Genomic DNA, 72,089 nt, shown 5'->3' on the forward strand with positions numbered 1-72,089 from the left:
AATGAACCAAACTATCATACAAGGTAAACACCAAGTGATGATACCTGATAAAATGAATACCCGCTCTTTTGGGTTAAATAAAATTAATGGTACCAATTTTCTTGCACCAGATGCGCATTTCGACAATACATGTCTCTTCAGTGATGCTCGTTGCCAAAATATGATACATGCTTCTGAAAGACATAAATATTTAGAGTATTGTCACAAATTTTTATTCATGAGGTATAAGTCTTCTAAAAAACAACAAACATGGATGTTCAGTTTTTATTCTTTCTTCATTTGAGAAAGCACCCAATATTGTGAAAACATGAGTTTTTTTTCTCATTTCAACAAAACAACATTTTATATAAACATGTGATATTTTGTGAACAATAATTTTCAAAAGAAATGAAACAAATAACAATATGTTTATTCAAAATGAGTAGTCCGATTCATTTCAAAACGATACTGAATATCTTCACATATAAATACTCTTGGCACATACAATTAAATACCTTTAAAAAAAAATCATTCACACTCCTAAATCACATAAACTTGTAAACAGTAATGGTTTCTTGGCAACAAAATGAAATAATAAAAATACAGCCAGCTGAAGTGGCTTAATTTTTAAAACTAAAAATATAATGTTTCTGTATTCTTATATTTAAACATGTTAAAATGATTGATTGATTGGTTCAATGTTTAAAGAATGAAAAAACAAGAAATTTACAAGCTAAAATAACTGCAATCCAGAATTGTAAAGTAAATTTTCAAATTAATTCATGCACATATTCATTTCTCTTTCATCATTTTTCTATTCAAATGAAACATATATCTATCTAGTGATAGTTATATAATAGTTACATTTTAAAAAAGACAACAAAATAAATATACCTTATCACAATTCAAGATTTTGACCAATATTTAAATCATTGAAAATTAATATAATAGAATAATACAGAGTTAAAGACATATAGGTTTCACAATCTCACACTGTCTTCTTTCAAACATAAAATCACAGAAACTTGGGCTTACAGTACACACTAATTTTATGCATACAAATGACCTATTTCATTATATAAAGCGGCTTTTTCAAAATCATATTACATTTGCGATTGAAAATAAGTGAATTCTATTAAATGCATACAAAACACTTTGTATATACTTTGAAATACTGATATTTATTTAAGACTATCAAACTAAGCATCCATGATAAAAACATCTCAACTGCATTGGTTTGAATTTGGTTTCATATGCCATTTTTCAACATTAAAACAAAGCTAGGCATATACTACTATTAACATAGTTAAAATGTTTAATACTGATTTATTTTGATATAGTGTTGTGCATATTTTAACAAATACATTTATAGATAATACAGAAAGCCTTGTTTACAGATATAATACATTTCTCTGATCATAAAATGACAATTTGATGTACAATTAAAAAAAAAATTAACAAAAGTAAATCTTTAGCATGAATAAACAAATGGTGAGAAAAAAAAAAGAATATTATTTTTCATAATTAAGAAGAAATACACATCCAAACCCTTAATTTTTTAACTTTTCCGAAACAATTGGAGAAATTTGAAAAGAATGGATGATCAATTAGCCAATAAATATTTCATTCTGTTTTAGTTAGCTGTTATTATATCTCCCTTGTATATACAATGTGAACGGCAACCATTTTGGGTTGTACAGACAGACGAGGGTAAAATTTAATGCCCCCTTTGCCACGGCAGGGGCATAAAAATTAAATGTTTATCATTTATTCCTGGTGTTTGGTACAGTTTGGTTACATTGAAAAAAAAATTCAACAAAAAATTGATGGAAGACCAAAGACCATGTTCAAGTAAAGCGTATACAAATATTTGAAGAAAGCATTACAATAACAGGGGACTTGACTTAAGTTTTGTTGCATTTCTGCTGGCACTCAGCAGAATGGTTTTTTTATTTTGCCAAATTTACCTTTCAACCATTTGTATGTAATTTATATAAATTATTTTTATTAACAGCTTTTTTAGATAAAGAATATTATATAATTATTGCAATATATAATATTATTACAAAATTTGTTAGAATTGCACATTTACATTCAGTTAGTAACAGAACTATATTTACAATTTTAAAATAAATAAGTAGGCAATGTACAATGCACTATCAAGGATTTATATTACTATATAAATCCTTGGCACTATCAAATAAAAAAAAAACATTGGAAAAACCATTGCATTACAAATACAAAGTTTACCTCCTTTTCAAATAGATTACTGTGGACTCAATTCAAATATGTGGATTGAGGAAAGTGTATATTTCAACTGGCAGCGGGGCATGAACTTTTTTTTGTAGGTAATTTTTGTAGGTAATTACAAATTTTGTAATAAATATGATTTTTTGCATACATGGACTAAACACATATCATTTACTGTGATGATTGAGACCAATGGATATGATGGATACATATAAAAAAAAACAGATATAATAACAGGCTCTTAAGGATATTGGCTGCTCTGTTTCAAACTCATAAGTTTTTAAAAGACTGCTCTTCCAATAACATACAAAGAAAGGAACTACAAAACTGGCAAAAATAAAATGTCAGTGTTGATGATTTTGAGATATGTGCCATTGACACTTTTTGGGGGGAAATGACGTCTGTTAGATTTTTTATACTTTAATATTGACACCTTTTTTTGAGAACTTTTCAAAACTGCTTTCTAAACAAAATGCAATAAAAGTATGGAAGGAGAAATAAATAGGAGTAAGCGGGCATAATTGATAATAGCACTAAACAGATAAAACAAGAGGATTCTAAAAAGTAAAATAAAAACCAGCTAACATCCTTATAATAACTTATTGAGCTGATATGGACATTTAAGATTGATATGGGATATGATATTGGAACTGATATGAACAACACTCAATATTCTGTACATGGAATATCAAAATAAAGTGCATATATTAATATTTGGACAATTTACAAATAATACTGAAAATGCTCTCCATATTTCATTATGAAATTGAAAATGCAGAATACCTTTTATGCTTTTTAAATTTCAAAATGCATATAACTTTACATATAATAAAAATAAATGCAAACTTAAAAGAAGACTGAGTATAATTGGCACATATACAATTATCACATGAATTAGTACTTATCATATATATATATATATATTAAAGATATCTGACATATAAACCACTTGATATTATTTACAGCAATAATCCTGTAACAATTCAATAATTTAGCCAATATAAGTTTGTTTTTATTTACTTTTAATACAGGAACATAGTGAAAAAGTAAATAAAGATAATGATTTCAGTATCAACAATCAACCATAAAACTGTCAGAATGAGATTGTCATAAAATCAAATTATCTCCCTTGTTAAATAAGATCTTCAAAAGGTTTAATTATCTCCCTTGTCAAAATGAGTTCTTCTCCCTTTATTAAATTGTAGAGTTGCCCTATTTTGAAATGCTTTTCACACCTCTACTTACATACTTCAGGGGAAAAAAATATAAACCAGTTAAAAATTTACTTAACTTTTTTGGAAATATTGGTTGATATCTATTTGATATGTGTCTTTGATATTTTTCTGTCATTAGAATGTCAAAATGTTTTGCTGACAAAACTGACGACCTGTCTCATCAGGCTCACTTTTTGTATTTTGAATTTCTGACAGTATAATATGTGATATACTGTTAACAAAAAGATACTGCTGACCAATCACTGATATAATGAAGGTTATCCCTGAGGTCAGATTTTGGTTTTTGATTGCTGTTCATCATCATACAGTAGGAAGATTGTCATCTTTGTCATTACCATTACCGTTGGTGTCCGCCTGAAACAAAAAGAAAAAAAGCGTAAAATAAAACCATTTAGTTAATTCTTTCTATTTCAATTAATCTTTAATAAATGAATCTTTTCTAAACAAATAATAATTTAAATAAAGGTTCTAATTTTTCAAGTAAAAAACAAACTGAAAAAATGTTTAATTAAAAAAACCTCTTTACTCGGTATTGCTGTAGCTTGATTTTTTTTACATTTTCAACGTTTGAAATATTTGCTGATTTCCTAATGAAAATCATCTATTTAAAAATTTAATTATTATGTATTTTTCTGTTGTTATTCAAAAACATTTAGTCTAAGTTATCAACATGCAAGGATATTTTGGATATTGTTAAACCTGTGGTAACTGGATTTCAAAATGAAGGAGAGGTCAATATTTTCCAGGTTGATATGGGGTGGTAGTAGGGTGTTTATCCTGAATTCCCATGAAAATAAACCACAAAACCCTAACTATCTAAAAATCATCACAATAAAGTTAAATCCAAAATTCCAAGGAATTAGACAGCTAAATTAAGTCGTCCCGAAAAGATCTGCCTGCCCACCTAGGTTTGTACAGATTTTTTTTTATCATACACCATGCAACAAAATGAATAAGAAACTACAATTTGTCTTTTCCAGAAGTTCTTCTTGATAAAATTTGGGCAAAGAAGTTTTAAAAAGTCCATGCAGAAGTAATTATTAAAACTATTAGTTCTCAAATGACACTGTAAAATATGGCAATGTTACCCAATATACATTGTAGAAAAAAAGGGCAAAACATATGTTTTCAAATAACAGTAACTGTTTTGTGCAATTTGACTGAATTTATGTAAAACACTCTTTTATACAACCTCTGTGAACATTTCACAATTATTTGTATGACTGTAATTTCCTCATTCTGTTACAGAAATCTAAAGTAAAATTAACTTCAAATAGACCATTTTTGTGAATTAAGAGTAAATGGGCAACATCACAGATTTTCATGTATCCTTCATCATAACTGTGACATTGTATATTTACTTTGTTTTTATTAATGTCATGCAGATACTCAGTTTACAGAAAATGAACACTTATTTTTTTTTGAAATACTGGTTGTGGAATAAGGTTTTAGAATCTTTTTTTTCCAGCTAAAAGAGCATGTACATGAATGCATGGTCTTTTGATACTTGTTTTTTATGGTAAAAATTTTAACTATCATATACAAAAAGAGAACAATAAAAGGGCTCTTAGTAAGGGTTGAGGGGCACATTAGTATACCAGTACAAGCTCTTGGTAAGGGTGGAGGGGCACATTAGTATACCAGTACGAGCTCTTGGTAAGGGTTGAGGGGCACATTAGTATACCAGTACGAGTTCTTGGTAAGGGTGGAGGGGTACATTAGTATACAAGTACCTTTGTATGTCCCTTCATAGCATCTGAAGTAAAACAGTAAACTTTACATCTATTTTTGAAAAAAATAAAGATATCTTTATATAAACTTTTTTATCCTTTATTTTTTTTTATGTCTTTAAAAATATTAGAATTGTTTTTTGGCAGCAACCAAGCATACTGAAAAAGATTGACTGCAAAGCTTTAACTTAAATTAGATTGTTAGAAGTATAAATGACTTTCTACATTGTTAAAAAAATAAGTAATATATTTTTGGGAGTAACTATATTACTTTCATGAGAAAACAGCCTTCACTGCCATAATGACATGCCATTACTTAAACATTTAAATTAAATTATATTTCATTCAATGCCAGAGATGAGATGTAATGAATTCAAAAGACAAGCTATCAAATTATACATGTGGGCTATATTTTCCTTTTATTTTATAGTTGGCACCATTTAGTAATAAAATTATATTTCATCAAAAGGCCCTGAATCAATCAAACTTTCAGAAAAAATAAGCAAATTACTAATGAACCATAAAATATGTCTTCTTTTTTTATTACTGAATTCTTAAATACTGAACAGCATTACAATTCATTAAAAGTAATTTCCTTTCTTGAAAAGACATACTGGCTTGCCGTAAAAAATATAGAGCAATGGGTACCAGATTGTATTCATATCACTATTACTTTGTATTTAACATTTGGTTTGTATGACCAGTGTTTTTCTTCTGACACAACTGTAATTCAGCCTAAAGCTCAGGGAATAATATATATATAAGTGATATATTACTTATACTTACATTTGCAAAAGGAAAGGGATCTATATTTGTTATGTGAGGTATTTGAGCAATGGTTGTTCTTTGTTTAGGCTGCAGTGGTTTTGTTTTTGTAGGATGAGCTGAAAAAATAAAATTGTCAAAATTCACAATGTATCAGTAATATTAAACTGCAACAAGATCTCAAATATTTTTAAAATCTCAAATATTTTTTAAATCTCAAAAGAAAAATTTAACAAAATAACAGAAAATAAATATTTGTTTAGTTATAAGGCGATGTGAAACATTTATTTTATAATGTGAGCATTGATGCTTAAATGAATGTACTTTTCAGCAAAACAAAACTATACTGTAACTTGGTTCCAAACTGAAACTCACAGTTTTCCAGTACTTATACTAATTCAAAATAGTGCAGCCAATTGTGCCACCTATGACAATCCTCAAAAACCTATATATATCAAAGTGTGTTCCATAAGCCATATCCACAACAAGTTTCCAATTCCAGGACTTTATAACCTCAAATTTGTTATAGAATAACTTCTGACATTTGTAAAACAATACATTCTAGTCTGTGAAATATATTTTATGTTGTGACACTAAACAATATATGGAAGAAGGTTTCATTAATTTGGTGCATATTTTCTCATGATATTTCTATACAGACAACTTTGTAGTGACAGCCGTATCAAAGCCTGCAAGTGATAAAACGTTGCATCCTTTAATCTTCCATCTCCATGATTGAAGCATTTAAGCAATAATCTTATTTTTGTGAAAATATTAACTTCTTGTTCATACCCGTCAACCGTTGAAAATGACCTGCATTGAGGAAGACAAAAATCAGGTCATTAAAAGTACCACATTTTCAGTCAAATTCTAGTAATTAGAACATTTGTTTTAACATTCTATAAGTTGTAACATGTACCAGTTTCCATTAAGTATTCCCAATGGACACTTTTGATTGCTGCATATATAATTTTAAGACAGGTTCAGTTGAAAAACTACATAATCAGAAGCCATAAGTCAGCAAATTGTTTACTTTTTTTTTTTTAATATTCCACTGTTTGATACAAAAATTAAATAAGGAATGTGTCCTTTGGACACAGATGATGCCCCCCCCCCCCCCCCCTTATTTGCATATAAAGGGATATAACTTGAGAACAGTAAAAGTGACAATACCCAAATATGCACTTGATTTAAGTTTTGTTGTAATAAGCATTGTGTATAAGTATTTTTGAAACATTGATTGAGGCAAACTAAAGTTAAAGAACGGAAACGAAAATTTCAGCAATTTTTCCATTTGAAAAGGGGCATTACACTAAAATGGTAATAAAAATTGAAACTTGGTCTGTGTTTCTTTGTGTATAAGATTCATAACATTTGGATGAGTCCAACTTAAGATATAGGAACGAGAAATTCAGCATTTTTTCTATTTGTAAAGAGGCACATGACTCTAGAACAGTAAAAGTGATGCCATCAAAATTCATACTTGATCTGTGTTTTTTTTTTATAAAAACCATGGTGTATAAGCTTTATAAAATTCAGTTTAGGCAAACTAAAGTTAAACTAGATGTGTCAAAGCGACATGAATGGCCCTGACCCAAAAAGTTAAAAAATCTGCAATTTCAATATAAACACATGTGGACACAAACATGATGGCAGCCTCACATATAAAAAATCAGCTTAAAATTTGGAGGGGAATAGAGAAAAAATCTGTATAACTGTGATTTTCAATAATTTATCAAAGTCCAAAGCCCGATATTTCAGCGAAAAATTAGTGGAGCTGAATGAAACTTAACTTGATCTGTAACTCATCATAGTTAACTCACATACTAAATATCAGCCTCATATCTGAAGGCGTTTAGAAAAAAACCTTTATATGATGGTTTGTTGCGGAAAGACGGAATTAGGGAAAGATGGAATTACGGACAAGGGTTAAACTATAGATGCCACCGACAACTTTGCTGAGGGGCCATAAAAAGGGATACCAATTTTGAGATGTAAGTATGGACACACTTACAGATGGTCTAAATAAAAGATAATATCCCATCAAAATGTAGGTAACAGCTTGGTAAAGAACAAATCATTATCCCACCATCAATCTTCTTTCATTTCTTAAACCCATGCACCTGATCTATTAAAAAAATACCAAAAAATTATGCCTCAAAGCATCCTTGGGCCAACGTCATGCGATGCGTTGAAGTACCCTCGGGCAAACATCAGGTATGCCTCAAAGCACGGTCGGGGATGAAAGGGTTATACAAATCAACACTATACCTTCAGCACCTTTTACTTCAGGAAAACTAAGACCTTCTTTTTCTCTTTTGTCTGGACTTTTTGACTTGAGTTTTTCATGAAGAAAACTTTTTTCTGATTGGAATGGTTGTGGACTTAAAGTACTACTATGGTGATTTGTTAGGTTTTTCTTCTGCATATGGGAAGGTGTCTTCTTCACCATTTTATCACTGACCCTGAAAATATATTGAAATTCAATTCAAAAATTTGCTGTAGTGAGTCTGAAATAAATTTAGCACAAAATGAAAACATTCAAGTTTGGGTTTAAAAGTAAAAACCACAACTAAAATGTCAAATAGATTGAAATTTCATTACTCATAACTTCAAGACATTGTTAAAGAACAAAATTATTACAGCTGAAAAATAAAAATAAAATATCATGCAAAATTAAAAAAAAAAAGTAAAAAAAGATCATGCAATAAAATTAAGAAACTCAAACTTTTCCAGGTTTCAAATTATGATTAATAAGTTCAAAACAAAACAATTCAAGTACTTTCAAATTAAAACTCATGTGTAGCAAAACTGATAATATATGCAAGTTTCACACTGCAAAAGAAGTTACTTGTAGAAAATGAAAAATATTTTAGTAATACTTTAAAAATATCAAAGATAAAATAATAAGCAATTAATCAAATATAGGTTTTGAGTATTCATCAAATGATTTTGACACATAAATGATGTCAATAAAGTAAAATGAAAGTAAAGAGTATGTCAAATGTATTTTAATTGATCACAAAGTAATTGAATAAATAATCAACATTTTTAAAGATCTCTATATATAAATGCCTCCTCAGCCCCTTGAGTTAACCACAGTGAGAGGTCTAAATTACAATCATCTATTTTATAAGCAGAGAAAGCAATTAGTTTTTAAGAGAAGCAGACATTTTACTCAAACAAAAGAGCATAATAAAACTAAGTCTGGTCCATAAAAGATATAATGAGGTTTTTGTAAGCGTCAATGAAGAATTTCTATGACTAATTTAAAAAGCAAATTATGATGTAATACCTATGTTAACGAATACTTTCGGCTGTAAAATATACAATTCATCAATCTCTTATGTCTCTTCAAGTCTTGAGTATTCAATATTTATTTGAATAACCCCTATTCACTTTACATAAATTATATTCAATGAATATGTGATTGAGAAATCAGCAGTCTATAAAAATTTCTTCACAAATCTAAAATACTTTTATTCTAAATGAGAAAATAAAAGGTAACGGTAAAATATAATCATATTACGTGCATGTCGCCAGCCTTAAACAAACAATTACATAATTCGTAAACGATGTTAGTAATTCATAAGATAAAGTGTCTGATATAGAATAGTTAAGTAAAAACCTGATTACAGCTGTCAAGAAGTGTTAGATTGAAAAAATAAATCTGAACGAGATCAATTATCTAAAAACGATAAAAAACCTAGTTGATAATTAATCAAAATAAATTATTTATTAACTAACAATTTCAATGTAAAGCGTTAAGAAATTGACCCAGTTCCTTAATAAATATATATAACCAAGTACATCTCAATTTTCTTGTAACAGCCATTCCCGTTATACCTTGCATTTCTTCGTAACTCAGTTATCCAACTAGAATACAAAAAGGAAGCAATTCATTTCATCTACAGAGAAGACTTCACAACGTTGCCAAACTTGTGTCTGATCCATTTGTCATTTTGAACAATAAAATATGTTTTATCTACAGATCTTGTAAAATCAAAGGAAAAGAGAAAGTATTTGAAATCTCTTCAAATAAATATATATCTTATTTCTTATAAATGATTTTTTTTACAACTTTAGTTTTCAGGATGAACTAAGGTACAGCCATAAATCTGACACTAACTTTTCAGGGTAAATAGATATTTTAAAGAAGATGTGGTATGAGTGTCAATGAGACAACTCTCTCATCCAAGTCACAATTTGTAAAGGTAAACCATTATAGGTCAAAGTGTGGTCTCTTACATGGAGCCTAAAGTTTGTATAAATTCTATTGGCCTGAAGTATAAATTCAGTGCATGTGGCCAGGCATAAAGAATTAGATTGCAACTTTTATAGAAACAAGTTATTCTGAGTGCTTGCAAATCATCAAAGTGCATGAAAGATTGAGACAGTTATTCCTTGTTCTTTATTTTGGTGAAGTTAAGCAAGCCAAAGATCTGGCTGTGCAAAACACACAATAATGTCACTTCACCACTTACCATGCCTGAGGTGTCCCTCGATCTCTATTAATTATCAAAATTAACATTCATAAAATCTATGCACATCTCTTTTCAAAAGTTACTAATGTTAAATATAGTAATTCAAGTAATTGTAAAAATATCCTTATAATTGGCTAAATATGCATGGTTATTGATTTAAATTTTAAGATGTACTATAATGTAACAGAAAATGTGTCATTTTTTCAGCTTATTTTCTTTTTTGAGTTTCTAAGTTTTTCATGAAGTTCTTATAATTTTTTTTATTATGCTCAATAATCATTATTTATATTAAACATAAATTCTCACATTTTGTTTGTTATAGCACCAATTCAGCTACCAAAGTTTAAACCCCAAAATTGTATATTTTTTCAAAATCACTGTGACAATCACAAGCATATACCGGTACATGTAACCCCCAAGTAACATTTAAACTCCAAACAATCACACTTGCATATAAAATTAGTATTCATAACACTTTTTTCTTGATTACAATCTGCATGATGAAATGATTGATTTGTTGGTGTTGAATGCCACTTTTCAGCATTACTTGGCTATATCATGGCTGCCAGTTTTTATGGGTGGAGGTAGCTTGAGTACCATAGATCTTTGGGAAGAAGACTAACACTCCTAGTCAATTAAGATATGCATAGAAGTATAGATCTGCAATCAGCAGGATTCCAATCCACAACATCAGCTTTGACAGGCTTGTAATAGCTGTTGAATGAACTATCTTAGCCACTTGGCCCATGCATGATGAAATGTGATGGCACCTTTGACTTTAGCAATCTAACAAACCAAAACCCAGGGTACAAAAAATTTCTAATTTCTCTGAAAATTTAACACATTGTAAAACATTTTATTGCTCAAGAAATATAAATGCTCAATTCAAATGGTGAATTTGGTGTATCATAAAACCTCAAGTTTTCAACTTGTAATTTTCAGCTCCATCAGGCATATTTAGTTCTACTACTTTACCATTAAGTTATGGAGTTTAATTCACAAAACCATCTGTAACGCTGTATACTATCATTTAAATTTTTTAGTTCAACTTGACATTTCATTCAAATACAAAGTTTTCACTTCATGGTAGAAATACATGTACTAATTTTCATTGATAAAAACAATTCTCTATTATTGAATTGAATTATTTTATGGATGTCATCATTGTTAGCGTAATGAACTATTGCACATTATCTTTCAATAGTAATCTGCTAGATTTAAACACAACATTTGGTATTTTTTTATGATTGATTTCTTTGTCCATACAAACTCTTGGAACAAGCACATGTAAATGTGTAGTAAAAGGGGTATGAACCGGATACCAGTTTAAAAAAAGGGTATAGTGTATATCTGTTGGGGGATGAACCGGCTACCAGTTTTGAAAAAGGATATAGAATATATCTGAAGGGGTATAAACCTGATACCAGTTTTGAAAAGGGGTATAGTATATATCTAAAGGGTGTGTGAACCAGCGCTACCAGTTTTAAAGAGAAAAACAGTATGAATAAAATGGTATGATAGCAATGAAATGAAGAAGAGATAATTCCCAATAAGTTTATTTTTGCAGCACTTTAATGCTACATCCTATGATCCAATTTTAAACTGAATGACATCTTTCAATTGATTTATAATCAACTGACTTACTTTCCCATGATGTTTCTCAATTTTGGATAAATGATATATATAGGCCAATAAAGGTGATGGAAATGTTCTAACATTTGATATATAAATTTCAATTTTATTTTGATGTAAAGAAAATCTCACAGCATAGCCAGTTAATTTGAAATGTCTTTATTACAGAACTCTGCTTCATAAGACAAAAAACTGCAATTTCAGATATTATAAATGGTATATCATGATTCTTATTTTCATCAATTAAAAGCCAGAATAGAAAAAAACATGTATATGCACTAACGTTACATATATGCTGATAAAATTTACCATTTAAAATTAAACAAATCTAATCTAAATTATGGCGATAAAATAATTATTTCTACAGAAACAAAATGACTGATGATAATGATTTCTGAAATCTGTCCATCAGCCTGAAGATTGTTAGAAGCAGAAACTATCTTGTTAGAATATTCCGCCACCAAATACAATCTGATCGGTGTTCTTCTTACCTTAATGGGGGAGGACCAAAAAATATTGGCGAGTTCGCTATAGGACTTGCCATTTGTACAGAGGCAACACTAGGCGACAAACTAGGCGTGAACGAACCTGGCGACATTGTAGGCGTAAAAGGTGACATACTAGGAAAAGGACTGGAAAAATAATTCATTGTATTTTTAATTCCTTTATAACCATGACTCAAAAACGGATTATATTGGTCATTCTCCAGTAAAACATTATTTCATTTTAAAGGAATAAACATTATAAATATTTGATACATGTACACTGCATGATACTGTTGTGATTACCTGAACAACTTCAGTACAAGAAACTTTTGTGTGTTTTAAAAAGTTGGCCTATTTTTTACCTGCTCAGTTTTTTTTTTTTATTTATTAATTATTATCATTATCTATAAAAATCAATATCTTCACAAATATACATGCTGTATTTCAATCTATTTACAATACTGTGGATTAATTTATATTCGTGGTTACAGTACCAATTTTCATAGAACAAAGCAAATTGTATTCTGCATATATTTGATTTTGTGATTTTTCCAAACCCTACATTTTTTCAGTAGAAAATTGGTATTTCATCCAAAATTTAAATTCAAGATTCACCTTTGCCATAGATGAATGTTGGTAACCTTAGAGAAATAATGAATCCACAGTACATTCATATTCAGTAATTAGTTGAACAATATCATGCTAATAAATGCATGCAATATTTAATAACAAAAATAATAAATTTAACATAATTCTGAAATGATTTACAAGTATGATGATTTCTGAAGGCTGAAAAAATGACTTACACACTGAATGACATAATATGAAAGAGATATAAATGTTTTAGAAGCTATGAATGTAAAATAAATGATCTGATATATATATCATAATGAAAACGATTTTTTTTCTTCAAAATGAACAAATATGAGTAAATTATCATTTTTATCTAAATATACCTTTACATCCAGAATTGTATGTGTGAAAAATAAATATTGATTTCAAAATTTTATTAAGGATAATTTATAAACAAAGTAATAAATTAAAACAAAGGGGGGAAAAGCCAAAACTGAAGCGATATATTTTTGTGTATATATAAGAAGAAATTGGCTGCTTTTATGTTAAATTGACTATACTATGTTATAAAGAGAAAATGTTGTGATACGATACCTTAAAAAGTTAAAGCACTGGGATTTAATGACAAGAACTGGTCTGCTGAGGGAAAAAATACATAATGGAATCAATGGTTGTTTTTATTTGATACAGTGAAATCTGTCTAAACCAAATCTTTTATAAACTGAAAACATGTCAAACTAATATATATAGGAAGAAGTTTTCACACATGTTTTTTTTCAATTCCAGTCATATAAAACTTGATGTATTGTGATTAAACCAAATGCCTGCAAAAACCAAACAAAATCTAAAGTTTTGAAATGTTTTCGGTTTAAACAGGTTTCAAGTATACAATTAATCTGGACATTGATTCAACAATCATAACTTAATTGCACATGAAGAAATTTCAATTTTAAAAGACAAAAAGATATATAATAGAAGGGTATATTTTTGGCTTTATCATGAACGCAGATCTTAAAAAGGTTTTATGAAAAAGATCTGCAGCTTGAAGCAGCACATCCCTGAGACTCTACCCATTTCAAATAAAAATATTATTTGAAAATTAAATAATAATCTGGTATAATACAGTATATATATGATATGTATGTCCTTAAGTACACTAGTACTGTGAATGTTAACACAGGGTAGCTACAAATGTAAATGTATTGTTCTGTTTAGGGAACTAATGTCACATGAATGTCTACAGGGAATTATTGGTGATTTTTTATTTCAACATGTTGATGGACGATAATATATACAGTATAGACTGTAATAACTCTAGAGTATACAATGAACTAATAGACAGGCAAATATAATTATTTAATTCATTTACTATACACGAACCTATGTACAGTTAAACTCATTAAAAACATGAATAAAGTATCCACAGCCTAGTATAATATGATCCAGCAAAACTTAAAAGAAAATACAAAAGTGTCCTGTCCCTTAGTGTACTTAGAACTGCTAATTACTTACAAAATGGATATCAAATTTTTCAAAAATTAAACTAAGTTTTAAGTTCATTTTCTCAGTCGTGGCTTTCATTGACCACATAGAAAATAGTTCAGCATTGAAGTTAGTCTTTGTATTTTGAATATAAAGGCGATTTAAAAGTTGTATTTTGAATATAAAGGCGATCTAAAAGACTCTATCAACATTATTGTACAAAACTATAACAGTATATTATAAATTCTCTTAATTGTAAATGTTGACACTACCCAATTCATAGATAGGCTGGTACTTAATCACATAGAAATTAATAAGTTTTCCAATAATCTTCTAATATACACAAGGTGGGAGGGAGGTTAAGGGTAACTATAAAAACAATAAAATTGAAAAAGATAGGTTTCCTATATGAACAAGGGCAATATGCTGCATAGTTTACGATCGAGGGAACATAATGTATCCAATAGTTACTATGTTGACGTTTTATTTCTGCAGCCTATTTTCTTACTCTAAGATATGCTTTTTTCTACAGAAATAGTAACTTTCTAGATTTACCATGACAATTCTAACTACTAGCAGTGTATGCACTACATTGATAAGCTACATCATCAAATACCAAATCAAATGTCCGTAATTATCCACAAAACTGCAAAAATGTTGACCTACAGAAAAGTGTGTTAGAGTAAGCAATGCTTTGACACAAAGTGTGATGCATGTGATAAAAACTACCAAAAATTCTTTCAATTTTTTTATTTAGTGCTGAATAGCATTTTAAAAGTTTGCCTGGTATTCAATTTAAATTTGTATGCTAATTGAAAAAAAGTAAATCAAACTACTACATGAAACTCGATAAATTAAGGAATGTCAAATTTTTATAATTTTTATATAAATATCTATCTAGGCTAGAAGAGCTTTCAAGATAGCTTTTTTTTAACAAATGAAAGAATAAAAGTTGTTGTCAATTTCTGTAGAGATCGTCTCTAATCTTTTAACAAAAGAACATCAAAGAATAAGTAAAACCCATAAATATTTCTTTACATGCAATTGAATGGACCATCTCAACTCAGACAACAATTTTACAACAAAATCAACAATACAACACCAAACTGTTTACTACTGTTACCATGGTAACCACTACTAACCTGGTTATTGAAGGCATTGACTGTGGATTGTTTGTAGTAGAGATATGATTAGTCTGACCAGCATTATTAGCAATAGGAGGTATCGAAGGTGTTGTCTCTTTTATTCCTTCACCATTTTCTTTTACATCCTTCTCATTTTCTTTGTCACTTTTTCTATCAATTTTATCATTTTTTTCTCGGTCTTTTGTTTGGTCTTTGATAATTTTATTGTCTCTTTCTTTGACATTATTAGACACTTTTGAGTCTTTGATCATTGTCTTTTCCTTTTCACGCTGGTTATTTTTCTCTTTTTCCTTCTGACTATCCCCAGATGGTGATTTAGCATTTACAGGGGTCAAACTCGTGTTTTGTTGTGAAGTCTTTTTAGCTAGTTTTTCTGTTTCCTTTTTGTTGTCTTTTTTATTAGCATCCTTCAAATATAAAATTTTTGACTATGTTACGAATTTAAACTGAAGCTTGTTAACATATATGGTTTTATCAATACTAAAGTAATCTTTTATATGCATGAGTTTGCATATACTGAATGGCTAACAAAAAGGATAGATTTATGTTATCAACTGAAATAAGATTGATTGCAGATTCAAGCAAAAGTTATTCATTTCTTACTTTGATACTTTAAATAATAGATTCTATTTGACTTTGTCTGTATTTCTAGCAAAAATTTAAAAAAAAAATTTAAAAAAATAAAAATATATGCACCCTTACTAGATAGAAAATCAACCATTTCACTAGAAATTTGCAATTAAGGGGGCTCCTGGGTATAAATGATTTTTTTTTTCTAATATAGGATTTCCCTATATTTTTTCATAAATGAACTTTATCCTATACTTAAAAGAAAAATGAAATAAAAAAATGGGGTCACCGTTTTTTTAAGCTAATATCTGCCTCTGGAAGAAGCATACATTTTTGTTAATGTCCTTTTTTTCTGTTGAACTAATAGGAGAAAAAGATGAAATATGGAAATAAAAAAAGAAATCGCTTAAATTTTACAATTATTTAGTTTATGTACAGCTTATTTGAAAACAATAATAAAAAAATGTAGGTCACCGATGAGTTAAAAAAAGAAATTTCAAATTTAAGGCCAAAAAATGGCAGTTTTGCACCAAAGGGAGATAATTTGGAGCTTTTTCAATTTTTAAAGTCATCTGGGGCGAAACCAAATCATTTTTTTGGGTTGTTTTTTGTACCATATCATAAAGTAACAACTAATAGTGTAATAAATAAAATTTGTAATGAAAAAATAAAGGTTTAATTTTTTGCTAAAACTTTTGTACCCACAAGCCACCTTAAACATTCTTTCCTTGATGTCACACATATACTAAGATATATACCAATTTTCATGGATTTGGTGGTTTAAGGTGAACCACAAATTTAAATGTTATAAATGTTCTATAGGTTTGTGTGGTGACATTGGATGGGCCACCAATATCCACATGAATACAATGTTTTCTGAATCCAGGAAAAATGATTACTTATATTTTTATATTTTTTAGTAAAAACCTTATTATCTTTAAGATCATTAATTTTCTTCTTTTTCTTGATATTTGATCCCTTAGCATCATCACCATCCTCCTTTTCACTAGACGATGTTTTTATTAATGGATTATTGTGTGTCTCTCTGTGTACTTTCTGTTTCAGATCATGTTGAATTCGTGTAATAAAACCATCTTTCTGGAAGAATTCATGTTTCAGTAACTGTGTACATGTAGGTCTATCGTCAGGATCTAGTCGTAAACTTTGCTGAAATCAAATAGAATTATATTTAATTTATAGAACTTCCACTCGACAACAAAAGAAAGAAAAAACATTTCTTTGCGACATTCTCGTTATCCAGGATGTGTCATTTAACATCCCAATTAAACTAAAAAGTAATGAAATTAAAAAATGTCTTTTTAAAAAAATGTTTTAATTATTATTCATTGTCTCAAAGAATATAGTTTTTTTTTTAACAACTGATCAGTAAAATTTGAATTTTATCATGAACTATTTAAACTATTGTTAGACACAACCATAAACTTGACAACTTTATATTTGTCGTGATTTTACATAAGCAATTTCTATTTAACACCTGTTTTATATTTATAAATATCTCTTCAAATGTAAAACCTATACAATAGTTATCAGCCAGGGTATATATAATGTTTATATTGATCAAATCACCAACCTATAATCCAGATAAGTTTGCTTATGTTAGCACTTTTTATAGAAAGTTGACATTTTACTCCATCAATAAATACAGTAAAAGCTAACTAGTGTATTCAAACTAAGCTTTTTATATCAATTTTCAAGTCTTGCATTTAAATCGTAGCCAAGGATTTCATAATTGTGCTCCATCTAAATCGTCAATTCCTTCACAATGTAAAACTAAACCATATAAAATTCAACAATTAATTAAGATTTCACTGTAACATTGAATTAATGGCTGTAGGATGACATCTGGTATTTAATTAAATCTACCTTTTAATACTATCAATATTGGCTATTTTCTCCAATAATGGCAATATACTTTTATCATTTCTTAATGTCTATGTATGTACAGAGGAATTTTAAAAGACTATTAACAAGCACTTTACAGATAATAAATTCTATAAATAAACACTTCACTCCAAAAACTACCTTCATTAAATCTAAAGCATTAGAGGATATTCTATTAAATTTCTTTTCTAATGGCACCGTTTCCTTTACTTCAGGGATTCTCATACCAACAAACAATGGGTTTCTGAGGAACACTTCTTTGTGGCGAGCCGTAAGATTACCTAAGAAAGAAAGACATAAAATTCTATGTATTTGATTACGTTTTCAACAAGAGACAAAAGAGTCTAATGAATATACATAAGTTTACTAAGATTTGAGTTTATGTAACCTTATGTAACTCATTTTTATGCTAAGCTTCCTTACAAACAAAACTTTCAAATATATGTAACAGAAAAACAGACAAAACAGCATAGAACAATTTTGAGTACTTTTTATGAATGAGTTACACCAGTTGACCTAAGGTCAATCGGTGTAAATAATGCCATCAAACAATCAAGTCTTACTGTGGAATAATAACATGACATAAAAAATTCACAAGAAAATGCAAGAATTGGAGAATGGTCTATTGTTTCACCACTCCATAAAATGATATGGTTCTTTTTTCCTTTGCAAAATCACTTTTCTTAAGTATGTTAGTTTTCCCATTCAAAATATGCAAGAATTGTAGGTTTTCCTGACATCGTATAAATACAATGCAGAACTTATTTATCTATAAATATTCATACTGTTATAAAACCATCAGGATCAAAGGAGTATATCAATCTAATTCATTTCTAACACAAGCATGTGTGGGTTTAAGTAAAGCAATTTATTTGCATGCCTTTATTTTCCTGAATTTTTAACACACCGCAACTTGGGAATTACAAGAAAGCAATTTCTTTGCATGCATTTATTTTCTTGGGGGTTCTAACTGAGAATGTGATAAATAATGTATGTAGCTGTATGTAAATAATTTACCAAAGCATTTAACTATATGATATAGTTGATCAATATCTGAATCTCCAGGAAACAATGGTTCACCAGTTAGCATTTCTGATAATAAACAACCTATTGCCCATATATCCACAGCTCTGAAAAATAATAAAAAAAATTGTTACAATACTGTCGATTGATTATTGTTCATAGGGTACTAAATTTCATGCATTTTATGGGTATTGATAGATTTACAACATACTGTTTATTCAGAAATTATTGCAAGGTTTTTAATATTGCGAAAAATGCGACAGAGTTGTAAACGCAATAATTTAAACTCGCATTTTGGATTATTTTATATGAACTAAACAGGATTTTTTATTAAAATTGTAAAAATTAAAGTCGCATTTAAGTCTAAAATGACAAAATCGCAATAATAAATGCATGCAATAATTTCTGAATTTACAGTAATTTATATCTATAAATTTCCTATAGAATTTCCTATGAGCAATTTGTCTATCTCAAAAATGAAAATTGAATTTCAAGAATTTCAAGAATGTAAAGCATCTTTAAACAAAAACATTTCTGTACCATATTTTGATGTAATGCAGGGATTTTTGCATAACTGATAAATCATTCATTGGATCTTGAATATAAAAACCTATGGTCAGATATTCACACCAATATGAGTTTTATTCATCATTACTCCATATAAGATCCAGAGAACTATAATAAATATTTTTACTTATAAGCAAATAAAACAATTCTTAGAAAGTTTCTGGCATGAATATGTATTTTTTTCCTATAAAGGGTAGCATTTTGTATTGGCAATTCCCAAGATGATGTTGTAAGCGTAGAGCATGATTCTTATTAGAAATTCACATGGTCTCCTTTAGGATTCAAACCATGGACCCCTGTGTTTGAAGTCAGCCCTCTAAATGGCTGAGCTTAATAAGAACTTCCCAAGCTAATCCAATTACACTTCCAAAATTTGCTACATCAAAATAAACATGTCATGTCAACTTACTTTCCATATTTTGTATCTCCGACTAGTAATTCTGGTGCTCTATACCACCTTGTAGCAACATAATCTGTATATGATTCTCCAGGTTGTGCAAGCGTTCGTGCAAAACCAAAATCACATAATTTTACTACACCTGATTTACTAACTAAAATGTTTTCTGGTTTTACATCTCGATGAATGATCTGTAATAAAAATCAATTATTAAATTTATACAAGTGCAACAATTTAAGTGAAAAATATGGCAGACACATGTATTTGATTTTCAAAAAATCTTTTTACCAATTCTATAATTTTAACATTTTATGCATTATTATATTCTGGTCTTATTTGTTAATCAGGAACTGTTTTCCTTATTTTGGCTTTTAGAATATTTGGTGTTTTAATAAAAGATTTATAGAAATTTTTTACTAACTTTGTGACATGCCACTTTACGGTCTTAGAAATGTGCGAGGCCAAAAATCTAGTCTTACTTGGCAATTTTTTTAATCAACGGATAACCTTACCACATCCCTGCAAAATGGCTCCAAATAAATTGTAGAAATGATCATTTATAGTCTAGTAAATGAAAGGTTGGTTGCTATATGTTAGTGACAGTTACAAAGAACTTCAAGCTGTTGTAGAACATTGCTTACTAGGAAACATTTTATCCATATAAAGATATGACATCATAAAATGAAGTTTGACCATGTTACCTAAAAATTCTTAACATAAAAAGTAAATGAAAAATATTGTGTTTTTTGTCACGTTCATTCTAAAAATGTCGCGGTCAAAGGGTTAAAGAACTCTCAGTGAGCACCAGTCTTTTAATCTATTTCCTTGCCAAAATCATGGGGATGTGACAAAATCACCTTACCAAGGATTTAAAATCTTTATATAACAACTATTTGTGAAGATATTAATTAAGATTAGCATGTTTATTATTTGTCTACCTGTAAGTCTCAAAATAATAAATGTTTAATAAATATTATTATAAGTATTATTAAAACTGTGTTGCAGTTCATTTGTTGATTCAAACAAACAACTTTAATTTACAAAGAATCACACTTCAAAATAATTAAAAGCTTAAGTTCTCAAATGAAAGTGTGATAGCAAAATTTTTATTTTGGTAATGAGAGCTTTTTTCAGTAGAGTTCCAAAGGCAAGCAAACAAAAACAGAAATGAAACACATCAAGATATAGGGTTTTTTCACATGTACATTTAACAGAATGTCTGTGATATTTTGATGTTTTAATATTAAAGCCCAATATTTTAACAATACAACAACTATTTTTTAAGGAAAACTTAAATCATTGCAGTTGAATCAAGCTTAAATGGCATAAAACTCATATATAGTTATTGTATTTCAGTCAATTCTTCTTCAGTTATCTGTCATTGAATAACAATCCATACTTTAGATTGATGGTTTTCCTGTTTAAAATGTAGTTCTGGGGCCATTTGTGGCTTGTTTTTGGGTCTGAGCTCTGTGTTGAGGACCATACTTCAAATTATAATTGTTAACTTTGTATATATGTTGACTTGAAAGGAGAGTTGTCTCATTTACACTCATACCACACCTTTTAATTTATAGATCTAACATTAATATAGTTAAACTTACATTATGTACATGACAAAATTCTACTCCTTTTAAGACTTGCCACAATATTCTACGAACAGTGTTTTCATCTAATCCATTTGGACATTTTTCTAGTTCATCTAACACAGTATGATCAACAAATTCAAAAACTAAATAAAGTCTTTTCTTTCTACGGAACACTTCTATTAAATTGACTAGGTGGTCATGTCGTAGTTGCTGGAAAGAAAAAATGCAAAACATGTAATTTATTTTTTATCAAACTCTGGAAGAAATGGTTTTGCAATTAATAGAGACCGCCATAGCATGGATGCAAACAAATATTATGAAAAGTTCTAATTTATGTCTTTCAGATTACAACTCTTACAACATTGCTACATTAGTCAATTGTTTATGCAACCAGTCACAACTAATTTCAGATTAAGAAGGGTGAAAAACTATTCTGATTAGAGCAATTTTCTAATGCATGTAGATTAAGACTTTGGTTGACTTGCTTGCTTTGTTTTTATAATCATTAGCTTAAGCATTGTAATTAAGATTGACAATGCAAGCAATATAACTAAGCATAATTAAACCAGTATCTTATTTAGATTTTAATGGACATTAATACAAAACTAAATAACCGAATTCACCGTTTGTAAAAACAAAACAAGGAGCCCAACCAAAGTCCTAATCTACATGCATTAGGAAATTAGCTCTAAGTAAAGACTTGTTTACCTTCTACTTAAGTAAAACTTTTACAATTCATTCTGACTAAGTTTTCGTATACCATACCGACTGTGCGAGGGCTGAAAGGCCAGTCAAGGTCGTTAAACACTTCCATATATATTATACCATGCTTCACTGGCTCTGTGCTTTAAGTTTTGCAGTGCCATTTTAACAAAAATTGATATTGTTGGGTTTTTCCGATACCACTTTGGCCTAAATGACATCCAAACTTCCAATCTAGAAGATAGACAGCCTCTCATGCATAGCTGTATTTGTACATTTTTTCAAAATAGATAAATTATATGGAATACTGATACAGGGGTATTAAAATCAGGTGGTACCAGCCTACCAGGTACCTTAACCTTTTATAATCTACTTTTTAAGTATAGGTAATGCATCAAATTGAAAGATTAAAGATAGTTCTTAAGTTACCTATTACTAATTAAAATGAAAATGAATTTAATTTGCATAAAACTTTTCTCTCTTAAAAATCTTCAAACATCAGGTTTGTGAATAGTATAAATAAACCTGTACTTCAAATTCTTCATGGGGGATACAAGTTAAACTATCTTCTTTGAAAAGTAGGATAAAAACAAAAACATTTGTTCTTAAATTTCAGTCCATAGTTTCATGTCTTAACTTTTATAATCTAAAGCATGCATACATATATCAATATATACATATCAAATTAACTCATTAGAATTCTACAGTTATACATATCTACGTATTCTGGTTACAGTCCTAATGATTTTTATTTGTTAACACAGCTTAAATGGTCACATAATAAGTGTATATTATGTAATGACTACAAATTCCAGATTCTATTACAGTTGACAGGGGAACAGTTTGTTATCTTTACAGATGAGAAGTTATAATAGCATTGGAATGCAATTTGATTATGCTGGTCTACATGTACCTAATAGTTGAAATTTTCAAGCAAGATCACTGTTGACTAACTTCATCTCCGTTTTGAAATAAAAAGTTCAACGATGACTTTCAATCTAAATGTATCTAGCAAGGATTTTTGATACGAAAAACACTCACTCAGACACAACAACATGATTAAATTTTAATGTTGGGGTAATTAAGAATGTAGCATGCATTACTAGGGCATGTATAGGTGCATGCCTAACGCCATAAATAAAGTATCATTTGAACCAGCATCTGGAATAAGTTTCTAATAACTCAATATCAATATATAATATGTCTTTAAAAATTGTCAAGACATATATTTTCAATGAAGCAATAAGAGGAAACATCTGAAAGGGCCTAAAACATAGTTCTCCATATCTGTTCTATTAAAGTTACAAAAAAAGAAAGAAATGTGTCATGTAAAGACAGACAGACAAGACAGATGAAACCAATATGCTCCTCTTTTGAAACAGAAATTTTTATGTTTAAATATTCTAGTATGTGTTTGACTATTCTAAGCTATTCATAATCCAACTAACTATAAGTTGTTTATAATAAAACAATATAAATACACGTATTAAATCAACCATTGATATCATAACACCGTGATCTTCAGTACACGCAACACACGATAAAACAGTTGTTAAGCGCAATTCCTCAAGTGTGCCTATTAATACATTTATAACAAATGACAATTGATTTAGACGAGCAATCTTAAATGCCGAAATAAATAAGAAGTTAAATACAATTCAAAAATTATTTACGTATATCAATAGATGGATTTTAATAAATTTCAATACATAACCAAAGGCATACTAAAGCATTGATTTAAATTCCAAGTGTAAATGTGCTACGATTATAGGATCAAGTTAAGTATGAATACGAACAAAGTATTAACTAACCCGCTTTTAATACTGTCTTGATTATATTGTAGATATTAGATTATTAATAAAAAATGGTCTATGAATATTAAATGATCTTTACAGAATATCCTTTGATTTGAGAATAAAGCATTTAAAAGCACGTTTAAAAATGCAGGTACAATTCAAACTGATTATATACCTTTTAATGAATTTTTACATGGCATAATTTCACACAATAACATTGAACGATTATTTTAATCGGTGTCACTTCAGCTTTCACTATTTCAAAAACTTTCTGTTTGTTTGTGGTAGTAACTGCAATCAAGAAGTAATTAAACACAGTCTATTAAGGAAGACAGTTGTTAGGTGTGTGTGCTATTGGTAAATACAGAAAAGCGCTTTAGAGACACAAAATTAAAAAAGATCATGAACTTTCAATTCCTATGCAAGGAAATGGAACTGTAATGATCAACAACCGTCATACGTCTGATTCCTGACATTTTATGTACATGTATTATGTCTAAGACTAAGTACAGAAAAGCACTTTAGACACAAGCATTTATAGGGTTTTATTTTCATTTCATATGCAAGGAAAGGAACTATAAACATCAACAAACAATATATTTAACACTCAGTCTAATTGTGATTATATTTCTGGTATTTTGAGGGACTGCTGTATTACAAAGTCTGACTATAAGGCCTAAAACACCTACTTTCCTCACAAAACCAGGTGAAATTTTTTGATAATTATAAAATTAAATACCGCTACATTGACAACAACACTTAGGTAAACTGCATCTTTTATTGTCAAACAAAGATGCAGTTTACTTTGATTTTACTTATTTGATTTTTTATCTGACAACCCTGCATACCATATGGTATCCACTTGAGGGAACTCTACCAGCACAAAACATAAGAGGCCTTGGTTCAGCGGCTCTTTATTTATCTTTAATTATAAAATTAGTATAAAGATTGATTCCCCTAAATTAATAATAGACTATTTTAGTTCTGTAAAGGTGTTTGGTTGCTGTCTTACATTTATTGGTCTTAGTCTATTCATATTTCAACAGCTCAGACAGAATGTGAAAACTGTCTGCGTTACATTTCCCTTGAACAGTGTAAAGTTATAGACTTGTAAACAATAATTGAATATATCGATACAAATTATAACCCTAAGAAGTCACACCTTTCAAACACCTTTGAAACAATACAAAAAGAATATTCTCCATTATCGTATAATCTACCTTTGTGATCATATTGCGTTCTCATTGTTTAACTTTTAGTTTATTGTTTCACACCATATAATCACCATAAACATGAACTAGTCGTGTACTTTAATACGCAATTCAGTGGTTATCTGCTGTTATTAACATACAAACGGGTTGAATAAAAAACAAGTTTTTCCAAAACATGCAGATGATCCTTACTTAAATTTTTGTTATCAAGTTCTGTATCTTAAACTTAGTTAATTGTTTTTAACACTCTTATTGTAATTCATTTAAGTCCCAAAGTACCTAATTCAAAAACCTATTTACATGTATAACCATTGTGTCTATACCAAGAATGTCAGCCAACTATCTTTTACAGAAAGGGCCTTGGTGGTTGAGTGGTCTTGGTAGTTTAACTACTGATTGATTGATTGATTGTTGGTTGTGTAACGTCCAGTGGCAAATATTTTAAGCATGTCCAGGACAAGAACAAGTCAACAATAAATCCAATAGGTATTTTAGGTCTTGTAATAATAAAGCCCATCCAGGATGATGGTATAAATATATATATACGGCATAAAAATGGGAAAAAGCGAATGAATTTTACCCCAATATTGGCAATAAGGTTTTGCAGTCACAGCACTGATGGCAATGCCGATTTTCCTAAAATTTTGTATAGTTTCTTTTGAGCTGAAGTTGAACACTTCCTATACAGACTTGATTAATATTTTACAAGCCTTGGATGATGGACCTGTGCATGTGACAAACTGACAAAGAGTGATGACTTGACCTCTAAACTATGCTAGGCTGGTTGATGGTCATCATGACATCAACATTCAGTCAGAATCTAATTCAGTTGTTAATTAGGGCTATTCCAGAAAAAAATGTATGGGTGGGTTGGAAGGCACATTGTATTAATAATACATGGGTGATGGGTATCAGAGCAACTTTTCACACTATAATGCACTATAATTCTCAATTACAATTGTCTGGGTGGTGGGTGCTGACAAAAACTGCCTTCCAACCCCCCAACCCCCTCATGCATTTTTTTCTGGAATAGCCCTTACAACCTGTGCATTTAAGAATTTTATGAATTTTATATCATATACCTTATAAAACACCAAGGATCTACATTTAAGACTAAATTAGAATAATGAAATGTAAATTGTACTGGGTTTTGTTTTCTTCGGCGTTTTGCATTTGCGCCGATCTGCATTTCATTTGCGCCGATTTTTTCTTTCATTTGCGCCGATTTTTTTTTCATTTGCGCCGATATTTTTACTAATAAGTTACAGGTGAAATGATATAAGAAGATGTGGTATGAGTGCTAATGAGACAACTCTCCATCCCAGTAATGTTATTTTCATTTATCATTAAAGACCTCTTCCGTTAGCCAGTTGTACATATGTTATAAATTGTCAATCATAATTTGTATATAACTGTTGTCTCCTGCTTAAAATCAAGAAGTGAAAACCTAAGATAAAAGCACTTTGTTTATACTAAAATGACAAATTAAAAATATATGTACAGCATTCAAATCCATAAAAACGGAATACATTTAAATCAAAAATCTGTGCTTGCCGAGTATGTATAGGCAACACATCTAATTTATTCCTTTCTTATGATTTCGTCTCTCCTATATTTGGCGTAATTGGCGATAACGCAGGCCATCTTTTCTTTGTCTGGCATACATGCTTTTGGGGGCATTTCTAGAGTTCGCATTTTCTCACAAGGAAGCTATTAAACCATGAGTTCCAAATGGTGAAGTTGAAATCATCCATTTGTAAATTATATGGACGCCATCACGAATTGATTGAACGTTATGGAATGTGAACTTGTATGTTGTCTAAGAATGTATGACATTTGACACGTGAAGCAGTCATCGATTTTATTTAGGGAAAGGAATGGTAACCCGAAACATTAGGATAGCCATTTACCAATTGCAATGACACTTGATTTGTCTTTATACTCTGTGCTCAGCCAATGTAAAAGTGCACTTACCTGTAACTTACCTGTTAATCCAATTAGGAAAAAATATAAAATCGGCGCAAATGAAAAAATGAAATCGGCGCAAATGTCATACATGTACGCCTGTTTACTTGAATGTATGTATAATAGTCTAGACAGATTAAGTCAACAAGTGTTTTATTTTAAATGTATATTCTTTACTTGCTAGCCTTATATAAATTGTTAGTACATTTAGTGTTTATTAGCATTCTTTATTTTCTTTTATATTTTTGTTGTATCCATTTGTATTAAAATTTGTATGATGATTATAACAAAATCAATCGTAATTTAGACAATATTGATAGATTATGTAAAGCTTAAAGTGGGGTATAACATTTTTACGTGAGAAACAATAGTTAAATGGTCTAATGCAAATGTATACTTATTGCCATGTGATATTCAAACAATAAAAATCGGACATCTGGTGTCATGAACTTCAAGAATCATTTAAAAATTTGAATTAATGCAAAATCTATATATATATGACAAAAGAAACAAAATAAACTTGTTTATTCAACAAATTTTAATCCTAAAAATGATGACAGTTTGTTTGCTTACACTAATTGGGTTGAAGGCTTATTTTATTGTGTATACTGATGAAAATTAGCAGATCAAGTATCACAGGTGGTCGAAATTCATTTAAGTAATTTTTAGCTGTAAATAAAACATATTTGACCATTATCGCTTAAAGCATCCTACTTCAAAACTTACAATGACAGCAATACAATATCAATTAAAAGCTTTCAAAATGATCATCTTACAATCTATAAATAATTTTCAATGAGTACATTTTGAACTAAAAACGTCAGTATATGGACCAGATATGTTTTAATCTACGGTAGCTAAAAAGAAGGGGGAAAAAATTGATCAAAACAACTTTGATGGGCTTGAAGAAGGGAAGAAAATCTCATCCGATTTTCCTTGAAAAATTGAATGGGAATTATTCAATTACAGTGCAGTTTTATCTTCAGCAAAGTTGTTCATAAAAATATTTAATAATGACTACAGATGACTTAAATCAAAGTTAACCTGGTCAAGAAAAACTTTTACCAGTAACCAGGTTAACTTTGATAGCTACAACTGGGCATTACATTCTAAAATGTTTTGGCCTTGCGCATCACTAAAGTGATATTGATTGTCAAAATGTACAATTGGTGCAGTAACATACATGTAGGTACTTTTAATGTTATTAACTCTATTAATACCTTTAACATTCTGACTTCTCTAAGAGCAATCTTCTTCACCATTTTATCATCTTCACTTTCTAAAAACTTTTTAATAGCTACTAGCTGTCCAGTTTCTTTATGTCGACATTTTAATACCATTCCATAACTTCCTTCACCAACTAATCCCAAGTTTTCATATTTCTCCATTGTGGACTATAATTATGTCCCTGGCTTTTAATGCCTGAAAAAGAAATGGAAGAATTATGAAATGCACTGCTATTTTTTTTCCAACTGTTATGACACCTATATACATGTACAAATACAGATCAAATGTGAATTTGTAGGGTAGACAGATTCGCTATTTTGGAGTTATGTCCCTTTATAAATAACAACATTCATTAATTGCTGAAATTGCCATATTTTATTAAGAAGTTCTGTTTGATGAGATTGTGTAAGGTCACTGTCCAATCAACTAACCTACATATACACTGTAGCCACATTAGAAAACATGTCAATCCACAAAAAAATCATTTATTCAAGTACATGTACCACCCAAAAGATCTCATCTTTGATTTTGAAAATTTGCTGATTTATAGACTTGTCAAAGTGTGGTTAAACCATATGCAATAATGACTTTTATGTCATTTTAAACTGCTAACCAAGAAAGGTCATTCATTCTCTTATTACTCAAAAGTGAATGAATACCTAAACATTTTAGATTCAAGTTTTAACCCTGTTTATAACTACATGTATGTGAAAGGTATAACTGAAATGATGCAACATAAACACATCAATAGATAAGAATTTAAATACTGAGGATTCATTATTTTTTTTGTGGATTGAAGATTAGCATTGCCTTTTCAAAGGTACTCACATGTATTTGATTCCGTAGATTTGCCAAAGTTTGCATTCCAGCTTTGAACAAACTTGTGCGTAGTTGAACATTTAAAATTGTGTTTTTTCTACTCTAACAAATCCACAAACAAGTATGTGTCCTAAGTACACAGGTGCCCCATCCCCACTATCATTTTCTATGTTCAGTGTACCAGGAAAAAGCGGGGGGGGTGCTTTAAAATCAAAAAGATCACATCAAAGGAACAGGTGTACTAAGATTCAAGTTGAATGGACTTCAACTTCATCAAAAACTACCTCTACCAAAAGCTTTAAGATGCAGACAGACAGACTAATGAACAAACGGACAGACCAGAAAACATAATGCCCATAAATGGGGCATTAAAAGGGTGAAAAAACCCTAATAAGTATGAATCCACAGTATGAGCCAAGAGTTGTCTACCAGTTTATATAAACTTTTAAACTCTAAAAGAAAGAGAGGTATATATATATAAATCTGACAGCAACAAAACATAAGCCTTGCATGTCTACCTGATTCTAGTCAACTCCTCTCACAACATCTCAACATGCTCAAAACAAAACAGTACATAAACCTTGCATGTCTACCTGATTCTAGTCAACTCCTCTCACAACATCTCAACATGCTCAAAACAAACCAGTACATAAGCCTTGCATGTCTACCTGATTCTAGTCAACTCCTCTCACAACATCTCAACATGCTCAAAACAAAACAGTACATAAACCTTGCATGTCTACCTGATTCTAGTCAACTCCTCTCACAACATCTCAACATGCTCAAAACAAAACAGTACATAAACCTTGCATGTCTACCTGATTCTAGTCAACTCCTCTCACAACATCTCAACATGCTCAAAACAAACCAGTACATAAGCCTTGCATGTCTACCTGATTCTAGTCAACTCCTCTCACAACATCTCAACATGCTCAAAACAAAACAGTACATAAACCTTGCATGTCTACCTGATTCTAGTCAACTCCTCTCACAACATCTCAACATGCTCAAAACAAACCAGTACATAAGCCTTGCATGTCTACCTGATTCTAGTCAACTCCTCTCACAACATCTCAACATGCTCAAAACAAACCAGTACATAAGCCTTGCATGTCTACCTCATTCTAGTGAACTCCTCTCACAACACCTCAACATGCTCAAGGTATGTTGTTTTTAGCAAACATAAGCAAATGCATTACTGATTAGCCTACTACATGATGTAGTTTTTATACAATTTGATTGTTTATATAAGTATATATATATATATATATCTTTCAAAAGTGTCATGCAACTTTTCACCATGGCATGGACTATTCATTAATACATGATCTTCATATAGTGACATACATGTACATGTATTTATTGGTTCCATAACTCACACCACCATATTTTTTTATGATTTGATATGATAAATTATATAAAATCTTGACGTCTGAACATGGTAAACAACAAAATTTGTCCAATATTTAACACCAAATCTAAAATTAAGGTTTTAAAAAACCACAGGTCTATTTGGTCAAGAATAGATTAAATTTGGTAAGATTGATAAAACTTTATCTTATGGTGTCTGATTATATAAAATGATGAAATAAAAAAGACTGATGAACAGTAATTTGACCAGAAAAGAATGACTAAATAAAACCCATTATGTATATAGTCTTAAGTATTTAAAAATTGCTGGCATGGGGTTTAAAACGGCTTAAACTAAAGTTTCTTTTAAATACCTATTGATTGCATATAGATTTTATGGATTATCTTTGTGTTTATGCATTTCAATGTTTAAACTGACATACATGACATAGGATAAAATCTAAACCCCACATATAAGTTAATAAATCTCACATTTGTTTTAACATTAATGGAGTACCTCAGTGTAAATCAAAAACACTATGTAGTCATTTGTACCATCTTTACAGTAAAATGGGGTCAATATTTCGCAGTGGCTTTGCATGTATTATATACATCATACATGTACAAACGTACATGTAAAATGTTGGAAATTTATAAGTTCATCCAAAATACTTTCTTAAATGCATCTATCATGATATCCCTTAATTATTTTCATCTGCATGTACATGTACAGTGTACAGTTGTAAGCAGTCAGAGCTCAGACATAAATAAGTCTGAATCTGCTTTTGACTCATAGAGGTCTAAAGTTGTAAGTTTTAGGATTTGTCTCCCTTTAATGTAAGACAAAATACGACTTGAATAAGTCCAATATTGTTAAACAAGAAATATTTGACCAGAATCAAAAAGTTGATAATATCGACTCATACAAGTCTATGAGTGATCAAAATTGGTTAACTTCAAGACCCACGCATATTAATAAGGAGGTCATGCATCTAAATCAAATAATGACAACATTGAAAGCCAACGCTTTGTATTCTAAAGAAAAATATGAATGAGAGTCTAAAAATTCGGAGATAATGTTAATTAACCTTACAATGCAACCACCTGGAATCACACTTAATGAGGTAAAACATCTGTGTCTAGTAAGGATGTTCAGTTAGATAATTAAATATAGATAGCTCAGGTCCTTGTGAACTCTAATACAGGTTTTTGCTGTCATAGGTGGTGTAGTTTGGCCACAAAGTAACATTAAGTTTTTTCACCAACATAAATAGACCTAAACAAGTCTGTCATTTTCTGACTTAGATAAGTCTAAAATTGAAACTACATTTTGATAATACATGTAAATACATGTTTCGACTTATTTAAGTCAAAAACAAAAATCGACTTGTTTATGTCTGAGCTCTGACTGGTAAGTGTACTTTTAATAACTTGTGATAGGCTTTTTGATTTTTTTTAATCACTAGTATGATTATCTTTTTACATACTATAGTTAAATGATATATATCAAAAATGAAAACTACTCGTTTATCGATTCCAGATCAAATATAGTATAGAATATTTCATTATTTTCAAAATTTTCATTATCTTATTAACATTTTTCTTTTTTTAAACCCTAAAAATTATAGTTGAAGAAGTGTGGACCGGTTCTAAAATTTATTAATCAAATTCATCTCTCAATCTTTAAATACACTTTATCTTTCATTTTCACGCTTATAAAGCAATTTATTTCTTTACAAAAATGTCCTTAGAACTCAATATACAGATAATAAAGGCAGTTCTCCCCTGCCGAGACATCAATAATATTAATTGCAGCTGTAAATTTCATAAAATTGCAAATGATTTATAAGGATGTTATATACTACATGTATATAAGTTTGTATTTAATAATCTAAGCACTTTTCTATGTGACAAAAATTCAGTCAACACAGAGTGAGCGAGAGTGAGATTGTTCCATTAAGGGGAAAAAACAGACAGTCCTATCAACCTTATTAAAAAGAGGTTTATGTTGAGACTATATTTCTCTTTATCCTCCCCTTTTATTGTATGCATTCTCCAAACTGGAGGCATAAAATTGAAACCTTCACTGACCAAACACAGTGGCAGATCCAAAAAGAGGGGGGGGGGGGTCAGAGGGTTAGAAACACTTTTTGTTTACGATCAATGCTTTTCAATTGTGACGTACATGAAAAATGTATCGTTAGAAAGTCCCTTTTAAAAATAGTTAGATCCACCCCTGCAACATGGATTTATGTGTACAAACAAACACCCCACTTTGACAAGGGTTTTACAGGAAATTGGACCAAAACAAAAGTGACCATGTTTTTATCACTATTTGCCAATGTAAAATTTTTTGAAAATAATTATTTCAGAATCTGACGGAATACTTCAATAAAATTTGCTGATTCTGATTCATGTTTTATAAAGACAAAATATTTGAACTGAGGTGCATGTACCACATAGAGACTGAGGTATGAGTATGAATTATTTCTTGAATTCATAAATTATAAATAATTGTATTGCATGATTCAAATTTCAATGAGACATGTTTTATAAAAGAAGATGTAAAAATGTAGGTTTCATACAGAAATCTAAAAATTTTAGAAATCTATTTATAATCGAAAATTTAAATAGTCATACAACATGTACAAAATCCAAAGGACGCTTTTAATTCATTTTGGAGTTTAGTGGGTTTTAATATTTTCACATACAGTTTTACATTTTCTACATTCATTTGACATTTGTAGATTAAAGGTTGCAAGTTCAATGAAGTTATGCAAACAACACCCAAAGTGAATTCCGATTTACATTTACTTTGCATTAAAAAAAAATCTTCCTTTACTCATCAAGTAGACAAGAAGAGCGTTGTTTATTTATATATTTCTTTGATGTTTAGATGACAAAAATATAAGAATTACCCTGAGTACTAAGCATGCTAAGTGGAGACTCACGTACCACTGACAACTCTTCTGATAATTATTACAAATGTAAAAATGTAGTTAAATAAATCATCCATCAATGTCTAGTTTTAAATTAACAAAACTTACTACTTTCTTGTGACTGTCATGACTGTAAAATTAACTTGACAGATGTACACACGTTCCATCTTAAAAAAGGTTGATATCCCAAATTCAAGAATTGATAATTTAGATGTGGTTGTTAGGATCGTCTTATTTTGCAAATGTTAACAGTTCAAAAATGTGATGACAATGAATGAGGGTTATAATCATGATAATGGGGGTACACAAATGTACCTTCATGACGAATAACGGTAAATACTCTTGCCAAATGACATTAACTGTTAATTTTGGTGCATTACAATCAAATATGCACTTTCTTTTAAAGGAAAAAAAACCCCGACTTTGATCGAACAGTTAAGAAAAAAATAATTATGAACCAAAACAACCAATGCCTGACTGGCATGACTGGTGTATGATTTAAACGAAATAATTTAATGGCCCAAAGCAAGGACATATAACTAATATACATCCTTGCCGAAAGCAATATAATGACACAGCTGTATTTTGTCGGTTTTAAAAAAAATAAAAAATAAGAAGATGTGGTTTGCCAATGAGACAACTGTCAATCAGTCCAATAGACTGAGGCTGAGTGTCTCCAAATACAATGTAGTATGGATTTTAACATTTATGCAACTAAGAAATGTACATGTTACTTTGTAAATGTACAATGTAGTACAATGTATACATTTATCAAACTATTTTTAAAATGAACATGGGACAGATGAATACTTATACTCTTTGAAAACACTTCTGTTCATGCTGTTCCTTAGGAGAAAGTGACAAGCTCAATATTTTTAAAGTTTACCGACATTGTTCATGCAATAACTGTTGCATGTGATTTCTTCCGTTTCTTGACTATATTTTAGTATTCATGCAAAGTTGTGCACAATCCAGATACATGTACATATATTGATACACCTGTACAATGAGTTGTCAAGATTTCCTGAATCATGTACATGTAAACCAGTATCAAGTCTGTTCACCCTGATTACATGGTCGCCTTGGGTCTGTTCACCCTGAGTTTGTTCACCCATTAAGTCCATTTGCCCATTGTTGCCCTGGGTTTGTCCTTCCTACTTTTAATACATATTATTTGAATCAGAGACTTATAAATAATTTTGTCTCTGTTAATATTAAGGGTATTAAAGTTTAGTTAACTTATTTATATGGTAGTGGTATAAGTTCTCAAAATTCATCATTAAAACAGATTCAGATAACTAAAAGTTGCATTGGTAGCTTGTTTTAAAGCAATAATTCTTCATAACAATAATTGCTCACTGATTACTGTAATTGTCTTTACTGGATTAACAATAAACCTACCTTTTTATTAAATAATTAATAGGCTATTCTTGATCCAATTGGTAATATACCACTAATTTCTCCACATTGTTTATCTATGCCAATATTCACAAAAACATATGAAACATTTTCACTTCAAATTGCAATTAATGTAACATGTAAACAGCTGGTCTACTTTCACTCTCACTGTCAAACTTTAAAATACTATCCTACAATATAAATTCTGTATTCTAAATTCTATCAATAATATCTCAAAATGAAAGTTGTCGTCTGCTTCATGATGATCTTATTATTTCTATAAACATTATCGAACTCCTTGTAATTCACTGTTCTTCATATTTGTTTCTTAACAACTTCAACAGAAAATTTTAATCCAGCTAATCGCACGTTTTTGTCAAAAGTAATCCGAGATACTGTAGTTATTTATCGCCGTATATTTGCTATAAGTAAAAATAGATTGAAACACGTGAATTTTCTATGTGTAAAAAATAACATGATTATTATTTTTTAAATCAAATAAACAATAATTTAACTTCCGGAAATAAATGAAAAACCTTTATCGGTTGTCAGATCAAGTATTTTGCAATCAACAACTGTTTAATCCAGTTGCAACATGATTAAAACTGTAAATGCTAATTACACCATTCATACTTCTTTTGAACTTTTGCCAGACCGCATGTATCTAGTGACAACAAATGTTTGACTTCCGGTTCTTTTGTGTCACACTTTTTTCCAGTAATAACTGTGTTTTGTACAGAAAATGTAAAATAAATTTGACAACTGTTATTCATATTGTATCGAGCATTGTATGAGTAGTTACCCTTTAGCGTTTAATGGCACCATTTGAGCAAAACAAACCTCGAAATAATAGGAAAAAATACACGCGTGCGTAGAACACAATAACAACAAAACTTCCTGTAGCATATGGCCTACTGTAAAATATGGTGATGGTGATGGATTGGAGCCAGGAACTCCAATATAGATTAAAAACAGCACTGTCAAGGTGTTTCCCCTCAATTGTTGATGTAAATCTAAGGGGTTTGCATTACTAAATGTGTGATATTTAAAAACTTGAAACGAAAATTGTATATCTGCTATTCATAAATATATAAGACTGAATAATTACGATATTTATTTTGTAATTATGAGAAAACTATCCTGTAATTACACGATAATTATCCCGTATCTCGTAATTACGAGAAAATATTTGTTTTATCTCGTAATTACAAGAAGATTTACTATCTCGTAATAAACTTTCACGTAATTACGAGATATGTGATTTTTTTTTATCTCATAATAACAAGATAATGTTATCTCGTAATTACAAGTAAATCATTTTTTATAATCTCGTTATTACGAGATAACTGACGCGTTATTAAGAGATAATTATCACGTTATTACGAGATAATTATCGCGTTATGACGAGAAACTATCGCGTAATTACAAAATAAGAAGTTTTTTTTTATCTCGTAATTACAAGAAAATCATTTTTTTCTAATCTCGTTATTACGAGATAACTGACGCCTAATTAAGAGATAAATAAGATATTTTTTTTATCTCGTAATGATGAGAAAACTATCTCGTAATAACATGATAATTAACACGTAATTACGAAAACTATCTCGTTATAACAAGAAAACTTTCAAGTAATTACGAGAAATGATTTTTTTATCTCGTAATTACAAGAAGATAATTTTTAAATCTCGTTATAACGAGATAACTGATGCTTAATTAAGAGATAATTATCGCATTTTTTCGAGATAATTATTGCGTTATGACGAGAAACTATCGTGTAATTATGAAATAGGCAGTTTTTTTATCTCATAATTACGAGAAAACTATCATGTTATTACATGATAATTAACAAGTAATTACGAGAAATATCTCGTAATAACGAGAAAACTATCCCGTAATTACGAGATAAAAATTCATTTGGCCAAGTGGATTAAGAGAAGATCTTTGTTAAAGATTTCATGAATTTACTTGTTTTCAGAAAGGACTTTTAAAGGCAATAACTCGATCCTTAAGGGGTTAATTAGTAGATAACTGTATTGTATTTTTAGCTCCGACGGCATCAATTGGGGATTTGATGGTCGCAAATTAAGTTTACTGGCGACGCGTTAGCGGTGACAGTAAACGGGTATTGGCGACCTTCAAATCCCCAATTGATGCCGTCGGAGCTTAAAATACAATATTGTTATCTCCATTCTAATGAAACTGACAGAAAAAAAGGTTAAAGCATGTAATTAAAATCTGTCATATGCCGTCTGCGCTTGCGCGTATGCCCCATAGCATCAATTGTCAATTGATGCCATGTAAGAAAGTGACGTTATCCAATCGAAATGAACGTAACAAACGTTGTTGCATTAGAATTGACAATTTTGGTCATCTGACTTATTTGTAGATCTTACATGGCTAAACATTTTGTTGCTACAGTTTATATCTATCTATTTCAATATTGAAGATAATAACCAAATCTGAAAAATAATCATTAAAATTACCAATTCAGGGGCAGAATCCTTACAACGGGAAGTCTGATTCGTCTGAAAATATTTACTGTCATATTTGCTCTAGTTTTAGAAATATAAACCATAAATTTCATTTATCTTTCCCATGTTCTATTTTTAGCCATGGTGGTTACCTTGGTTGGTGGGCAGGGTCTTTGGATACATTTTTAAACTAGAAACCCTAAGGATGATTATAAGGCCAAGTGGTTTCAGAGGAGAAGATTTTTGTAAAAGTTAGACAGACGACGGACGCCACGTGATGGGAAAATATCACTTGACCCTTTGAGTCAGTTGAGCTAATAAAAACGGGCGTTTCATCAGGTGCCCCAGAAGGGTAATATTGATCTGTATATCTATATATGAGTCAGTGCATGCGAAAAGGTACATAAACGAAAAATTCACAAAATTCTAAATAGTTATCAAAAGTACCAGGATTATAATTTTATACGCCAGACGCGCGTTTCGTCTACATAAGACTCATCAGTGACGCTCAGATCAAAATAGTTAATAAAGCCAAATAAATACAAGGTTGAAGAGCATTGAGGACCCAAAATTCCAAAAAGTTGTGCCAAATACGGCTAAGGTAATCTACTCCTGGGGTAAGAAAATCCTTAGTTTTCGAAAAATTCAAAGTTTTATAAACAGAAAATTTATAAAAATGACCATATAATTGATATTCATGTCAACACCGAAGTGCTGACTACTGGGCTGGTGATACCCTCGGGGACGAAACGTCCACCAGCAGTGGCATCGACCCAGTGGTGTAAATAGTTATCAAAAGTACCAGGATTATAATTTTATACTATTCAAATATTTATTGCCATATAAACTAAAACATTAAGTTTGTGACATATAAAATAATAAACAATATAACTATATTTCACATATATATATACACAATCATCCATTTACAGTAACTATTCCAGTGTCCCCTGTCCTCAGTTCTAATGACCTTTTGATGTAGGACCCCAATTTATTTACTTGTGATGGTGTTGATGGATTGAGTATAGAAATCAACTTTTCTTCATCATACTAAAAGTGTGCATAATTATATTGGTAGCAGACTTGTTTATGAGACAACTATCCATAACAGTTAAATTGAAGTGGTAGTAAGCAATTTTATTTTATAGGCTACAGAAGTGACAAGACCTTTGCAGTACAACTAAGGTTTTCCCCAATAATAAACTAAGAAAACAATGAAGATTTGATAAATAAAGGCTGTGTTTTGAAAGGCCCAAGAAAAAGGTAAAATTTCTAAAAAAATTAAAAAGAACTTATTATAATACCACATCTTCTTACTTTTACATTGCATTCTTTTGTATGTAATTACGAGATAACTTTTTTTTATTATTGACTTCAATAGGCTTTCGTGCAATTCTCTTTTGGTCCTCAATGCTCTTCAACTTCGTACTTTATTTTGCCTTTTTAACTTTTTTGAATTCGAGCGTCACTATTTAAATGAGTCTTTTGTAGACGAAACGCGCGTCTGGCATATAATTATACTAAATTTAGTCCTGGTTTCTATGATGAGTTTATTTACTTCGTACTCTGCTTGGCGTTTCATACTTTTTTTTTTATTCGAGCATTGCTGATGAGTCTTCTGATGATAAAACGTACGTCTTGCGCAAATACGGAAATTCAACCCTGGTATCTATGATGTGTGTTTCATTGGGGACTAAGCGTGACACGGTATTGACATTTTCTTTTTAGCATGACACGTGAAAGTCGAATAATAAAGCTTGAAAACGGGATACAAAGTCCGTTAGGACACGGTACACTGCATGCGCTATTATGGCAACGAGAAGCGGAATACCCACTAAACATTAATAAGTGGGATCCGGGATGAGACCCCCACAGCGGCGGATCCAGACGTTTTAATAAGTGGGGACCTACTGACTGTGTCCGTTCCCGTCACTCGTCAGTATTTCTCTATATAATCAACCAAATTTTTCGCAAAAAAGGGGGGCACAGATACCCGCCTCTGCCCCATATGATTACTGTATTTGTATTGTTATTCCACCTATTTTCATGATTTTGTATATGGCGACACCTCTTGCCATTAGATTTTTTTTTTACATAAAGAATATATGGAATTTAACCTTGACTGTTTTCTCCATAATCAATAATTGGTAACTATTCTTTTGTCGTGTCCGGTCTCTATACATCTCGCCAATGGTATATTGTACTATGATCATTTATTGACTATTCTTGTCTTTCATTTTTACTGTTCTTTGTATATTAGATGGTGTCTTATATTCCGTTTGTTTACATAGTTTTTTAAAATGATTTTTGATGATAACGATTACACATGTAAGATTTATAACACAATGTTGACGAATGTACCCTAATGTTCACCTATTTAATAAGTGCCGGTTTAGCTAGCAATAAAACCAGATTTAATCAATTATTTTATACTACACAAGAAAATGCCTGAATCAAGTCAAGAATGTGACTGTTGTTTCCCATTTATAATGTTTTGAAGGTTTGAGCTAATGATTTTGCCATTTGAATAAGGGGCTTTCCATTTCGGCATTTTAGTCATTCAGTTTCACTTTTTCGTTTCTGTGTGTGTCACATTTTGATGTTGTGTTTCCGTTGTGTCGTTTATTTTCTCTTATATTTAAGTGAATTCACATTACCATAAGACGTGTCACGGTACTTTTCTATCCCAAATTCATGTATTTGGTTTTGATGTTATATTTGTTATTCTCATCAGATTTAGTCTCATGCTTAGTCCGTTTCGTGTGTGTTACAAATTATTGTTGTGTCGTTGTTCTCCTCTTATATTTAATGCGTTTCCTTCAGTTTTAGTTTGTTACCCCGATTTTGTTTTTTGTCCATAGATTTACGAGTTTTGAACAGCGGTATACTACTGTTGCCTTTATTTACATCTATATGATGAAGAGTGTCGTCAACCCCTCACATTAGTGAGAAGTTAGTCATTCAATATGGTAGATACATATATTTGTCGTGACATGTGCAGTATTAAAATTATGTTGTTTCTTGCGTGAATACGCTGTAAATAAAATTTGAGGCTGTTTGTGAATGCACCGCATTATCTACATTAAAAAGTTTTCTTGGTTAGTTGTTTCAACCTAGGAAAGAAGCTGTATTTCAGTGCTGGATGGTATTTCGTTAAACTATTGCCTAGTTGTCCTGTTTTGTTGTTCATCATAGTCTATTGCATGATGTCGGGCTTTAAGAAATAGGTAAAGCCTTTTGAATTTTCATCTAGTCTCTAAATTCTAATGACTACAATGTTAACTCCTTCAGTATGTTAGTAAATGACCCAGATGCTACACGTATACTGAATTGATGTTAAAATTTAATGAAACAGAATGAGTCATTTCTCTCTTTTTTGTTTGGTTTCTTCAGACCTGGATTAGGCCCCAAGCACTGCTTGTACATGTGTATTCAACGTTTGGTCTAACATTAGCCTCTTCCCGGAATTTATTGATGTTTTCTCTCTCAAAAAGTTTATTGACCCATTTGTTACAGCTTCGATGTTGACGTGTATATCTTTTTTATAGGTTGTTGATAAACTGAACTCCTAAATATGGGTTTTGGTTGACATCTTCTAAAATTTGGCCGTGCATATGGTAGTTATGCATGATATACCAATAAGGAGATGAGTGTATGATAACCAATGTGCGAACTTTTCTCTAAAGGTTAAATGAATGGGATGCAACTCATTATAGGCTTCCGTATGCCCCCTCCACACAGACCAACAATGAGAAAAGCCCATACAGTATAATAGAAAACGAAGGATATTAGGTATCCAGCCACGCCACAAAATACTTAGTAGTCGACTTTTAAAGGCTCCGACGTGACAAATATGAAAAAAAATTGGAATGAACTAAAGTCTCTAATGAGCATGTGTCGCTCACCTGATATCTTTATCATTTACTGAATTGATGCATGAAATATAACGCAGCTGTTACACTTTGGCTTTTAGTTTCATCTGCCTCAAATTATACTTATGCACTCAAATTAATTTGTCATGGTTACAGACCAAGTTTAAGTTTTCGCTCGGCTATTTTTTGCTGTAATTTTTGGCTTTGGACTTTGATATTTTTTTGAAAATCACAGTTATACTGACCTTTTTTTCTAAATACTTTCAGATAGTGTGCTGATTTTTGGTATGTGAGCTAACCATGATGAGTTACAGATCAAGTTTCAGTTTCCTTCCGCTTCGCTAATTTTTGCTAAAACTAAGTGTTTACAACTTTGAAAATGATTGAAAATCACAGTTATACAGACGTTTTCTATACGCCACCAGATTTTGAGCTGATTTTTTGATATGCGAGACTACCATCATGTTTGTGTCCACATGTGTTATTGAAAATTCAGATTTTTCAACTTCTTGAGACGGGACCATTCGATCGTGTCGCTTTGACACATCGGCTAGTTTTATCGTGCTTTTATTTTCGTGATTTTACATTTTAAATTGCTGTACGACGCGTCTAGGTATTTGTACATCCAACATGTACATTCATGTATTTCTTTTAAAATTAAGTGTTTTTGTTATGGTTTCATTAGAATAATGTGTTATGTCGTATCGTTTGTTGTCATTATAAAATTGGCTTTCAATATCATTGTCACATTCCCGAATATAACTGTTGTACTGAGTGTTGACATTAACATTGCTTTGCGGCTTGTCTCGGTGTTTTGTACATCGAACATTCATGGATTATTTTTGGTATTTCTGCTAGGGTTTAGGTTGGATACTTTGTCATGTCCGACTTCGTGTGGTAAAAATTATTATAAAATTGACTTTTCATACCATCATTGTCATGAGGAAATTATTGGACAAATATTGAAAAGCTGTGTTCACACCTTACCAGATAGCTCGAACGGACGCTAAACGGATGAACACAATTTTTTCCGTTGATAAAATTTGTATCCGTTTGGTGTCAGTTGGTATACTAAATATACCTAATAAAACGGACGGATAAAGAATGCCTAACGGACACTCACTGGATATACAACTTACGCGTGAAACGAAAGAGTACCAGACAGAACGGACGTCGAAAGTACATCCAACGGACGAGTACTGAATAAAACGGACACCTAACGGAAGCGTACTGGATAAACAAGATAAGCGGAACTTAAAAGTGATAATAATTATACATATCTTACAGGACTAAGCAATGCTCTTGTCAACCATGCATCTCGTTTGTTTTCTCCTTTCGACAACAAGTGGGATAATATTTGCAACATTTAAGTTTAGACGGACCTGAACAAGAGCTGATTGATAGTGAAGACATCCTATTACTCCATCATGAGTTATAGACGTTCATGATACTCAAGAAATCTGACATATCAATAAGTGTAATTTGTGAGTGACGCGAAATTTTCAATTAGGTTTTAGCCGTTTTACATTCGGTTGGTATCCGTTATCCTTCCGTTCATGTCCGTTTCCCATCCGTTTTACGTCCGGTAGAAGTCCGTTGGTGAATGTGTCTTAAGCCTCGGTCACACATTAACAGATAACTCGAACGGATGCCTAACGGATAACTTTTTTTCAATCCGTTCATGTCCGTTAGAAGTTCGTTCATATCCGTTTCATGTCTGTTTAGCGTACGTTTTATTCATCGACGTCTGTTGGAAAATTTTGAGCATATTCAAAACTTTTAACGGACGTCCAACGGATGTAGTGTCCGTTGAACTTCCGGTAGGTATCCGTTTAGTACGGCACTCGTCCGTTTCGTGTCCGTTACACATCCGTTAGAGGTCTGGTAGACAAATTCACCAACGGACTTCTACCGGAACGTTGACGGATAAAACGGATATCATGTGAAAGAATGAGAAACGGACTTCAACCGGACGTAAAACGGATAAAACCATAGGTGCTTGAGGACAGAATCCTGTTACCCCCCCCCCCCCCCCCCCCCCCAGTCCCTCCGCCTTATTATTATAAATCTCATTTTTTTTAATATATATCACTTATTTGTACCATATATAATCTATAGTCGAGATTCACGTTGATAGTAATCATGCATATTTAGAGTAAACATATGGTATATTAGCACGCTTGATAAAGCTAGTTGGTCTAGCGAAATATTGCGTTTATTTTCATCATTTTGTAAATATTTTAAACATTCTTATTCTTATATTTACATACTAAATAGTGTGTTAAAATTACATTGTTAGGCAATCTATGATACAAATAAGTGATATATATATATAAAAAATCTGAGATTTATAGTAATAAGGGAGGGGGCTCATAACATGATCATGTTTTCAAGCATGCACCTATGGAATGATTAATCCAAAGCTCGTACTATCAAGTATACATTGATTACATTCACATTGGTTTGCATTTCACAATTTTTGAGTTAGCATTTTGTTTAAAGTATGACAAAGCCTTGAACAACGGAGATTCCTCATTCAGATGTAGGTCGACATAATATAAGAACCAAAATGAAATAAATAGTAAAACTTAATCGTATCACTGATTTAAAGTTACTGTCAAAAACAAGTATACTAATACTTGAATCACTCGAGTTAACCCCTCATACTCTGGTTCCAACCCTCACCGAGCCAGGGTTAAACTCGAGAAACTCTTGAATGACGTCAAACCAATGAGAATATTTAATTTTTAATGCTTGCTCAGGGCCTTACCCTAGAGTGACTTAGACTTGTTCCGAATATCAACTCGAGTGCGGTCACCTGATAATTTATTAACTCTAAAGTCGCTTGTAGAGATTGAAGTGAACTCGGCCAGTGATTATGTTACCTTAAGATCTTGCCCCGAGCTGAGAGACAAGTTCTGATTAATTGTATATTTTTGGATTAACAATAGCAATCAATATGCTGGACAATTGATCTGTCAAATTAATTACCACGACGACAATTGTAAAGTAAACATAAATATTTTAATGATTTCAATACAAATTTATATCAAATCTATCAAAAATTTAAAAAAAGTGCGGTTAACCTGTTTTTAGTATTCCGTATTCGGTCGTTTAAACGGTTAACCGTTGACAACACTAGGTAAAACGCATGATGAACGAATCTGAAACAGATAAATGACAATTGAAAGTATCGCGACAGGTATGCCATATATTGGTATGTCAGATTTCTTGAGATTAATAGATTCTTAATTTTCATAATCGATCTTAAAGTAAGAGCACGTCTTCGATATCAAGCAGCTCTTATTCAGGCCAGATATAAAGGCAACATTAGTACTGTAAACCAACTAAATTTCGTGAGCGATTTATTTTCGCGACTTACGCGAATAGAAAAATAACGCGAAATTAAATCGTCGCGAAAAGGAATAACTTGGATCTTTCCCTATCAAACTACATTAAGTAAATAGGAAAATCGCGAAATTAAATCCCCGCGAAGTTGACTAGCTGGGTTGAAACGCGAAATAAAGTATGCGCGAAAATAAGCTGGTTTACAGTATACCGATGTTCAAAACTCATAAATCGAGACAAAACAAATCCGGGTCATAAACCAAAACCAAGGGAAACGCATTTAATACAAGAAAATGACGATCCAACATTAAAATGTAACACACACATTAACGAACTAAGTAAGAGCCTACTTCGATTCCTCAAACTCGGGTTAGTAGGGTCTATCGAGTTTACTCGACTGACAACCGAACCCTTCGAGTTTGACCTTTTGAACCTACCCGAGTTAACTCGACATCCACCCTTGGTCGGGGCAGGTTTAGTCGAGTGTCAAGATGGCGTCAAGTAGTTGCCGAAGAAAAAATCTGACAAGGGGAATTTATTATTGCCTGTATTTCGGAATCAGCCAATATTGTTGGTCCTCAAATCTCTTCAACTTCGTACTTTATTTGATCTTTTATAAAATTTTTGATACGAGCGTCACCGATGAGTATTTTGTAGACGAAACGCGTGTCTGGGGTAAATATTAAATTCTAATATGACGTCCTTATTACGCTTTGTAAACAAAGCCGTGTTCTAATGAGCATAAAAAATATGTTTGACACATGCGCACGAACTTACTGTGTATGTTAACGTTATTTCCATCGCTACCCTTTAAAATGTATACATTTAAGCAGCTAGCATAAATTTTTATTATATAATTTTATAAAACAACATATATTTACCTAGCTCATAGTTTTTAAACTTATCAAATATGAAATGTAATGCACAAACTCCTCGGGGGGGAGGAAACGGGAAAAGCTTAACATTTTTACGGTATTTTCGTACGCTTTGACCTATAAAAATACTGTATTTGTCCTATTAGAATCGAAATAATTCCTTCGTGTCATGCTCTATGCTCATTTTAACATGGGTAGGCATTATATTTAACGCTCAGTGTAAAATATCGACAAATATAATGCCTACCCATGTTAAAATGAGCATAGAGCATGACTCGCTAACGCTCAGTGTAAAATATCGACAAATATAATGCCTACCCATGTTAAAATGAGCATAGAGCATGACACGAAGGAATTATTTCTTAATTTTATTCCTGGTATGACTATCTATGATGAGTGTATTATCAGTTGTCGGTGGTGGTTAGAAATAAAATAGAATTTAATTGTTTTTCTTTGAACAATTTTTTTTAACTCACTAACAAACTATTTTTCAAAAGCAAACAGGATCAGAACTTTTCTTTGTGAACCACTGTAATATTTTTTTATTAAATGCTCAGCAAAAAACAAAATTTTCACCTCCATTATAAAAGTCAACTCGATGGAAGAGTTTTGACTTCGATTCGGAACGGTTGGGCACATGCGCATTAGCACTGACCTTTCAACTAGAGTTAACCCGAGTTGGACGAATCGAAGTAAGACAAAATCCGATGCGAATAACAAATATAACATCAAAACTACAAACATGAATTTGGAATAGAAAAGTACAGTGACACGCCTCGTTGGCGGCATTTTGAAGAACAAACCAAAACCAGTTACACAGTAAATAAAGGCAACAGTAGTATACAGCTGATCAAAACTCGTAAATCTGTGGACAAAAAACAAAATCGGGGTAACAAACTAAAATTGAGGGAAACGCATTAAATATGAGAGGAGAACAACGACACAACATTTAAATGTGACACCCACTGAAACGGACAAAGCATTTGACAAAATCCGATGAGAATATATTTGCAATTTACATGTATTATTATTGTCGCCTTTAATTTTTCCGTTTCTCGTACGTTGCATAATAGGTGATTGTCCGTTATGCAATTGTTATGCGTCCGTTTTAATCGGTCAGAACATCAACGGACTTCCAACGGATAACAATTTTGTTAACGGACAACTTTTATTTTCATCCATTCGTGCTATCCGACAATGTGTGACAGAGGCTTACCGGACCTCCAACGGATGTTATACGGACAAGTAACGGAAACGAAACAACGGAGTAGGACACTTCATCCGTTGGACGTCTGTTGAAAGTTTTGAACATGCTTTACATTTTCCACCGGGCAGAATGGACGTCGACGGATAAAACTGACGCTAAATGGACATGAAACGGATATCGACGACGTCAAACGGATATGAACGGATTGAAAAAAAAAAAGTTATCCATTCGAGATATGAGTGAAGATGTGACCGAAGGCTTTAGATTATTATATATGGTTCGAGATTTCAAATTAGATACGTAAGTTTAAGCTCCATCACTGGTTTTAATTTGTCCTATGGTCGCTGATGGTATGTGTTCGTTGATGTTTTGCGGAAGGTATATTGTGTCGACTTTAATAAGATTGTTCCAGTTATGAATTTTGAGTGTGAACAAACCAAATCAACAGTTAACATTGTGTTATAATCCACTTAAAAGACTTAACACATAAGGAATATTGAAAAAACACATCAGGAAAAATAAAAGTGAATATAAAAATTAATCAAAGCACAATAACGGGATTTATAAGTACCGAGTCACGTCAATTGAAAAATAAATTATCAACGGTACCCGGATTATAATTTGGGACGCAGACAAAAAAACATGGATTCACAGAGAAAAACACCCAAAAAAAATACACAAAGGGGACGTGGCTGGGTACTTGTACATCCCAACAACAAAAAGGTACTAACACATATCTGAGAGTACTCTCAGTTAAAAGTTAAGTTAAAGCCTGTTACAACTAATAATAAACATCACACACCATAGAACTTATTCTACTTGGTAAAACATCGCTGTAAGCTCTAGACTAATTTAACTATTTTGATTTGAGCGTCACTGATGAGTCTTATGTAGACGAAACGCGCGTCTGACGTATAAAATTATAATCCTGGTACTTTTGATAACTATTTATTTCGTAGACAAATCAAATAAATTCAAAAGATTCGTCCTCGTTATTGTGTTTGATAATCAGTTATACTTTAATGTGATCAGGTATTGCACAAGACCACTGTTAGATAAAAGTGAGATTAAAAAATATTTAAAAAAAATTGAGTGTAACTTGAGGCAGATGTTGCATGTGAAAATTATAAATAATAAAAAAAAAAAGACGAACTCAAGGAAAATTCAAAACAAAAGTCCCTAATCAAATGGCAAGCTGAAAGGGGCGAAGTCCGCAAGTCTTTACGTGCTATAGATGGGCCTTTTGATTCTGTTCACAGTTTTGACTTCTACTCTTTACATTGTACTTCCACATAATCTAACCAAACAAAAGCGGCTTTTGCAAAATAAATGGTTTATTATAAATATTTCACAGAATGATATAAAATGCAACGACTGTATGCATACATATTATAATGCAGAAAGAAGTAGATCCCTCAAAGTTGCCAGGACTACACAATATGACTGTGATCAAGACTTGATTCCTCCAAAAGTTGCAAGAACTTCAGAGCAGCTTTCAAGTCCTCCGTCTGTTTGCCTTAGTATACTAGGTGCCTCAAACAGTCATGCAAGATGTGTTGTATGTAAAAAAAAAACAGGCCCACAGTTTCTTGTGGTATCATCTGATGCACGTTTTCAAGCGTTTATTAATGGTAATATATTAATACCAACAGGATCAAGGTATTGCTCTTCTCACCTTCAGGAAAATGAGTTTCTTAAAACGGATGTTTTTGATATAATGTCAAAATTTGAAAACTCGTCACCTAACAGAACAGTTATTGTTATGCTATGGACATACATGAGAGAGAAATGCCAAAAAAACTCAAAACAAGATAATATTGATGAAACTGACTGCAAAAAATTACTTTCCCATGAACAATTTGAAGATTTGTGTTTCCATGTATTATTACATATCAAACGTACTCCGTCTCGTACTCCAAAGACATCAGTTGGCTTATAATGTTATTTAAAATGAAGTGTGCATTATCCAATTAACTAATTTCAACCCTCTTCAAGGTCAGCATGTCTAGTGTACGAAGAGCTATAAATACTATAAGACCAGCGTTAATAATATCATTTTTACGGTGTACTATTGTATCTTGGTTTGGCAAGCATTACCCGTGAGCAAAGTATTAAGGACCATACCAGAACGCTGGCAAAACACTTCTAGATGCTGATCATATTAAAGGATGCTGCAAAGTTCAAGTCATACATTTTGACGCAAATTAGTGTAACTGATTACCAAAAACAATAATGAGGGCGAACCATTTGAATTTATTTGGTGTGTCTACGTTTTAAAATTAAGTCTTGAGCTTATAGCGATGTTATACCAAACAGAATAAGTTCTAAGGTGTATGATTGTTATTATTAGTTGTTACAGGCTAAACCTATGCAGTTTTTAACTACGCGTAATCTCGAATATGTGCTTAGTATCTTTTTGTTGCTGGGATGTACAAGTAACCTGCCACGTCCCCTCTGTGTAGTTGTTAGATGTATTTCTTTAAGATTCTATTGGATGAGTTAAGTGTTTTTTTAATTGACGTGGCTCGATACTTATAAATCCCGTTTTATGCTCTGTTTATTTTTTGTAATCTCTTTCATTTTCCTTACGTGCTTTATAAGGCTTTTCTATTTCAGGCGTAAATTAACTTCGCTGTTTTGGCAAAACTTTTAAGAATTTTTATCCTCAATGCTCTTCAATTTCGTACTTTATTTGACCTTTTTAACTTTTTTGAATTCGAGCGTCACTGATGAGTCTTTTGTAGACGAAACGCGCGTCTGGCGTATATTTAAATTTTAGTCCTGGTATCTGTGTTGAGTTTATTTGCCAATATATCTTACGTGTTAGTTTTTTATACAATGATTAAGAATATAACACAAAGTTGGCCGTTGATTATGCGTTTTTTTTTGTTCACACAAACTGGCTCAATCGGATATTATTAAAGTCGACACAATATGCAATCCGCAGAACAACAACGAACATATACAACAAATGGAAGTTTTTAACGACCTTGACTGGCTATACAGCTCTTGCACGGTCGGAGAACATATACCGTCAGCAACCACAGGACAAATAAAAACAGTGGTAGTTCACGCGCTTACCTAACTAATATGAAATCCCGGGCACTGTAAACAACTGTTGACATTAATACCACTTCTTTTTTTTAAATTTTCACCAGAGACCAAATACTAAGCTTTGCAGTTATCTACAGCATTAGTTACAATGCGCTAAAAAAAAAAAGCCAACAACAATTGTTTTACCTCAAATTTGTTTACATTTTTTAATGACAAAACATCGGAAGCAGATTTTTCCAATCATTATATCTACATGTTATCCTAGTAAAATATTTCGATTTCACAAGCTAACGATGTTGAGGATATTGTGTCAATTATTGAAGAAGCTACACGACATCACATAGTGGTAGTCGTGACCGAGTACTAAGGGTGATGCTTTGGCGCGGTGATAAAATGACTCTTTGAAAAGACGTCACAGTTTCTTAGTGTTACCAGGAGTAGCGTTTGACATTTCTGAGTTATTTGGATAGTTTGTTTTACTTCAGCGTGACTGTTGTATCTCTGCGGTTCCCGAATTTGCTACTATTTTCTAAACCAGAATTGCGTCAAAGTAAGTATAAAGTCTTAACCTAAACCATATGCAAAGATGCTAACTGAAGTAAAAAAATAATTACACGGATTTCTTTTTATAAGTACTGAAGAACAGAAGTCTTGAAAATTGTGTGGTTTAGCCCTTGTTTGGAATTTTGGATCCTCAATGCTCTTCAACTTTGTACTAGTTTGTAAATCTTTTTTAATAATAAATATTTTGATATGAGCGTCACTTATGAGTCTTATGAAGACGAAACGCGCGTCTGGCGTACTAAATTATATTCCTGGTACCTAATAACAATTTGACTGAACCTTTTCAATACTCGAGAACGTCATCCACCAGTTTTACAAGAATCTTGAATACTTACGTAGACTTCCCCATTAGAACCCTACATTCTAAACTATTTTTTGGCAGTTTAGGTTTTAAATCAATTTTATGTCATTAGGTTATTTTTTTTTTTCTTTTAAAATGTTGAAAATTAATTATGCTATTTGGAGGATACATAGATTTCTTTAAGAGGCAATTCATATCGCGATCCTAGAATTTCTATGATTGGAGTATTTTATGTTTGCCTTTATTTTCAGATGATTGTTCTTGCTATGCAGATTTTTGCAGGAGCTATTGAGATGTACAAATGGCTAAACACAGAATGTATGTTTAATTTAAAGGCCGAATGAAATCAATTGACTGAATTTTGAAGAAAAAGATAAGACCGAGTGTATTGTCAAGAGAGAAAATGTTCCTTAAAAGGATTTTAAACCGATATACTAAGTATTTAATTTTTCAATTTTGTTATTTCAATCGATATGATCATAAATCTTTTTAAGTTTTGAAATCATTCCCCCCTGGTTTGACAAATAAATCCCAGGCAAGGCGAGTCGAGGGTATCTTTTTACGGTAATTAGTTATCAAAAGTACCAGGATTATAATTTTATACGCCAGACGCGCGTTTCGTCTACATAAGACTCATCAGTGACGCTCACATCAAAATAGTTAAAAAGCCAAACAAATACAAAGTTGAAGAGCATTGAGGACCCAAAATTCCAAAAAGCTGTGCCAAATACGGCTAAGGTAATCTACTCCTGGGGTAAGAAAATCCTTAGTTTTTCGAATAATTCAAAGTTTTGTAAACAGAAAATTTATAAAAATGACCATATAATTGATATTCATGTCAACACCGAAGTGCTGACTACTGGGCTGGTGATACCCTCGGGGACGAAACGTCCACCAGCAGTGGCATCGACCCAGTGGTGTAAATAGTTATCAAAAGTACCAGGATTATAATTTTATACGCCAGACGCGCGTTTCGTCTACATAAGACTCATCAGTGACGCTCACATCAAAATAGTTAAAAAGCCAAACAAATACAAAGTTGAAGAGCATTGAGGACCCAAAATTCCAAAAAGTTGTGCCAAATACGGCTAAGGTAATCTACTCCCTGGGTAAGAAAATCCTTAGTTTTTCGATTAATTCAAAGTTTTGTAAACAGAAAATTTATAAAAATGTCCATACAATTGATATTCATGTCAACACCGAAGTGCTGACTACTGGGCTGGTGATACCCTCGGGGGTATTATCTCATATTTACATACGTATATGCTGTTTTGAATGGTTTTATATGCAAATCATATCTTTTCAAACAAAGAGTACCTAAAAGTTAAATTTATGAGCGTACTACTTTCTTTGTCTTTGTCGAATCATGTTATAATATTAGTTAAATTATCTAATCAATATGACCTCCAGTATGCACAAGATCTGGGAATGATACAGAAACCCGAGTTTCATATTTGAAAAACCATGACAGAGATATCCTCAGCGAGTCGTAAGGACACTAGTTTACTTACTGCCATACTCACTGCAGCTAAAGACGGACTTCAGAAATATTCCGAAACGGCATATTCAAGAAGTGGTGTTAAACAGATGTGGATACTGAAAAATTCAAATGAGTTATTGGTGAATTTACAATTTCATCAATAAAACATTGTACCAACATTAAAACCTTTGATTTTTGAAGTTATACAACTATTCCACATACTAATCTTAAAGCTCGACTGAAAGAAATCGTCAGATTATATTTCCTTAACAAAAAGGGCACTAGACGTTTTAAATATCTAGCTTAGGAACTCAGCTTACTTTGTGAAAATTGATACAGAGTCAAGCAAAAAAAAATACACCGAAGAAGATATCACTGGCATGCTGGACTTTTATTTTACAAACTATTTGTTGATTTTGAAGGTTTGGTCTTCCAACAGACTATAAGAATCCCAATGGGTACCAATTGTGCTCCTCTACTTGCAGATTTGTTTTTGTATTCATATAAGGCAGAATTTATCCAAGGGCTTGTAGAAAGGAGAAAAGAAATTAGCTCAGTCTGTTAATTTCACCTTTCGGTATATTGATGATGTACTGTCTCTTAATAATAATAGATTCAGTGATCACTTACATTTAATGTATCCAAGTGAAATTGAAATTAAAACTACTACCGACATAGATAAATTTGCTTTATATTTAGACCTTTTTCTCAAATTGACTACTGATGGTATACTGAATACTGCTTTCTCAAAAGTTGCTAAGACAGGGCTATTAACAAATCAAATTAATGTCATCACTAAAGAAATTTTACGGTAACCATCATGAGCTGGTTGGCCATTATGACAACAATGTATCAGAAATCATCTGATATTCTTCCTCGGTCATAATAACCTTCCATCATTACCGTACTGAACCAAGAAATAACACGACGGGCGCCGTATAGAGTGCAGGAAATGCTTACCCTTCCGGAGCACCTGATTTGACTCCCGGATTTTAGTGTAGTTCGTGTTGTTTCTTATTTCGTATTTATATTATTTATAACTGTTGTATTTTTGTGAGTCTTTGTTTACTCATTGGTTGTGAATGTTTTTGTCTCATTAAGAATCAATTTTTCAAATAAGTTAGTACTGACGAAGTCTACCCCATTCAGATCCTATACATTCTTGGTTACAGTACTTTAGGTTTTAAATTTTTGATTTCAGTAGATTATTTATATAAAGGTGAAATAAACTATTTTGATATTGATGGAAAAGATTTAATAAAAGGAGGAAACATATACTAGACAAAACAAGAAAAGTTGCAATGGTTCTTAATTTAAAAAAAAAATCATAGCCAAAATCCAACGAAAACGCTCGCCCAGCTCCGAATAGCACTTGGAGGGAATGGAACATCATCCCTCAAGACTTCATTCAACATCTTACAGATTCAATGCGAAGGAGGTGTCAGGCGGTCATTAATGTAAGAGGTGGTCATACACGGTATTGACATGTTAACTAGAATTTTGAACTCTCCCTGTTAAAATTGTCCGTAAATGTGCAATATTGTTTCAAATAGAGAACAATTGTTCTCTTTAAAGGGATGTTAGCTAACTATTCCGCTAACTTATTATTATCAATGTTGTTTAATAAAAAAAAAAAAATGATTTTACAAACACGTAAAAAAAACAATTTGCCCAGTAAATATTTTGTAAATATAGTTTATATCGTTATTCCTTTGTTTCTATGGTTTGAATGTCTTATGTTTTCCTTTGTTCTCAGATGATTGTTCTCGCTATGCAGATTTTTGCATGTGCTTTTGAGATGTACAAATGGCTCAACACAGAAGATATTGAAATTTCTTTCTTTTTTTCATTATTATTAAAATTATCAACATCTTAAAGTAAAATAAAAATGCTATCATTGGATTTCAAAATAATTTATTTCCATAAATATTTTTTTAAATCAAGGCCCAAAGTACGATACATTCAGAAATATAACTAGGTTTGTTAACCTGTAAATGAGATGTTTTGATTTATCACATAATCCAACATATGTGAGCAGAGGCGGATTTAGGGGGTACTGGTTGATTAAAAAGGGAAATGCCTGGAGCATTCTCCCTCTAGGACACCCTTTTGCATATTGAAAATTTCTTGCCTGATCTTCTACAGGAGTTAATTTATTTTTCATACTGAACGAATTTAACAGTGGCAAAGCCTATGCTGATACTTTTATTCTAAATAATGGCAAGTTAAACTGTAATATTATGTTTGTGGACGTAGGATTTCCTGAGATTAGCAATATTTTAAAGAATAATATTCCAAAGAATAAAAAAAACTAATAAAACATCGTTTTATACATATTTCCAGAACCAGTTGCCGCTGTAAATAACATGATAGCTAAGAACCAGGACAAAACAGCTAAGAACTATGACTCTTCTTACAGCACTGAAAAGCAGAGCCTTCCTTCTACATCAACGACTTCAAATCCAACACAGAGAATGTCAATAAAGCTGCACCTAAAACTAACGGATTTGGTGGAATGAAAAGGGTTTCTTCTTTGAAGTTCAGGTATGGGTTTAAATTCTACTAAACTTCTTTAAAAATGTCATGTAATTTTAGTACGTTTCATCTCATTATTTGATGATGGGATGTTCTTGAATAGAATTAAGCTGTAAAGAAATTTTAAACTACATAATAATGATAGTAAAAAAAACCTAAGGAACTGTAATCGTTATTTAAAACTATAGTGCACTTTTTGTTCATTTATTTTACAAATTTTTAAGACATCTCATTTTTATGTTCAACAGGCCTCAGTTTAGATATAATAAAAAAAATTATTATGTACAGAGTGGGCATGTATGATAGCCTATATGGTGAACAGACGTTTCCTCTGATTACGTTGGTGTACAGGCGCCAGTAGAATGAAGCTATTTTGTGGCTGCGGGCTTGCCAAGTTAATGCATGGAACCGGTCAATGGCTCGTGTTTAAATTACATATAGGAATAATTTTAGTTATTTGAAATAAATGTTCCGATGTGTTTCTGTTCTTAGCAAATTTTTAATTTTTCTCCTCAAATTGTTTGTCTCTTTCATTAATATCCTCAAACAGGTATTCGTTCTTGGTTATTGTTCTTAGTATATATCCTAACTATGTCAGAATAGGTCTAAATAGGTTTAAATAGACTGATTAGAAGGGGATATAGTTACGATACTGTTGTCAGGTCATTAAAGATTGCATATTTTGGCTCTAATATTGATTCACTGATAGGGTCTTTGCATCGGAACTAAACACATTTATTTCTAAAAAACAGTTGTTGGTATGACACGGGTTATGTTCTTCTCATATATTTTATGATAGTATGATACTAAACCCCTAATGGGAGGGATTGTGCCTGATATTCATATGATGAAGACATAATCTTTCAATCAGTTTAATTGAGGTCTGGAGCTGGCATGTCAGTTAACTGCTAGTAGTCTGTTGTTATTTATGTATTATTGTCATTTTATTTATTTTCTTTTGTTACATCTTTTGACATCGGACTCGGACTTCTCTTGAACTTAATTTTAATGTGTGTATTGTTATTCTTTTACTTTTCTAAATTGGCTAGAGGTATAGGGGGAGGGTTGAGATCTCATAAACATGTTTAACCCCGCCGCAATTTTGCGCCTGTCCCAAGTCAGGAGCCTCTGGCCTTTGTTAGTCTTGTATAATTTTAAATTTTAGTTTCTTGTGTATAATTCGGAGTTTAGTATGACGTCCATTATCACTGTACTATTATGCATATTTTTTGGGTTGCGGGAATTCTCGCTACATTGAAGACCAATTGGTTGCATTCGGCTGTTGTCTGCTCTATGGTCGGATGGTTGTCGCTTTGACATATTCACCATTTCCTTTCTCAATTTTATTTTACTGTTCATTAGAGCTTCATATGGTGATATTGTAATGCTGGCCTCCCCTTTTTTACCCACATATTTTGTGTGTATTGTTCTTAAACCTAATAAGGTGGAATAATTGCTAGTGAGATTTAATAACATGTATTTTAGTTCATATGACTTGAGGATTGTACAATAATTGATTGTTTTGGGTGGTAAAAATATTGTGTCTAGTTCGTACAACGTTGTTTTGGTAGCCGGGGCAGAACGGAAGTTTATCTGTACTTCCCACAAGAGCTTGAAATCGGTCTTTTATATAATTCTGGGGGGATAAACAGTTTGTTGGACAATTATCGCATTGATAAGTCTAATAATATTAAGTCCTTTATTTTGTAAGGATAAGGATTTACTTTCGGTGACAACTTGCCAATTGGTCACCGTAGTGTTGATATCGATATTTTGGTTGTTAATTTAGAATAATAACCTTTGTGGTTCAAGTATTATGTTATCCAATAGGTGTAGATATCACCAAGAGTATAAAACATGTTGGTTCTGGTTATTATTCCGCTGGAAAACATCTTTATTCTGTGAAAACATCGTGTGTTTACATTCTCAGTTGTTCTGAAGGGAATTTCCCTAATCAGAAACATGGCTGCTGATTGGTCGTTCGTTAGTAAGAACGTTAGTGATTGGCTGATATTGGTATAAAACTAAAATCAATAACAAAGGGAGGCAGTCACTAGATAGATTGTTAAGTAGAGCGGTAAATTCAAAAGTATAAAAAGAATGTCCGAAAACACAGTAGATTTAGGAAAAGTTAGTAAATACTAAATTGCACCCATTATAGACTTATTGTCATTTATTATATATATATAAATATTTAGTACCCTTATTGGTGCAAATATTTATTGGTGCAAACTTTAGGTGCCAAATCGGGGGCAAATCCTTGGTGCAAATATTTATTGGTGCAAACTTTAGGTGCCAAATCGGGAGCAAATCCTTGGTGCAAATATTTATTGGTGCAAACTTTAGGTGCCAAATCGGGAGCAAATCCTTGGTGCAAATATTTATTGGTGCAAACTTTAGGTGCCAAATCGGGAGCAAATCCTTGGTGCAAATATTTATTGGTGCAAACTTTAGGTGCCAAATGGGAGCAAATCCTTGGTGCAAATATTTATTGGTGCAATTGATGGTTTAGGTGTAATTCCTGGGTGTAAATATATTGCTTGGAGCAAATAATGTTTTAGGTGAAAATCCTTGGTGTAAATATTGCTTGGTGCAAATAAATATATAGTTTTGTGCAACTTGTTTTGTTAGGTGAAATTCCTAGGTGACAAACTTTAAGAAAGTCAAGTATTTAATATTTATTACGGAAGCTTTATGGTAGGAACGATTTTGTGATTACCTATAAAGAATTGTTGATTGTTGATTGTATTTATTATGTCTTAAGGGATTGAGACTTATTATAAACTGTGGGTTAGTGAATCTGGTTGATTTACTTTAATGTGATCGAGTTTAGCGCTACACATTGGTAGTTTAATAATATTTAGATAGTGACAGAGTAAAGTCTCTGTTTAGGTTAGTTATAGATAAGACCAACCATACTAGGAACCGGACTAGGCCAGGAACAGAGCTGTACCACTACCAGTCCAGCATTTTTATAAATAATAATAAAGCATCTAAACTGTTCTATTTCATGTATTTTATTTCACGAATATTTAGTAAATATACAGTAATAACAAAACAAATATAAAATCAATATCGGTAGAGTGTTTTGGTCGACGGTAAACCAACTAGACGTCGACCCTAATATTTTATCCTAATATACATACACACAATAAAAAGATCCCTTTACTTTATGTTCATTGTGTTCTCTGGTGTCCGACTCTAGCACCCGAGAGGCAGTGTTACAATTGGTGGCAGCGGTGGGATAAATTTATAGAGTCAGATTAAGTTGAATATATAAGATCATAGATAGAAAATAATGGACGATTCAAACGTAGTTACGTTTGGCCCACACTTGAATGAGACACATGGTGATGCTGAAGCAACTATTCATGAAAATGAAATAGACGCTCAAGGTACTGAAATTTTTAGAAGGACAGAGAGAATGATGGCCGAAGCTAGGGCAGAAATTAGGCTTCGGATGGACAGATGTTTTTCCGACTTTTCAAGTGATATGAGTAAGATGTTTGAAAAGTTTGAAAAGCACACTGTTGACACTAGGTCTACCCCAATTTTAGGACGGGGCAATGAAAGTTCCATAGATAATAATATGGGACCCGATGTTAGACATGATAAGGATGATCAGAATAATAGTCATTTTTCTGAGGTCCGACGGTCAAAATCTGAAATTTTTTGTAAGATTAAGCCACAAATCTATGACGGCTCTGATGATTTGGAAGAGTATTTGACTCAATTTGATTTGTTGGCCGAACTTAATGTTTGGGACTCAAAAACAAAAGCACTGCTTTTGGCAAGCAGTTTATCAGGGAACGCCAGGGCAATACTTAATGAAATTACAAATGGGGAAAGACATGATTTTGATTGTTTAGTCACCGCACTGAAAAGTAGATTTGACTCAATTAATAGATCAGAGGTATTTAGGGCAGAGTTACAAACAAGAGTAAGATTCAGACAGGAATCACTACCAGAGCTTGCCCAAGCTATTAAGAAACTTACCCGTAAGGCTTATCCGGGTACTTCATCTTTGGTCAGGGACACGTTGGCCCTTGACTATTTTATAGATGCCATTCCTGAGGCTGATATACGCCTCCGACTGAGAGAAGTAGGGCCAAAGACAATAGGTGAGGCAGAAAATATTTCTGTCCGTCTAGAAGCTCTAAGACTGGCAGATAAACAAAAGGGGAGATCCATAAGAACGGCTGTGGTCGAATCTAGTGATGACACTTTAAAATCGGATCTCAGAGAGTTAAAAGATGGCATGAAAACTTTGCAAAATGAAGTTAACTCTATTAACAGAAATAACAATAGTCAGCAGAATAGGGGTGGAAATTTTCAAAGAAATCAAAATAATAATGGTTTCGGTAGAAATCAAAACAATAGAAATTTTCAAAGGTCTGGAAATCAGAATGGAAATTTTGATCACAATAGAAGGGGTAATCAGAGATCGGAAAACGAGCAAGTGTCGGGAGCGCAGGCCAACCCCCGACAGCAGTAAGAAGGCCTAATCCCATAATTTCAAATGTAACTTGGGGGCAACAAAATGGTTGTTTTGTTTTGGGTACAATTAATTCATTATCTATACCTTTTCTCATAGATTCTGGAGCAAGTGTATCTATTTTAAGAAAAGATATTTTTGATAGTATTCCTTTAGAATTAAGACCCCAAGTTATACCTGTTCGCATGAATCTTCTTACAGCGACAGGTGCTGCTTCTGAATTCAGTGGGAAAGTAGATTTAGAAATAAAATTAGGAAACCATGTGTGTAAACATGAGTTTCTATTAGCAGAAATTAAAGACGCTGCTATTATAGGCACAGATTTCATGAGTAGATTTCACATTGATATACTATTTACTAAAGGCAGTTTACGAATAGGAAATGATTTCATTCCTTATTTTACAAATCAAGGCGAAGTTTCATGTTGTAAAGTTTCTATAGCCGAGACAGTTGAGGTTCCACCTCACAGCGAAATGATAATAAAAGGACATGCCTTCGGGCGGATAAAATACAATTCAATTGGAATTGTGGAGACAAATAAAGAGTTTATTGAGAAAACAGGGCTTTTGTTAGCTAGGTCTGTAATCCAACAAAACTCGAACACAATCCCGTTAAGAGTTATAAATTTTAGTGAAGACCCTATAAAAGTTCACAAGAACACTGTTGCTGGTTTGTTTGAACCAGTTGATGTGCAACAAGTAGTTTCTGTTGATAAACCTAAAGAGTCAGTGAACTGCATTAAAGTTGCAACTGAAAAAGAAATGCCAGAGCATTTGATTGAAGTGTTTGAAAAGGGATCAGATGGACTCTGCAAGGAGAATAAAAATCAGTTGAAGGATTTTTTATGTTCTTATGCTGATGTATTTTCTACATCATCCTCTGATATAGGGCATACAGAACTGATTAAGCATAAGATAAATACTGGGAACGCACCCCCTATAAAGCAAAGGCCTTATAGGTTACCCTTAGCAAAGCGGGAAGCGGCCGAAAAAGAGATAGAAACTATGGCTTCCCGGGGTATAATTGAACCATCAAGCAGTGCTTGGTGTTCCCCAGTAGTAATGGTAAAGAAAACTGATAAGAGTATACGATTTTGTTGTGATTTTAGAAAACTTAATATTATTACCCTAAATGATTGTCAGCCCTTACCGAGAATAGATGATACTCTTGATGCTTTGAGTGGAAATAAATGGTTTTCGACTCTTGATATGAGGTCAGGTTATTGGCAATGTGACCTGGAGGAAAGCAATCGCGAAAAGACTGCTTTTGCTATTCCAGGGAGTGGTCTGTGGCAGTTCAAGGTGTTATGCTTTGGATTAAGTGGAGCACCTGCCACCTTTGAACGATTAGTAGAAAGAATATTTTCAGGCCTGACATGGAAAATTTGTTTAGTCTATCTTGACGACATAATTGTCTATTCTAAAGATTTTGAGGAACATCTTAGAAATCTAAGAGAAGTTTGTGATCGCTTGAGGCAATCAAATTTAAAATTACATCCAGGCAAATGTGTACTTACACGCAGCGAAGTTACGTTTTTAGGTCATAGGGTAACTCAAGATGGTATACGTACGGACGAGGCAAAAATCAGCGCTGTGCGTGATTGGCCTGTCCCGAAAAACGTTAAAGACACCAGAAGTTTTATCGGATTTTGTTCCTATTATAGACGTTTTGTCAAAGATTTTGCCATAGATGCAAAACCTCTTCATAAATTAACTGAGAAAGGTAGCAAATTTAATTGGTCCGTTGATTGCCAAGAGGCCTTCACTAAGTTGAAAGAATTATTGATAACTGCCCCAGTGCTTGGTTATCCATTAGATAAGGGAGAATTCACCCTTGACTGTGACGCAAGTTTCTATGGGATGGGAGCTGTGTTGTCTCAAATGCAAGATGGTATTGAAAAACCGATTGCATATTATAGCAAAACATTTTCAAAATGTGAGAAAAATTATTGTGTAACCCGGAAAGAACTTCTTGCTATTGTCCTAGCCGTAAAGAATTTCCACCATTATCTTTATGGGCGCAAGTTTATTGTAAGAAGTGACCATGGGTCCCTCAGGTGGCTTATGAATTTTAAAAACCCAGAGGGTCAACTTGCCCGTTGGTTAAAAGTTCTTGGTGGTTATCAGTTCACAATAATACATCGTCCAGGGCGCATTCATTGTAATGCCGATGCTCTGAGTCGACGACCTTGCCCGGAAAATTGTTCGCATTGCTCAAAGAAAGAAACTCAAGCGAGTGCATCTGTTGTCGGAGTTTTAGCTCATGACGCAGAAGCAGGAGTTGCTACCGAGCAATTGAAGAATGATCAAGTCAAGGCACAGGTAAACCCGGGTTTGGAAGACGTTAATACTATACACAACGAGGCATTTACAAATGAGAAATGCGTGTATGGTAAAACCTTAGTTTGTCCAAACCCAGGTACACCTATGGAAGCCATTTCAAATAAGGAATGCATGGGTGAAAAACTGGACAGTAATCAAATAAACCCCTCATGTCAAGGTCCAATGACGTACCAGATGCTTATGCCAACCGGAGAAACATTAACCGATGTTTGTTGGTCTGACTCGAGTACTAAAGGTCAAATGGACTTTGATGTGAGAGCGGTTCAAACAAGAAGTATGAAAAAAACAACACCAGAAATTCTCCCCAATGGGCTTATTTCTTCCAAGGAGTCTGACGATTTTGACAAAAGTCTTGACCTTCAAAAAGAGCAAGAGCAAGATAACATATTAGGAATAGTTCGGCAGTGGTTGGTTAATTCCACTAAGCCAGAGTGGTCCGAAATCTCCAAATATGGTCCAGGGGTAAAGTTCTATTAGACTCGACTTGAATCTTTTGATATAAAAGATGGGGTGTTATATAGAAAATGGGAGAGTGACGATGGCAGCACTATTTCTTGGCTAATAGTATTACCAGAGATTTTTAAAGATCTTGTTCTCAAACATTTGCATGACAGTGCAATGGGTGGTGGACATCTAGGGGTAAAGAAAACCCTGAGCAAAGTAAGACAGAGGTATTTCTGGTTTGGGGTAAGAAAATTTGTTGAACGCTGGTGTCACAAATGTGATGTATGTGCCAGTAGGAAATCGCCGGTTTGTAAGGCGAAAGCTCCGATGCGCCAGTACAATGTCGGTGCCCCCTCGAAAGAGTGGCCATGGACATAATGGGTCCACTTCCAACTTCCGAATATGGAAACAAACATGTACTGGTGATCGGTGATTATTTCACTAAGTTTGTCCATGCGATTCCGATCGTGAATCAAGAGGCACAAACAGTTGCCAGAGCTTTCATTGAAAACTTTGTCACCATCTTTGGTGTCCCTATGCAATTACATACTGACCAGGGAGCAAATTTTGAAGCTCGAGTGTTTCAAGAATTATGTAAAGTGCTTGACATCGATAAGACTCGAACAACAGTCATGAGACCTCAGTCCGATGGTATGGCAGAGCGCTATATGAGAACAGTGGTTAATATGTTGGCGTCTTTTGTCTCCGAACATCAGAGAGACTGGGACCAGTATATTCCACTCGTTATGATGGCCTATCGTTCGTCCGAGCATGAGACGACAGGAGTTACTCCTTGTCGAATGATGTTCGGAAGGGAAATTAATCTCCCTGTAGATCTTGTCATGGGTAGACCTTTCAAAGAGTCAGATGGCTCTAACCCTCAACCAGATGACTATCTGGACAAGCTAGAACAAGCTATAGGCAGGGTTCATGAATTGGCCCGTAGAAAGATGAATCTATCTTCGAATTCAATGAAAAAAACATATGACCATAAGATTCACCATACTAAGTATAACGTTGGTGATCACGTCTGGTACTACCAATACCAGAGGAAAGTCGGAAGAAATCCTAAATTTCAGCGACCCTGGCATGGGCCCTATGTGGTCATCAGTCGTCTAAACGACGTACTATACCGAATAAAGATGACCCCAAAAAGTAAACCTAAGGTTGTTCACCATGACAAGCTCAAACGATATGTTGGAGAGAACAGTCCCACATGGTTTCAACAGTCTTCTGATTAAAGATGACTGCTTAGTTGATATTTGTATATATATATGTACATATTGTGTAGTTAAAAATAGTTATAGTTTGTAATAAAGTAAATATATAAAAATGTATTAGTTATGATGTGACAAGACATTTTAGTTTTCTTGTCAAGTATGACTGATAATCAGAGTTGATTATTAGCCAGTGTTATCCAATTTGTTTTAAAAATTATTGTACGTTATATTGATAGGTAATATAACATAACAAACACTAAAAATATTAAGAGAATAACGAATTATATATTTCTCTTGTAGAATAAATGGATGTGCATCATCTGTGATGACCTGACATTTGATAAAAGATGGAGTGCAGAGCGCCATATACTGGAAAGGCACAGTGACTTCGGGTGGAAGTGCCCGGAGTGTAAAAAGCTGTTTCCCAGGAGGACTATCACTCATGGTTGCCAGGTGTCGGAGAGAGAAATGATATGTTTCGACAACAAAACAGGTCAACGGGGGAGAGAAGCAGAAGTAGCGTTGGAAAAGTTTAAGAGAGAAGAGTTAGCCACTAAAATGAAATTAGTTAATGAGGAGGGAAAAGAGCTGCAGATTCCAAAAAGAAGGAACTACGCTGCTTCTGAAAGAAGCTTTGCCCCTTCAGAGAGGAGCTATGCTCATCAGAAAAATGTTCAGTGAGGACAAACGTGTCAAAGAAAGAGGATGCCCGAGATGTGTTAGACAAAAAGAGAAAAGGTGAAGACAAAGAGAACATGCAACCTAAAACAAAGAAAGTAAAGAAAATTGAGACCAGGGAGGAAAAGTTGGAAAAGATAAAATCTGTCCTTAAGGATCTCTCCAGTGAGATCGGAGAAGACCTTAGTGTTAGTGTGGAGACTGGAGATGCAAACACTCCAGAGATTGAGTTGACCGTCACAGAGAAGGAGGTGAAGACATTAGAAAAATCAGAAGGGAAGGCATCAGTGAAGAACTCTAGTTCTAGTTCTAGTTCATCATCATCCTCATCCTCATCGTCACTAGTAAAATCAAAAACAGAAAGGGAACCAGCAGTTGAAACGACAGAAGATAGTTCAGTGAGGAGCGTCGTTTTGACACCAAACACTGAGGCAATCGACGCCTACCTCCAAGAATTACAAGAATGCCAAGAGAACATGCTCATTTTAAATGTAGGAGGCACTAAATTTGAAACCAGCAAGCCAACTATGAGAGCTGATCCATCATCAGTATTCGCTCTTATGCTTAATCCCAATAGTGCTTTTCGCCCTTGCAAAAATGTCTATAGTTTTGACAGGGATCCAGCCCATTTCAAGATCATCCTCAACTATCTAAGGAACAATTGTACCGTAGAGAAAAGATACCTCCCAAGAGAACACCACTATCTCAATGAGCTTGCACAAGAAGCTAAGTTTTATAAACTGTTTGGACTAAAAGCTATTGTAGAGGAAAGGTTAAATGACCTTTGTGCTTGTCGGTTTACTACCTGTTAAGAATGTTATGAGTACAGATTGCAGAAGCTAAATGTGTTGGTGACTACAATAGTGATTATATAGAAGGAGAGAGTTCCTTAGTATGGAAATTGTTAAATTTAACTAATTTGGATTGTTTAAAGTAAAATGTTAGTAGAGAAAAATATTTGTTCTTTGCTAATTAAAAAATCAAAGTAATGGAGTACTGTTAACACAGGTTTTGGTCTAAAAGAAAAACAAAATGATAAGGATGGAATAACAGTTGTTAAATTATTCCTAAATAATAGAATGATCAGTATCAATGTGAATCTCATCAGTCAGTCCTATTTGGGGACCAAATCCTGAAAGATGGGGGCAATGTAATGCTGGCCTCCCACTTTTTACCCACATATTTTGTGTGTATTGTTCTTAAACCTAATAAGGTGGAATAATTGCTAGTGAGATTTAATAACATGTATTTTAGTTCATATGACTTGAGGATTGTACAATAATTGATTGTTTTGGGTGGTAAAACTATTGTGTCTAGTTCGTACAACGTTGTTTTGGTAGCCGGGGCAGAACGGAAGTTTATCTGTACTTCCCAAAAGAGCTTGAAATCGGTCTTTTATATAATTCTGGGGGGATAAACAGTTTGTTGGACAATTATAGCATTGATAAGTATAATAATATTAAGTCCTTTATTTTGTAAGGATAAGGATTTACTTGCGGTGACAACTTGCCAATTGGTCACCGTAGTGTTGATATCGATATTTTGGTTGTTAATTTAGAATAATAACCTTTGTGGTTCAAGTATTATGTTATCCAATAGGTGTAGATATCACCAAGAGTATAAAACATGTTGGTTCTGGTTATTATTCCGCTGGAAAACATCTTTATTCTGTGAAAACATCGTGTGTTTACATTCTCAGTTGTTCTGAAGGGAATTTCCCTAATCAGAAACATGGCTGCTGATTGGTCGTTCGTTAGTAAGAACGTTAGTGATTGGCTGATATTGGTATAAAACTAAAATCAATAACAAAGGGAGGCAGTCACTAGATAGATTGTTAAGTAGAGCGGTAAATTCAAAAGTATAAAAAGAATGTCCGAAAACACAGTAGATTTAGGAAAAGTTAGTAAATACTAAATTGCACCCATTATAGACTTATTGTCATTTATTATATATATATAAATATTTAGTACCCTTATTGGTGCAAATATTTATTGGTGCAAACTTTAGGTGCCAAATCGGGGGCAAATCCTTGGTGCAAATATTTATTGGTGCAAACTTTAGGTGCCAAATCGGGAGCAAATCCTTGGTGCAAATATTTATTGGTGCAATTGATGGTTTAGGTGTAATTCCTGGGTGTAAATATATTGCTTGGAGCAAATAATGTTTTAGGTGAAAATCCTTGGTGTAAATATTGCTTGGTGCAAATAAATATATAGTTTTGTGCAACTTGTTTTGTTAGGTGAAATTCCTAGGTGACAAACTTTAAAGAAAGTCAAGTATTTAATATTTATTACGGAAGCTTTATGGTAGGAACGATTTTGTGATTACCTATAAAGAATTGTTGATTGTATTTATTATGTCTTAAGGAATTGAGACTTATTATAAACTGTGGGTTAGTGAATCTGGTTGATTTACTTTAATGTGATCGAGTTTAGCGCTACACATTGGTAGTTTAATAATATTTAGATAGTGACAGAGTAAAGTGTCTGTTTAGGTTAGTTATAGATAAGACCAACCATACTAGGAACCGGACTAGGCCAGGAACAGTGCTGTACCACTACCAGTCCAGCATTTTTATAAATAATAATAAAGCATCTAAACTGTTCTATTTCATGTATTTTATTTCACGAATATTTAGTAAATATACAGTAATAACAAAACAAATATAAAATCAATATCGGTAGAGTGTTTTGGTCGACGGTAAACCAACTAGACGTCGACCCTAATATTTTATCCTAATATACATACACACAATAAAAAGATCCCTTTACTTTATGTTCATTGTGTTCTCTGGTGTCCGACTCTAGCACCCGAGAGGCAGTGTTACAATATTCCTGTAGCTGTGTGAGGTATTTTGTATATTTGCTATTTGTTTGGTTTTGTTAACATTAGAAACATATGTTTATCGTGACATGCTCAGAACAGAAACACACCGGAACATTCATTTCAAAAAGGAGATTGTTTTACTAGAACACACAAAAAAAGACAAATGAACCACAGCGTATGACCCAGCATTTAATATTGTCAACAGAATCAATGGATGAGTTATAAGAGCAAGGAGGGTAACAGACAGAAGAGAAATGTGTCGTGATGCCAGCAAGTTGAAATTAGCAAATGAACTTGTACAGAATGCAATAGGTATTAAGATAGAGAAGGACAGAGGACAAAAATAATCCCCCGGCAAGACGGGGGCGGATTGGAAAGACTTCTATGGAAAATTAGACAAAACATCCCAATGAACAGAGAAATAAAAGACATCAGGAAAATCAACTTGTAGTACCAGCGGATATACCAAAAAGAGGCAGACCGAACCACAACACTTTAGAGATTATTTGATTTTAAGTGATTCTTGACGTGGTACAGTCATGTGATTATGTAGAAAATGGTGGATTAAATCTGGTTTTCTAGCAAGCTCATAAAATTCCATTGTATATATAGACGGTACATGGTTGAACAATTAGACATTAGAGGTAAAAATGTCATAATAGGGATACAACAGCCAACAACGTGTTATTATCTTTATCACTTTAAAATAAAACAAATATGTAAAAAAAGAAACACAAAAAGCCACATAGACAAACACCTAAACAAAACTGAAATAAAGAATGCAAAAAATTAACCAAATCACAATGACTGGATGTATAAGTACCGAGCCACGTCAAATGAATATCACAAAAAAAAAACTAAACATGAATAAGGCCGTTTATTTTCTCGTCTGAATAGTATTACATTTTCATTTCGGGGCCTTTTATGGCTGACCTAAAGTTGTTTATTTCTGTGTCATTTTGGAATGTTGTGGGGAGTTGTCTAATTTGCAATTTGTTCACACAACGTAGCAAATGAAAGTGCGATTCGCGCATCCGTGTACTCATGGTGGCTTGAATAATTTCTTAAATATTGAAACATATTTACAAATGACATTGAAAAACAACGAATATTCAATGTCAGCTTATTACTTTTCACGAGTTGAGTTTCTGCATAGACTTTTTTGTTTGCTAAAATTTTGAATAAGCGCTCGACTCTTTTAGTAATAACACAAACAAAATAGATTAGAGTAGATTGTCCCTTAATATCAGTCTGTTCCTATTGTATGTTACGGATGCACACCAAAACCTTTGCAACCAAAGCATTTATTTATGAACGCATGATTTCTGGATCTGAAAACTACAATGCCATAAGATCGCAATGATAATGTCTAAGGAGTTGGAAATTTGTCAAGTCCAGCTAATGAGGTTATTTAACACTATCTTTCGACAGCAAGGTAGTCATGAGCAAAACTTAGCATTGACATTAATGTTGTGACATTCCCAACAAATTGTCGGAGTTTCTATATGAACGAACTGTGCGTCTCTCCTTGCCGATCTCTTTTTAGTTGCATATGAATCTGAAATCCTTCAGACACTTGAATATTCAAAAAACAGAAGACAAAAGAAGCCAGGTTATTTCATTTTTACGTTCAGATATAGTGATGATGTTCTTTCCATCAACAATCCGAACTGATTGAGTTCCATAAATATATCCCCAAGAACTAGAAATAAGTAAAAACACACTCACGGCTTCTTTCGCCTCATTTTTAGACTTAGTCTTAGAGGCATGATTTTTTTATAAGTTGTTAATGGCTTTGAACTAGCTGTCAGATAACTGCGAGTACTCTCAGATCTGTTCATTGTGTCTCTTTATGTGTCGGGATGTAAAAATACCCGGCCACGTCCACTTGTATTTTTGTCTATCTGATGATTTAAGCCTTTTTCAACTGATTTTTATAGTTCGTTCTTATGTTGTACTGTTATACCACTGTCCCAGGTCAGGAGGAGGGTTGAAATTATCAACCCCCTCCGAAAAAAAAATAACCTTGCAGCTACTTCTCAGACTTTGTAAAACGTCACCTATGTCTGAGCCGAAAGTTGTTGAACAAATCTTGCTAATGAATTTTTCGTATCAACTTCACAAATAATGCACGGTGGTCTCGAATTAAAGACTGCGTAATGATGATGTTTATTATCTTAAAGTATAAAAGTATTATTTTAATTTGTCTTTTCTGTTTAGTCTGTTTTTGGTGATACCCATTGCACATTTACTTTTACATCGATCCTGTCATTGTTTTTGTGTTCTATAATTTTTGTAATCTTGTCTTTATTTCTGCTAAATTTGCTTTGTCTATGAGTTTTTTTGTTCCTTTGATACATCCCGCCATTGTGTAATTGATCATGATAATTTATGTACTCTTGTCTTTCAGTTTTAGCTAATGTTCTTTGCCTTGGTTGTTTCTTTGATACATAATGACTTGGCACTGTACTTATACATCCCGTAATTGTGCTATTGCATTTTTTCTTTTCTTAGTTTAAACATATGTTATTTGCTTAAATGTGCAAAAGATCAAACTTATATAGTCTTCTTCCTTCTTTTCTTGCCTGTAAGATCTTCTTTACAATAAATGAAGATGTGGTATCCACAAAAGACCAAAATGACACGGACATTAACATCTATAGGTCACCGTACGGCCTTAAACAATGAGTAAAGCCCATATCGGATAGTCAGCTGTAAAAGGCCCCGATAAGACAATGTAAAACAATTCAAACAAGAAAACTTACGGCCTTATCTATGTAAAACAAAAGAACGAAAAACTTATATGTAACTCGTAAACAAACGACAACCACTGGATTACAGGGTTCTGACTTGTGACAGGCACATACCTAAAAGATGTGGCGGGGTTAAACGAGTTAGCCGGATCCCAACCCTCCCCCTAACCTGGGACAGTGGTATAACAGTACAACATAAGAACGAACTATAAAAATCAATTGAAAAAGGCTTAACTCATCAGATTGACAAAAATACAAGTGGACGTGGCCGGGTACTTATACATCCCGACACAAAAAGACACAATGAACAGATCTGAGAGTACTAACAGTTATCTGACAGCTAGTTCAAAGCCACTAACAGTTAATTAAGTAATCATGCATCTAACTAACTATCAATCCGTACACATCTAATGGATTTAGTGTAAAGACGTCATAAACAGTCAGAGAAAAACATGCCTTGTTACATATTTATTTGATGCGACTGTCATATAAGTGAGAGGTTTAGCTAGCTATAAAACCAGGATCGATTTTCCATTTTCAGTATAGAAAATATCTGTTCAAAGTCATAAATGTGTTATTCATTTGTTTGATGTGTTTGAGCTTTTGATTTTGCATTTTGGTTGAGGACTTTCCGTTTTGAATAATCCTCGGGAGTTCAGTATTTTTGCGATTTTACTTTTGTCTAAAGAGTGACTTCGTGCCATTTTGTTTTTCTTGGGTGACATTAGTTGTTTGTTTATAAAGTCATCAAGATAAATTTTGACCGCTGTACCCCACTGTTTGACAATCTGACCTATTGTATCTTTTTACTTACATTTTTGTCAAAATGTAGAACGGTATTCTATGAGTTGTACAAATGAGAGTTTTTGCGAGCTATAAAACCAGCGTTACATTCTCTTCTACACTCGGTTCTACATAAGGAAATGCATGCACCATGCCAGGAATATAACCGTTGCTACTTAAGTTTGACGTGTTTTTTGACTCGAGTTACCTCTTGTTAACCCTTTAAAGATAAAGCTGCGCCCTCATTGAAATAACCTTCTCGCTTGACAATTTTGGATATTCACCTTTTCAACGGGCCATTATTGTATATTGTTAGAGAAATGCGAGTTTCATTGGGACGAAGTCGGAAAATCTTTAGAATACTATATGATCAGATTTGGTTATATATAAACAGTTATTAAATAAAAACCAATTGATGAAAGTAAAATCACCAATTGAAATTACTAAACTTAAATAAAATTCATAACGGAAAGTCCCTATAAATAAAGGCAACAGTAGTATACCGCTGTTCAAAACTCATAAATCCATGGACAAAAAACAAAATCGGGGTAACAAACCAAAACCGAGCGAAACGCATTAAATATAAGAGGAGAACAACGACACAATAGTTATCAAAAGTACCAGGATTATAATTTTATACGCCAGACGCGTGTTTCGTCTACATAAGACTCATCAGTGACGCTCAGATCAAAATAGTTAAAAAAGCCAAATAAATGCAAAGTTGAAGAGCATTGAGGACCCAAAATTCCAAAAAGTTGTGCCAAATACGGCTAAGGTAATCTACTCCTGGGGTAAGAAAATCCTTAGTTTTTCGAAAAATTCAAAGTTTTATAAACAGAAAATTTATAAAAATGACCATATAATTGATATTCATGTCAACACCGGAGTGCTGACTACTGGGCTGGTGATACCCTCGGGGACGAAACGTCCACCAGCAGTGGCATCGACCCAGTGGTGTAAATAGTTATCAAAAGTACAACACCGAAACGCAACACACACAGAAACAGACCAATCATCAGACAAAACACCACGAGAATAACAAATGTAAATCAGGAAAAAGTACCTTCATTACAAAAACATATCCGAAGTTGGTCCTATTGTATTGAATTTATATATGACGTCATTTTCCCTTCTAATCATATCAGTTTGTGATGAAAGTTTTGTTGAGTTAACTTGTTATTTTAACGATTGATTAAATTTAACGAGTCATTAAATCTTTTAACGAGTCGTTTATTTTCTGTTGTTCAACAATATTTAACGTGTCGATTAAATAATCAATGAATTAAAATTTAATCAACTGATTAATCAATGCGTTAAAATTAAATCAAGTGATTAAATAAAACCTACCCATCATGCATTGTTTAATCGCATCCAGTCTGTAAAACAATGGCTGAATCTGCTGAACCCAACCCAAGTAAACTAAAAAGACTGAAAAAGACCAACTTCACTGTGGGAGAGGAAGACCTGATCCAACAACTTGTAGAAAAACACTCCAGTATCATTAATGGAAAATTAACAAATACAATAACAACCAGTTGAAAAAAAAGGTTTGGGATGACATAGCCATCAAAGTCAATTCGCTTGGAGTTGCAATTCGTACTGCTACAGAAGTTAGAAACAAGTGGA

The 72,089-nt window shown here is 32.4% G+C and overlaps 2 protein-coding genes across 9 annotated transcripts; one reads left to right on the forward strand and one right to left on the reverse strand.

Moving 5' to 3' along the window:
* Nucleotides 1-250: 250 nt before the first annotated feature.
* Nucleotides 251-36,109, reverse strand: LOC134725070 (cyclin-dependent kinase-like 4). Of its 8 annotated transcripts, none has more exons than XM_063588576.1 (16): nt 36,018-36,109; nt 35,219-35,406; nt 28,703-28,904; nt 21,824-22,018; nt 20,232-20,410; nt 19,250-19,362; nt 18,374-18,513; nt 17,258-17,497; nt 15,758-16,167; nt 13,728-13,772; nt 12,567-12,707; nt 10,444-10,467; nt 9,770-9,835; nt 8,231-8,424; nt 5,981-6,078; nt 251-3,818 (listed from the first exon to the last, which is right to left on the reverse strand). In XM_063588576.1, the coding sequence occupies exons 3-16, from the start codon at nt 28,868-28,870 to the stop codon at nt 3,765-3,767; spliced, it is 2,067 nt and encodes a 688-aa protein (XP_063444646.1). In that variant the 5' UTR covers nt 28,871-28,904; nt 35,219-35,406; nt 36,018-36,109; the 3' UTR covers nt 251-3,764. The 8 variants fall into 8 exon arrangements, with proteins under 8 accessions (XP_063444646.1, XP_063444643.1, XP_063444642.1 ...); XM_063588573.1 differs by having other exon boundaries at nt 36,056-36,077; XM_063588572.1 differs by having other exon boundaries at nt 35,849-36,051.
* Nucleotides 36,110-64,178: 28,069 nt separating this feature from the next.
* LOC134726397 (uncharacterized) lies at nt 64,179-64,913 on the forward strand. The gene has a single exon (XM_063590797.1). It carries the CDS (start codon nt 64,179-64,181, stop codon nt 64,911-64,913), a length of 735 nt encoding a protein of 244 aa, XP_063446867.1.
* The last annotated feature ends 7,176 nt before the right edge of the window (nt 64,914-72,089 follow it).

This window comes from Mytilus trossulus, chromosome 7 (genome assembly GCF_036588685.1).
Source record: "Mytilus trossulus isolate FHL-02 chromosome 7, PNRI_Mtr1.1.1.hap1, whole genome shotgun sequence".
Classification (NCBI taxonomy): domain Eukaryota; kingdom Metazoa; phylum Mollusca; class Bivalvia; order Mytilida; family Mytilidae; genus Mytilus; species Mytilus trossulus.

Excerpts from the sequence above, each read along its gene's own strand:
- LOC134725070 (XM_063588576.1), bottom strand. The coding sequence starts at position 28,870 with ATGGAGAAATATGAAAACTTGGGATTAGTTGGTGAAGGAAGTTATGGA. Across the intron at positions 22,019-28,702 it reads GAGAAGTCAGAATGTTAAAG|CAACTACGACATGACCACCT; the intron begins GTATTAATAGAG and ends TTTTCTTTCCAG. Across the intron at positions 17,498-18,373 it reads ATGCTTTAGATTTAATGAAG|CAAAGTTTACGACTAGATCC; the intron begins GTAGTTTTTGGA and ends ATTTGATTTCAG.
- LOC134726397 (XM_063590797.1), top strand. The coding sequence starts at position 64,179 with ATGCAACCTAAAACAAAGAAAGTAAAGAAAATTGAGACCAGGGAGGAA.